A 60,948-nucleotide genomic window follows, 5' to 3' on the forward strand; every position below is an offset into this window, starting at 1 on the left:
GATTAATGTTCTCTCAGTAGGGGAGGGAAAGGGATCATTTCCTCACCCCCACCCTGGCACAGCTTGATTCGGGTGACAGAATCCATCAAAACAAAACTTGGAGACTCATGGTTCAACCTTCTCTTGGCTCAGTCTATGAACAATAAGCTCTACTTGGAATTTACCTCAGTCGCTGGCTCATTCAGTTACTTTTTGTTCATTTCTTTGTACATTAGATCATGTCATTATCAGTCACAATTCATTACACTAGAGGAAATTATAATTATAAGAGCGTAGAGACCAGTTGGACTTAGGCATGTTAAGACTTCCTTCCTTGGATATCTGCAGATTGTCGCTTCATCTAAAAAAACCTTGAACCTTGTTGCAGCGCAATTGATTCTCATTGCCTGTTATTTAAAGAATTCTTAGAAGTTTTCATAGAAGGGGAGAGAGGAGGGGAAGGTTTGGAAAGGAGATAGAGGGTTGGGCAGGAAAGGTGGGGGGTGAAAGTGTCCTGTAAAACTTGTTAGTGATTTTTTTAATAAGCCAGTTTATATAAAGGGATATTACTTGTCAACAAATATATCTGGTGAGACCGAAAAGGGTGGGGTCTTTGACTTCCAAAGAGTAACTACTTCTGGCATAGTTATGAATCCTTGGTGAAATCTAGAGGGAGCTGTATCCTCTACCTCAGGGCCGGCCTTAGGCCTATTGGACCAATTGGGCCCAATAGGGCCCCGCACCTCTGGGGGCCCCGCACCACAGGGCAGCACAGATAATATTTCCCTCAGCACATGATGCTGCCTGGCCTGCCCCCAACTTTGAGAGTCCAGCCCAGCCCCAAATCCATAGGTCCAGCCCACCCCCAACTCTGATAAGCCAGCCTATCCCCCAACTCCATAGGTCTAGCCTGCCCCCAACTCTCATAGGCCCAGCTTTCCTCCAACCTTGATAGGCCCTGCCTGTCCCCAATCCAACCAAGCCTGCTCCCAAGCTGAATCGGCCCAGCCTGCCCCAAACTTATTGGCCCAGTCCACTCTCCTATTTCCTCCCTCTCTCTTTTACCCTGTGTGCCCCTATTTCATGCCTCTCACTCTCTTACCTTGTCTGCCCCTTTCCTTTCTATGTGCCTGTATGCCCTTATTTTCCTAAATACTTGGTGTGTCAGTAGCCAGCAACACTTTTTCTAGGGGCCCCGCCAACATGGTCCCAATTGGGCCCCACATTTGATAGGATCAGCCCTGCTCTACCTGGTTTAATATTAAAGTAAGTGGATTCAGTAGCATTGGCTATTGTTTCCATATTGTTAGATCATAATTTTTTAATTTTGTAGGAAGTGGAAAATGAAGCTGAACTTAGACATTTGGTGAGGTCAAACAAGCCGACCTTTCCCCAATATGCCCACACCGCACTGAGAAACCGGTTATCCAGCTTGAATTACAGAAAGACCGTCTCCCATAGACTCCATTTTATCTAAATAATCTAAATTTTTTAAAAATGATTCCCTTTTTCTCTGTAATAATAAAACAGTAGCTTGTACTTGATCCCAACCAAGATATAATTAATCCTTATTGGAAGCAAAACAATCCTATTGGGTTTATTAAATAAGTTTCTAGAGGATTTAAGGTATGAAGATCCGAGTTAAGGAAAGATCCAATATCTAGAAAACCATTGTAGAACCACAGCATTCTGAAAGCAGGTCAGCAATACATTTAAGGGCATTGACAGCATGTGTTTCCAATTAGCTTTTAGACTTCACATATATAGGGTTGCCATTTGGCCTGTAAAAATGATGCTTGATGCCAATGTTATAAATAGAGCAGAAATATATAAATATATTATTTCCAGAAATGGTGGCAACCCTAAACATATACACAGTTTTGTACCCCACATTGGAATAGTTATCTGATTGGTGGATGGGTGGTGTGATGCTGTCACTCCATTAATTCCATAAAACTCTGTCCAAATATCTGTCCTACAGACTCAAACAGAATTGTTGCTAATACTCCAGAGTGCAAAGTGATATCAGTAAGATTTATGCCAAAGTGACATCACTAAGCTTTTTACTAGAGTGACATCACTAAGCTTTGTGCTAAAGCAACAACATTACTCAAAAATCACTCAAGCTGTCTTTTCAATGTAAGTTTAGTGTAGTCAACAAAATGCTACAGCCTGTATATTATGGAAAACGTGCTGTTCAACTCCCTGTGGGGGATATTTTTGAGATTGTTTATTTATCTGATCACACTACAGGCTTCATTGGTCATCTGGAAGAAACAGTATCCTCTCTGTGGTTTATTGAACATACTGGTATTCACAATGCACTATGATATTATACATTCAAATATTTTATTATATGATAATTGTTCATTACAGTTTTTTTTTATATAATACAACCATTCTTTGGTTACCTGCCAACTCTCTTGTTTGAGCATGGAATTTGGAGTACTTAAGGGAGTTTTGGAAAATAAAAGCAGTATGGACCTGTTACAGGATGGGTTCTGGAGAGAATAAGCTGTCCTGGAGCTTTATCAGGTAGTTGCTGGTAAAAAAAACAGTGTAGATCCATTACAGTAGGCTCTTGGGTAAATATCCATGCAAAAATTGGGGCTGCTGTAGAGCTGGGGGAGGATTATATGTATTATTTATCATAACTAAGCAAAGAAGCACCAGGAGATGCTTCCTGCATTAATAAATTAAGCTTTTAGCATTCTGTCCAGCACCTGCCTGGAAAGGGTGCCCCTGTTACACATTCTTGATATTAGCAGTCAACAACTGCTAAAATCATGAATCTAAAAGTTAATTATTTCATATTTATTCACTGTGCACATTTTTGCCAAACTATGAAAAAAAACGGAAATTGGAAAAAACTAACCAAAGAGCCAACCATTGGCTGCATGTCCTGCTGTACAACTCACTTTCTGGTTCTGCACCTGCCTTCACTGTGTTGCATGTAGATGGAGCCCTGCAGGTCTCAGTCAACATGCAGCATCACATAACACACATGCACTTGGGTCAATTTCATAAGGTTCAAGCTGGCCTGGTCTTTCTGTTTTTGGAGTGTGATAAGAAACACACAGATATTGGGAGCCCATACAGACTCCATATAATGTCCTGATCAGAATCCTATCCAGAACACCAGTGCTAGAATGGAGCAGTGCTAACCACCCTGATGTGAAGCCTCAATCATCTGATCTAAAGTCAGACACCTTTTACATGCTGTAAACGAAAGAAATTTCAGCTGACCTTTCTTACACCTGTATAAATAGGACACTAAACATCCCCAAGGGACCAGACCTAGATCTATGGGACAGGCAATTACCTGCGGACAGTTCTGCATGATTAGAAACAGTATATTTATCAAACATACTTTATACCATATTCATGTACATAGCACCTAACAGGCCATATTCATAAGTGTACTCGTCTATAAATATGGAACTGTCATTAACAGTAATTATCTTTACAAAAGTTCCTGCTGACAAGAGCTTACAGTCTATTAGAATAAAAGGGAATGTACAGCCGCATACGGAAATAATGATAAAGCAGCAGAGACAAAGCTGCTGGAGAATTTACTGAAAAGCTTCCTTGTAAGGTGGTGTTTGAGAAAGCTGACATACAGGGAGTCGGACGGATATCATGGAGCATGTTCTAGAGGTAAAGGAAAGAAAAGGCTCTTGTGGAATGCAGAGTGGATAGGACGAAGCCTGGAGCAGAGTACAAGAGGACAACTGGGAGAAAGAAAGTATTCGCATTAAAGGTAAGAAAAGTGAAAAGGGAAATACAGAGAGAAAAATATTCCTAGTAAATATAATAACATTATAGACGTAAGCATTATGAGCACTCAGTTTCATCTGAGGCCTCTATTAATGACCCCCATAGATGGCAAACCTCTGCTACTAACCCAGTAACCCATAGCACTTAACTTTAAAGGGATACTGTAATGGGAAAAACATTTTTTTTCAAAATGAATCAGTTAATAGTGCTGCTCCAGCAGAATTCTGCACTGAAATCCATTTCTCAAAAGAGCAAACAGATTTTTTTATATTCAATTTTGAAATCTGACATGGGACTAGACATTTTGTCAATTTCCCAGCTGAACCTGGTCATGTGACTTGTGCCTGCACTTTAGGAGAGAAATGCTTTCTGGCAGGCTGCTGTTTTTCCTTCTCAATGTAACTGAATGTGTCTCAGTGAGACATGGGTTTTTACTATTGAGTGTTGTTCTTAGATCTACCAGGCAGCTGTTATCTTGTGTTAGGGAGCTGTTATCTGGTTACAGTACCTTACCATTGTTCTTTTGTATGGCTGCTGGGGGGAAAAATCGAGGGGGGTGATATCACTCCAACTTGCAGTACAGCAGTAAAAAGTGATTGAAGTTTATTAGAGCACAAGTCACATGACTTGGGGCAGCTGGGAAATTGATAATATGTCTAGGCCCATGTCAGATTTCAAAATTGAATATAAAAAAATCTGTTTGCTCTTTTGAGAAATGGATTTCAGTGCAGAATTCTGCTGGATCAGCACTATAAACTGATTCATTTTGAAAAAAATGTTTTTTCCCATGACAGTATCCCTTTAATCTGCAGTGGACTAATGCAAACAAATGGTTGAATGGATTTAGCACTGTGTAAGAATATGCCAACTGCTTTTGTTTGTAAAAGTATAGTAATGGTTTAGGTTTATTTAAGAAGATTTAAGGTTTAGTGGTCCAAATTACAGAACATTCCCAAGCATTTTAGTGAACAGATCCTATACCTGTATAAGGTTGCCACCTGGCCGGTATTTTACCGACCTGGCCGGTAAAAATGATGGTTGATCCCAATGTTATTAATAGGGAAAAAAGATAAATATATAGGAAAGCCGGTATTTTTTTCCAGAAAAGGTGGCAACCCTAGTTACATTGGGTTACTCTGATTGGGCTTTGCCATGTACATTTGTAGTGGATCCTGAGAGCCAACACTGGTGATTTTAGGACAAACCCATCTGAATGGCCACAAGTTGGGCATCATTATCTATAAAGTGCAGGCTCTTGTACACTCAAGCGCTAAAGAGTGCAGCCTAGTTTCAGAGCCATGCAACGGTTTTTCACCTTCCAAACACTTTTTTCAATTCAGTTGTTTTTAGATTGTTCCCCAGAAATAAAGACTTTTTTTTTCAATTACTTTCCATTATTTATTTTTGACGGTTTTCCCAAAATCCAAGTTTAAAGTTGAATGTCCCTGTCTCTGGAGTCTGGCAGCTCAGTAATTCAGGTGCAGACTCTGAACTGTTACAGTTTTGCAACATTTAGGGGCAGATTTATCAAGGGCTGAATTTCGAAGTACAAAAAAGTCGAAATTCGACCATCGAATTAAAAAACTTTTCAGCAAATTTGGCAATCCTGCGGTCGAATAAAAATCGTCCGATCGAACGATTTTAGCGTACGATCAAAGGATTTTTATTCGATGTGTAAAGACTTAGAAAAATGTTGTAGAAGGTCCCCATAGACTTACATAGCACTTTGGCAGGTTTAATTTGGCGAGATATTGAAGTCAAAGTTTTTTTTAAAGAGACAGTACTTCGATTATCGAATGGTCTAAACGATTTTTACTTTGAATCGAAGTAAATTTGAAGTCGTAGTATCCTATTCGATGGTCGAAGTATCCAAAAAATAATTTAGAATCTTGATTTTTTTTACTTCGAAAATTCCCTCGAATTCACTTCGACCTTTGATAAATCTGCCCCTAAGTTGATCCATTTCTCAGCAGCATCTCTGGACTATTAGCAACTATTGTATCGATTCTAACAGCTGCCTGTAATGAAACCCAGAGATTCTGCTCAGCAGGGAGACAGATAAGAAATGTATCAACTAAATGTATCCATTTAGAACAGTTTACAGGGTCGGCGACCCTCCCTCCCAGAGCTGCTTCAGAAGGTGAAAAATGACACTTTACACTTCAATATTAGAAAAACACACACGTAGAAAATAGAAAGTCATTGGAAAAAGTCGTTATTTCTGGTGATCTATCTGATAACAACTAGTTGTTTGAAGGTGAACCACCACTTTAATAGGCTTCATGATATGTTATATAGTGAATAAAGTACCCCCTCTTGTAAAATATAAGGATATTATAAGTTACCGAGGCGTTTCATGACCATATAAAAACACGAGGCCAAAGGCCGAGTGTTTTTATACAGGTCATGCAACTCCAAGGTAAATTCTAAAATCCTCATATTTTACAACAGGGGGTACTTTATTTATTATAATACACAAATTTCAGTGAGTCATGTGACAGAAATGACATCAGAACTCACCGTTTATAACTGGTGACATCAGTACTCACTATTTATAAGGATATAATTTACAAGATATTCGTGGCTTTTGTGTATTACATATATTTATATATATATATATATATGTAACGACCAGTCAGGCCCTACCCCCGCCTCACTGGGAGTCTCTTGGGACATGCAGCTGTCTATTTATACCGTTCTCCTCATCACCCCAGTTTCTTTAGACTTTCTTTGTCACAAAACATGCTTTGTATTGTTTCTATTCCTGCCCTGATGCTCTGATTGGATTAAGCACTAGGGCTGCTACTCACTCTGCTTCACCTCCCCCTGCTCTCCCCACCCTGGCTGTCTCATGTTCTTTCTCTTTATCTCCCCTTCCAGCATCAGTGCAGTGCAGCCAACCTCTACCCAGTGGCCTGCTAATGCAGGAGAGCTTGTCTGCACCACAGCGATGCTTGGAAGGAGACAGGGAGAGAAAGAAAGAGACAGCCAGGGTGGGGAAAGCTGCAGCAGCCTTTGCAAATGCTGAGAGGTGCAAGAAGACAGCTTGGGATGCAGAGATACAGCCTTGTCAGGACTAAAAGCACCTGTGACAGACAAACATGAAAAGGAATTGGGCAGAAGGTGAGGCACTTGTAATAGACAGTGACCCCTAACTATCTTCTATTGCTTTACCAGGATCTTATAAGAGAAAATCCAGTGCGAGGAAGAATGTGGGAGGAGAAGGTCCAGAAATAGCATCCAGGTCACAAGGGAGCCCTTCTGTGAGAGCGAGGAAGGAGCTGCTTGTGACTGAGATGTCCTTGATGATTTCTCTAACTTGTCACGTGTCAGGGGCTTGGGCTGTCAGGGGATGCTGGGAACTGTAGTCGAATTAAAGCCCCAGAGCAGCAGGTTGAAAATGGCTGTGATACGAGGGGAATTTTTTCTGGTGTACGTGTCCAGCCTGTGAGTTAGTCGAGAGCGAGTGTTTATTACATTAGGGACTGTCATTAGGGATTCATAGCTGGCCACAGGGACATAAAGGAGTACTTTCCATGTCTCCACCCATATCCCTAAAGGAGGGCTAAACAGGGAATGTTGTGTATGTAGCATGAGGCGTGTGAATACTGTCTGTTTTCAGAAAGCTTTCACCGAATTTCATTTAGAAGAGTGATGTTGCTTTACAAAGTGGCTGCTACAGTGTAGTCCTCTTCTAGTGGCCATCTGATTGGCTGCCTTTCTGGAAGGGACACACTGATTGGTTAAAGCCAGGCAATGTTTAGAACGGTCCTGGATTGAAGCTTGGCTGCACCACATCGTTGATGCTCAGAAGGAGATAGAGAGAGAGGCAGAGAGAGAGAGAGACAGCTGTGGCAAAGAGAGCGTTGAAGGCAGGGTGGAAAGAAAGGATATGTGGCACCCTTGGTGACAGCTGAAGAAAAAGACTGCTGGCAGACAAATAGGGACAGCTTGGCAGAAAGAGATACAGCATGGAGAGAAAGAAGAGGCAACTCTGATCAGGAGAGACTGTCGATCAAAGAGAAGAATCAGCAAGAAAGGCAAGTCACCTGTTGAAAGACACAGACCCCCCTGTAGTTCAATATATTGTGACATAATGTGAAACAGAAAACCCGATGAAGGGGAGAGTCTTGGAAGAGGAGATCCAGGTATAGACAACAGACAGCTCCCAAAGAGACAGCCAGTGAGAGGGGTGAGAAGCTTGGCACTTTTCAGGCTGTGTGTAATCTATCACTTCAGTGGGGATCTTCAACCTGCCAATGGCAATGCTGTTGGGGGAATTGCTGCAGCAGGAGGATGATTGGTACTTGTGAGAAGTGTCATTAATTACTCAGTTATATTGTATATCATGGAAAAGAAGCTGCTACATTATGTGTGTGGCATTGAGAGAGTCATGTGGCCTGAGAGAATGATTGCTCATGTCTGAGACTGGCTGTAGGCAGGGTATGTCTCTGGCAGTCGAGTAACTACTAATTTGTCTCTGGGAGAGAGCTGTCTCTTTGTCAGTGTGGGAAAGTGCTGTGTCTCTAGAGAGTATATAAGTGCTGCACACATTCTGGAGCTGACTGCTATGCTAAATAACTTTCTGACAGTGAAACTGAGAGTAACATACTGAGAGTAATCTACTGATGAAGTTCAGTCAGTGCATGTGCAGTACAGTCTGTGACCCTCAGATAAATTGGGGGAACACAAGAAAAGCCATTAGCTGTTACCAGAAAAACTTGGCCCTCTACCAGCTGCCTTGTCTATAGTTATGCCCCTTTCTCCCTGTTCTTGGTACTTTTCTAATTCGGGTGATTTTGGAATTGCAGTTCATTTCAGAGGTACTGCAGTTCCTATTCAGTGGTACCACTCTGAGTTGATCATTCGTGTCAGCAGTTTCAGCTTCTTGGGTGTTGTGAATGGCTGTGGTTGTGTATTTGTATAGGGAGCAAGTCTTTGCTTGCTGTTATGTATTTGTATGAATGATATGTTTCCCCTCAGTGTAACAATATGTAATTAAAGGGGACATTTATCTTTGAAAACACATTAAGACTATGATATTCTAAAGGCACACTGCGAAAGGTTTTTGTCGTATGTGTGTGTTTAGACTTTCTATTCGACCTGGTTCTTGCCTGTTAGCTGGTTGTCAGGGGCAGAAATTTAAAGAGGAATGTGCCAGTTTTTTTTACCCACAATACATGCAGAGGGGAACATTGTATATCAATATGGGTGCAAATGAGTGTCATTTTGGTAAAATGCAATAAGTTGCAACATGCATGTATTCCCCCTGCATTTGTTCGAATGGCATCATTTCCAACATGTAGAGTTAAAGGGGTGGTACAACTTTAAGTTAAAAGGATACTGTCTTGGTAAAAAATTTTTTTTTCAAAATGAACCAGTTAATAGTGCTGCTCCAGCAGAATTCTGCACTGAAATCCATTTCTCAAAAGAGCAAACAGATTTTTTTATATTCAATTTTGAAATCTGACATGGGGCTAGACATAGTGTCAATTTCCCAACTGCCCCTGGTCATGTGACTTGTGCCTGCACTTTAGGAGAGAAATGCTTTCTGGCAGGCTGCTGTTTTTCCTTCTCAATGTAACAGAATGTGTCTCAGTGGGACATGGGTTTTTATTATTGAGTGTTCTTAGATCTACCAGGCAGCTGTTATCTTGTGTTAGGGAGCTGCTATCTGGTTACCTTTCCATTGTTCTTTTGTCTAGCCCCATGTCAGATTTCAAAATTGAATATAAAAAAATCTGTTTGCTCTTTTGAGAAATGGATTTCAGTGCAGAATCCAAGGTTGCATCGTCCGTAGGCGCACTTACACACAGTTTAGCAGAAGCAGCAGGATAGACATAACTTTAAGGAGCATATTTTGATGAAGGTACTATTAAAGGAACAGTAACATCAAAAAATTAAAGTGTTTTAAAGCAATAAAAATATAATGCAATGTTTCCCTGCCGCTCAGGCAGCAGCCCCAATGGGCCTCGGAACCCCCAGTCCAACGCTGGATGTTAGCCACATCTTGCATCTGATTTGCTACCACATGTAGCAGCAGTTGTGCTTGTTTTAATGTATTGAGTTCAATTGCAACAAGTGTGACTCCCCCACAGCCGCAGTTATGCTGAAATTGTGGAAGAAAATACTACGATGTGTGGAAAAATATTGTCTGGAAATGCACTTTGTACATTGCATTAAGGTAAGGAAATGAGCCCTTAGATGTGTTTGTTGCTGTATATATGTATATATATACAATATATGTATTGTATCCTGCTAGCATATACACTGAGGTGTTGGTGGCCGCCATGTCTGCGAGGACATGTAGTAACATGGAGGACTCCAACCGACTTTGCATTCTGTCGTTTCTGATTCAGTGCAAAGGAGCAGGGCCATTTGGGGGAGTCTGGTGAGTGTGGTTTGGGGTGCGCACTCTCTGTGTTTACAGTAAAAACTGTTATATCTTGGAGTGGTTGTGTTACAAAATTGTAATATGCGCAGTTGAAGTGGCACTTTTATCTAAAGCTATACTTTAGCAGGGGTTTTGTGGTTTTCTATTATAAGGATTGCTGGTCTGAATATTGTAAGATGTCAGGGATTGGTTACATATACAGGCCATTTTTTGTCATGTCAGACGTTGCACAGATACAACAAACAGAATCCTTAGCCAGCTTAAAACTGACAGTTGCAGTACTATAACTTTATGAAGTAGCAAGAGTTAACTGCCCCTGTAGAATGAAGAGGGTGCTGGTTTCACATTAAAGGGGAAGGAAACCTAGTCGGCGCAAACCCCCCACCCCCTCTCCCGTTTGTTGCCCACCCTCCTTCCTCCCCCCTGGCCTACCCGTCCCGCTGGGCAAATGCCCCTAACTTGTTACTTACCCTTCTGCGCAGGTCCAGTCCAGTGAGTTCACCGACGACATCTTCTTCCACGCGATCTTCTTCCTGCTGTGAACGACGTTTTGGCGCATGCGCAGTAGGATCATTTCGCCGGTACGGATCTACTGCACATGCGCCAAAAGTCACGCGCATGCGCAGTATATCGTACCGGCGAAATGATCCTACTGCGCATGCGCCGTTCAAAGTAGGAAGAAGATCGCGTGAAAGAAGATGTCGTCGGTGAACTCCCTGGACTGGACCTGCGCAGAAGGGTTTGCGCCGACTAGGTTTCCTTCCCCTTTAAGAGCAATGGCACATCACACACCCACAAATTAAGAGCAATGGCACACAGCAAATTTGTCACCTGAGTGAATTATTTGTGGATTAATAACAAAAACAAAAATTGCCTTCCATAGACTATGGCAATCCCAATGATCCAAATCCCACTATAGTCAGCAGTTGTTGTAGGGAGTGGCTTGTCTGTACAGATATAGGGAAGAGGAGACAGTTGTAAGGGTAAAAAACAAAACAATGTCTTATTTGTACTTTATCATGAGTAACATGGAAAAAAATAATATTACACCCTGAAACAGCTGAGCTTTCCTCTTTTTTTTTAAAGGGACCATTGCAAAAGAAACAGTTAACACATTGGTGGCTTTCTTTCCCCTTTAACTTTCTTAAAGTACAGTACATGGGGAGGCACATTTTTCAAGGGCGGAATTTCAAATTGACGTGAGTTTTTTCAAACTCTCTTAAATTTTTATGTATTCGAAATTCTATTATGTAAGAAAAAAATGGAATAGCTAAAACTCGGACAAATTTTACCTACCCGAAAACTCAAATCAAATTCATTAGAATTCAACCAAACACAATACAATTTATTTCTCTAAAAAAAACATCTCCAAATTGGTCACTGGACCTCTCCCATTGACTTATACAGTAATTTGGCAGGTTCTAGGTGGTGAATAGTCAAATTCGAATTCTTAAAGGGCCAAAGTTTGATGAATCTTGAAAAGATAAGTTTTTTTTTTTTAAAATGAACTCGAATCGAGTTTGGATAATTCCCTAGTCAAATTTGACATTTTTGACCATAATAAAAACTTTGAAAGTTCTAATTTAAATTTTCAATTCGACCCTTAATAAATCTGCCCCTTATAGTGCAGCAAAAAAACAAGTGCTGATACAGGAACACTGTGCAGTGAATAATTTGAATATTCTGCACAACGGTAGGACAGGGGAGATTATGTCCTGCCCTGGAGACTTTCCAGTATGATGACTTGCAGACACAATAATCTGTGAGTTTTGGAGGAAGTGGTTTCCGTGTGGTTTCTAACAATACTCATGTGTGATGCTTGGGGGGGGGAACTATCTGACATAATGTATTTATTTCTCTCTCATGATAAAGGGTTTGTTCACCTTCCATATACTTCATTTTCAATTTAGTTGTTTTTAGATAGTACACCAGAAATTAAAGCTTTTTCCAGCTGCTTTCTAATTTTGTATTTTTTATGTTTCTTGTTATATTAAAGGGGACCTGTCACCCAAAAAAAATATTCCAAATCCTAATTTATCACATTAGTCAAGCAAAATAAACTTTAATTACAATGTATAAAGTATTTGAATCTTGTTTCCATCAGTCTGGGATTTCAAAATGATAGCAAGCAGGCAGGAGCCATTTTGTGCACACTGTTATTAAGACAAGCCTTGTATCATCTCAGAATCTTGTTTGTGCACCAGAATGGAGGACTTGATGTCTATCCTCATGCACTGGGTACAGAATGAAATGGTTAAGAGAGCTGGGGGAATGTGGGGAGAGCAGTGACATTTAGGAAGTGCAAAATGGAAAGTGAAAGTAATTGCCTGCCCTGCCTCTATGCCTAGGAATAGAGGAGGGGCAGGCAATATTTGATTGACAGCTGAGATTTTGAAACGAGTTTACAACAGCTATGAATGCTTTAATAAAAAAAAGGAATTTTGATTTCATGTCTAATTTGGAAGGGACTTTTATTATACAGATTTTTATGTCTGTGTGACAGGTCCACTTTAACTAATATTAACAAAGTTTAAGGCTAATGACGCCTGGAGTTGTGCCTCTCCTTTTCTCTGCTTGGGTGTTTTCCCCACAAAGACAAAGCAAAGCACTTCATCTGCTTTTGCATGTGTCTACACTGAAATGACATCAACCTGTGTGCAGATATTGGCGTGTAAATCCCATAGTGTATCGGCTTTTCTCCGCTTGTGGAAAGAAGTGCAAGCTGAGACACAGTTGAGCGGTCAGGACTAAAGCTGGCCATACATACAGACAGGGCCGTATTTATATTAAGGCCGGGTGCCTATAAATTATTGTTTTTTTACATTAAAAAAAAAAATCGCCCAGCCTCTTCCATGGATTTCCATCCGGGGAAAGAGCTGGGGGGATGAGGGGTAGGGGGCTGGACTGGTTTGCGGTATTGTGCGCGCATGACGTAGGGGGCGTATTTAGTTCTGATGCCTAGGACAGCTTTGCCCTAAATATAGTTCTGCGTACAGATCCGCTCGTTTGGCTAGCGGACCAGTAACACCAAAAAAATTAAAGCATTTTAAAGTAATGAAAATATCATGTAGTGTTGCCCTGAACTGGTAAAACTGACGTGTTTGCTTCAGAAACACTACTATAGTTCATATAAACAAGCTGCTGTGTAATGGATGAAAATTAACGTGTCCATTTTCAGCACATAGCACATAGCCAAACTAGAAGAGTAGAAGGAGCAGACATCATACCAGTGCTATCACTGGTGTGATGTCTGCTCCTTCCATTCTTCTGGTTTGGCCTTAGTGAACATGATCTTGCCGTGTTATAGGTGGAACTACTAGAATTATCCATTTACCAATCCCCTTGTGCTGCTCATAATGGAGTTTGCTGCTATAAACTTCCGGGCCTGTCTAAGTAAGGGTTTGCCTACTTGGGTTGCAGGAGATGCAAGACATAAGTAAACCAGGGGGACTGTGCACCTAAGAAACTGTGTTTTTGGGGATATACTGATAAGGTTGATAATGCTTGAAAGCTTTAACAAAATGTTACACCATGGCAATCATATGAGTACAGGTTTGGGAGTTACAGTTCCATCGATTTATTTAGCATCACACAATATAGTGGCCATAAATATTCTGCTTCCTTGTAACAAGCGTAAGGCATCTCCAACACTGTATATTTAACTGTGTTTATAAAGATTTTCTTATTGTATATTTTTTTTATATTATTATATATATTATTTAGATTGCCTTACTGTTTCAATCGCATGTAGGTGTACATTGTATTCAGTAAGCCGTAAGGTGAACAGATTAAAGCTGCCAATATTGGTCCTTTAGAGCGATTTGGCAGTTTATCTGCCCGTGTGTGGGGATTCCCGACGGGTCCTCCTGATCGATATCACGCCAAAAATTGGGCAGATATCGATCGGTCAATTTTAATATTTTCCACGATCCTGGACCGGATTGGCTAGTTGATGCGGTCCTGCGACCCAGCGTCCAAGGGCCAAACGTTCGGATTCACCCAATATCGCCCAGCCATTATGGGTTAAGATCCGCTCATTTGCCAAACAAGCGGATCTTATAGTGTATGGCCACCTTAAGGCCTAAAGTTTTTTTGTGCCTGAGGCATAATGGGTAAAGCAGGAGTAAAACTTGCAACACCAAGACCCAGAGTCCAGTGACTTTGTGAAAGGGCACTTTATGAGCGCCACTAGGGATCCACATACTGTATTACTTACTGACCTGCCCCAAAAAAGCAATGGTGTTTCGTGCCTTGGGCCAAGGCGTTATTTGTATACATAATTGCAATTGAAATCTGCTTCTGTCTATCCTTTGCTATTGCTATCTCAGAAACAGCCAACATCAGACTGGAGGGGTCCAGTGCACACCAGGGCTACTGCATTAGGGGCCCGCACCCCCCCGCCCGCCCCAGCCTCAATCTTGCTCTGCAGTCCCTGTGTGTATCTTTTACGACTGTGATAGGGACCATCCAGGGAGGTTAGGGGACACCGACCAGGGAGTGGGTGTGAGTTGGTAGGTGCCCACCATGTTTTTCCCCAGTGTCCGGCTGGCCCAGTACGACTCTGGAAACAGCATATCACCTTTCAACTGTCCTCCAGCCAAGACTTCAGTTCCCACAATCAGAGCCAAGGCACACTGGCTATGCACCCTAGGCAACCTCGCCGGCGGATGAGTGCACGCATGCGCTCGTTGACCCTGTTGCGCATGCACAAGTTGACACCGGCGCACACACATGGAAGCGCAAGAAGATGGGTTGTGAGGGGACAAGACATGGGGTAGGCGACAGAGCAGGTACGTGCCTGGCGCCCCCCCCAGCTTTGCGCCCTAGGCACATGCCTACTCTGCCTACCCCTAGTTCCGGCCCTGCCCACAATGCCTTGCATGCTTTTTGTGGTTCTCCTTCTTTGCAGAACATGCAAGGCAATGTGGAAACCCAGAGTTCGGACTATGAATTCAAAGTTGCAGTACTATGTGTAGTCTTCAATAGTGTATGCATACCTCCCAACTGTCCCGTTTTCAGCGGGACAGTCCTGCTTTTCAACCTACAGTCCCGTGTTTGTACCGGAAAGTCACGATTTTCTCTGAACTGAACAGCTAAAAAAAAAAAGATACAATGTTTCTAACTTTATTGGCTTCTGGCAGAGAGTTCAGAACAACCAGGAGGTAAGATACTTTTGTAACAATTTTGAGATAAGCAAATAAGTAACAATTTAGATAACAAGTCCATTGGGAGAAGTTAGACTCCCAGCTTAAAGGTCAATTCACCTTCATTAGCAAAACTGTAATTACTGGAAAAACAACAACACAGAAATGTGTTCAAACTTTAAGAACCTGCCAAATTTTGTAAAATGAACATGGATGGTAATTAGGGGGTGTGGACAACAAATTTTCCCCACACTATGCGCACCAATTTTTTTTGTCCCTCTTTTATTTCCCAAATGTTGGGAGGTATGTAGTCTTCAGTAGTAATGACGTTTGGGAATAACTTTAAATATTTAATGATTGTTAACTGGAAATATGCTTAGAATGAAGCATTATATTATGTAATGGTGGAGTTCCTCTATAAATGAATTATGCAGCTCCATTCCCCTCATTGTATATTTTGGCTTGTAGAGGATACTGGGGGTTGTTGCATGAAGGCACATGAGCACTAACATACAGATGGGGACCTTCCCCAGGCTGAAGCTCAAGTTAATGGTTCCACCTCTTCTGTAGCAGGACTCTGAGCAGAAATGTGTGTGTGTGTGTGTATTGCACACTGCCCGGCTTTGTGGTGAGTAGGTGTTGCACACAGCAGCGCATCCTCATGTCACACACTGTTACAAGCCTCAGCTCGCATTGCAGGGACTTATAAATGGCAGCTGTATAGAAGATAAACACTTATAGAATAGGATGTTTTTGGTTTCCTAGTTCCTTGCCGAAGATGAATAAGGAAGGTCTTGGTAAGGATTGATTACTGGATCATGCTTGCGACTTTGTAGGAACAGCCTGATGTTGTAAATAGTTTCATGGAACTTAGTGCCCCCATGGGAAAATAAAATTGACACCAGCTTATAATAAGCTTAATAATGTTTATCTGTCATTGCTAGATTGTCTCGCTGCCTGGATGCGGCTGGGCCGGGTGTGAGGGAGCCATTCCACTGGCCCCTCTGTGGTGCCCTGTGATGGTGCCAGCAGGATGCCGTGGTTGCCAGTGAAGAAGATCCGCAGGCAATTTAAGCTGTTGCTGCTGCTGGTGTTACTTACCTCAGCCGTCTGGGTCACATACCTGCACATCAGCCTTGCGAGGCAGGGCAAAACACTCCGACTGCCCTTCATCTACAGCAGAGGTAAGCCATTACTCTTACGGTTCTCTCTCATTAGCAGTGCTGGAATTAGGGAGGGATGCCATGCCTTCACTTTTTTTTTCTGAATCCCAGAACGTTTTTTTGCTCCTCTCCACTTTTGCATGCAAATAAAACGAAGAGGTAAAATATGATATATATAGAGGTTAAAAGGAGGGGAAAGATTGTTGGGAGAGAAGTAGAGAAGAGGTAGAAAAGTGTTAAACAGATAAAGAAGCTGGAGGCGTCACAGATGGTTATAGAGAAAAGGAGAGAAGAAGAAAACAAGAAGAGAAAATCAAGGTTTTTAAAGGAGAACTGAACCCTAAAAATGAATGTGACTAAAAATGCCATATTTTATATACTGAACTTATTGCACCAGCCTAAAGTTTCATCTTGTCAATAGCAGCAATGATCCAGGACTTCAAACTTGTCACAGGGGGTCACCATCTTGGAAAGTGTCTGTGACACTCACATGCTCAGTGGGCTCTGATTGGCTGTTGAGAAGCTAAGCTTAGGGCTCGTCACTAATTATCCAGCAGAAAATGAGGTTGGTCTGTAATATAAGCTGATGCTACAGGGCTGATTATTAAATTCTGATGCTAATTGCACTGGTTGCCATGTAGTAATTATCCATATTAATGACTAATCAGCCTTATATTGTGACATTTCTATTCTATGTGTACTGTATATTGTGAGTTGGTCCCTAAGCTCAGTAAGTGACAGCAGCACAGAGCATGTGCAGTGAATCAGCAGAAAAGAAGATGGGGAGCTACTGGGGCATCTTTAGAGACACAGATCTTTACTGCTAAAGGGCTGTGGTGTCCTTGGGCTGGTACAGAAGCAAAAAACATCATGTACAATATGTATAGCTACTTCTTTAGTTTATAACTATATATATGAAATAATCTTGGGTAATATATAATATGATGTGGTCGTGCTATGTTATGACACACAATACACAGGCAAGATGCTGTATTTGCAAGCTGAATTGTCAGCCAAGAAAAGCTAAATTCTCAATTTTAATTTTGAGGTCCCTTCAGGTCACATACTTAGGTAAATCTATACATACTGGGCATCTAATTGTGCATTAGAACGAAAGACCAAAATGGAAATAGCAAAATGGCTTTGCTTTAAAGAGGGGGAAACCAGAAAGTATTGGTGTGTGAGGCTTATTATAACAATGGGTGTGGCTTATGGTTGTGGGAGGGGCTTGTTTTAGCACGCCGCGCTATGCTCACCACATAGAGCATCCCTCCACTTTTTTCACTCCAATTCAAGCACTTTTCATTATACCATGTGTCCAGACTGGGAGCCCTCCAACTTGTGTTGAACTATACGTCTCATAGTCCAATAACAATAACCATGTACTGGGAGCTGTTATATATCAGCCGCTGAAGGGTTACACGTAATCTCTTTTCTAGACACAATTCCCTGGAGTTTCAAGAGGCGTCACCAAAACCTAATGGTGTAGGTGATGTTTAAAAACCAGCTGCTCTATCCCATGGGTGTGAGAGTAGAGAGAGACGACCCAGTAATGGCTGCAGGACCGAATTTACATAATGGGCGCCCCTAGGCCCACTGCCATTTGTCGCCCCTGTCCCCTCCAGGGGGACAGGAGCAATGGGGATTGGCACACGGGAAATGTAAAAAATGATTATATCACCAGCTCATCCCCAGTGTTTTTGAACCAATGTGGGTGTGGTTGGGCAGCATGCCGCCCCCTAAAACCTTGCCGGCCTAGGTGACCTTTCCACAAATCTGGGCCTGGCTGGCTGGTGTTGGTTAGGAGTGAAGCAGGTCAAGTCAACGTCTGGTGTGAGTAATGGGTGGCTTTAAATGTCTCAGGGCTGTTATACAGGTGTGATTATTCATGTGGCTTTTATATGCTTTACCTGTGCCCACGGCACCTTGCTGAAATGCCAAATGCAGGTGAGTCACAATATGTAATGTCTCCGCTGAGTTTGGGGGTCAGTGTGTTACCATGACATAAAGACTAGGGCTCTGTTATTTCAAGTACAGGTATGGGATCCGTTATCCGGAAACCCGTTATCCAGAAAGCTCCAATTACCGAATGCCCATCTCCCATAGACTCCATTTTATTTTATTTTTCTCTGTAATAATAAAACAGTAGCTTGAACTTGCTCCAAACTAAGATTTAATTAATCCTTATTGGAAACAAAACCAGCCTATTCGGGTTATTTAACATTTACATGATTTTTTAGTAGACTAAGGGCTCTTACTCACGAGCGGTTGTAGCTGCGCTCCCCTGCGTTCGGTTTTTCTGCGTTCAGCCGCAGGGGAGCGCAGGAATAGACGCATTACATTTTTTCCAATGGGGCTGTACTCACACAGGCGCGTGTAGGGGCCGAACGCAGGTTGAGACGCAACATGCTGCATTTTTCCTGCGTTCGGCGCCTACACGCGCCTGTGTGAGTACAGCCCCATTGGAAAAAATGTAATGCGTCTATTCTTGCGCTCCCCTGCGGCTGAACACAGAAAAACGGAACGCAGGGGAGCGCAGCTACAACCGCTCGTGAGTAAGAGCCCTTTAGGTATGAAGATCCCAATTACGAAAAGATCCAGAAACCCCAGGTCCCCAGGTCCCAAGCATTCTGGTTAACAGGTCCCATACCTGTATTCCTGTGCTGTCCTGTCCTGTACTGTACCCAACAGTAAATACCTGTGAGGGGTATGAAAACTTTACCTGTATGTGAGCATCAGTAAATTGTGTAGTTACTTAATGGCACCTGCGTGTTTGCGGCATCCCACTCCTCCGTTTCCATGTCAAAATCCTGTGTTAATGTGAAGGGCAGAATATTTACATTCCCCCTCACTCTCACTGGGCAGAACAATAAGGGCTCTGTAGGTCATTTCCTGCATAAAAGGTTACGTCATGGTGAAATGCTCGGCAAACCGGCTCATTTCTCAGCCATTGCTTTGGGTTCAACATGTGGAAATCGTACAAATGTATTAGATGCTTTGCTACCTTCCTCTGATAGAGCATGAAAGGAGTCCACACCCAACAACTGTCTGCATAATAAATGTCATTCAAAAGCAACTTTCAGTTATACAGGTATGGGAATGTTTATCCAGAATGCTCAGGACCTGAGATTTTCCGGATAGTGGATCTTTCCGTAATTTGGATCTTCCTACCTTACTTTTAGTATGATATAGAGTGGGATATTCCGAGACAACTTGCATCTGGTTTTAATTTTTTATTATTTGTGGCTTTTGACTTAGGGTAGGACTACATGGGCATTTTCTGTGCGATCCAACGTGCTGCGCAAAAACGCAGGCGTCAAATTGGATGCAATGGAAATAAGGTAAGATATACACATGTTGGATGGTGTCGCAGCGTTGATCGGACGCAAAATGACTGCCGGATGCAGACACAGCGTCTGTATGCGACAGTTGCGTCGTGTCGGATCAATGCTGCGACACCATCCGACAATGCATTGACTTACCTTATTTGACGCCTGCATTTTTGCACAGTGCGTCGGATCACACAGAAAACCCCCATGTAGTCCTACCCTTATTCAGCAGCTCTCCAGGTTGCAATTTCAGCTATTTGGTTGCTAGGATCTAAATACTCCTAGCAACCAGGGCCGGGCCAGGCCAGCCAGGCGCCCTAGGCAACCTGGCCGGCAAGCCCTGCCCGGCACAAGTGACAGAGAGGAAAAAGACGGACGGGGAGGGGTGAGTGACGGAGGGAGGGAGGAAGGGTGACAAGAGGTGCGGACTAGGGGTAGGCAAATGACAGTTTTAGAGGTAGCTGTCCCGCTCCCCTTATTATTGCGCCCTAGGCAGCTGCCTCTTCTGCCTTCTCCTAGTTCTGGCCAGTGTTGGACTGGGACACCAGGGGCCCACCCTAAAACCTTAGACCAGGGGCCCACTCTCAGTACTATTATTCTTCTTCTCCTCACTCAACCTCTATTCTCCTAGTCTCTATTCTTTACATACTATAATCTATTATTCCATCTATTTAGCCTCATTGTTCTCAAAGAAATAGGAAATAGCCATGAAATAGGCCAAATTTTTAGCAGCTCAAGGGCCCCCTGACACCTGGGCCCACCGGGAGTTTTCCTGGTATCCCGGTGGGCCAGTCCGACACTGGTTCTGGCCCTGCTAGCAACCATGCAATGATTTAAAATGGAGACTGGAATATGAATAGGTGAGACCTGAATAGAAATAGGAGTAATAAAAAGTAGCAATAACATTATATGTGTAGCCTCACAGAGCATTTGTTGTTTAAATGGGGTCAGTGACCCATTTGAAAGCTGGAGAGGGTCAGAAGAAGAAGAAGGCAATTAATTCAAAAACTATAACAAATAAATAATGAAAACCAACTGAAAAGTTGCTTGAAATTGGTCATTCTATATAACATACTAAAAGTTAACTTGAAGATGATCTACCCCTTTAAATCTGCAAAGAAACATTTAAATGTTAAATAAATCCAATAGGCTGGTTTTGCCTCCTCTAAGATTAATATATCTTAGTTGGGATCAAGTACAAGCTACTGTTTTATTATTACACAGAAAAAGGAAATCATTTTTAAAAATTTGTATTATTTAAATAAAATTGAGTCTATGGGAGACGGCCTTCCTGTAATTCCCGGGCTTTCTGGATAACGATCCTATACCTGTACCATAAATATACATAATTGAATTGCAATTCAATGCAGCTGTATATATTCTAAGCATTGCTAGTTATAACTCCTGAAACAAAGTAGCAGAATCAGCTGATTAAAGGGGAAGGAAACCTAGTTGGCGCAAAAACCCTCCCCCCCTCCCGTGTGTTGCCCACCCTCCCTCCTCCCCCCTGGCCTACCCGTCCCGCTGGGCAAATGCCCCTAACTTGTTACTTACCCTTCTGCGCAGGTCCAGTCCAGGGAGTTCACCGACGCCATCTTCTTCCACGCAATCTTCTTCCTGCTTTGACCGGCGCATGCGTAGTAGGAGCATTTCGCCGGTACGATCTACTGCGCATGCGCCAAAAGTACATCGTGACTTATGGCGTATGCGCAGTAGATACGTACCGGCTAAATGATCCTACTGCGCATGCGCAAAAACGCCGTTCAAAGCAGGAAGAAGATTGCGTGGAAGAAGATGCTGTCTGTGAACTCCCTGGACTGGACCTGCGCAGAACGGTAAGTAACAAGTTAGGGGCATTTGCCCAGCGGGACGGGTAGGCCAGGGGGGAGGAGGGAGGGTGGGCAACACACGGGAGAGGGGGAGGGTTTTTGCGCCAACTAGGTTTCCTTCCCCTTTAAAGCTGGCCATACAGGTAGGACTACACAGACGTTTTGCAGCGCGATCCGACGCGCTGCGACAAATTGCATGCAACGGAAATAAGGTAAGAGATAGAAATGTCAGAGTGTTGGTCTGACGCGACACGACTGTCAGACGCTCACACAGACGCATGTAAGCGTCTAATGCTGGTTTGGACGCAGCATGTTGCATTTTATCTGCGTTCCGTGCCTACATGCGTCTGTGTGAGTACAGCCACATTGAAAAGAATTCATTACATCTACTCCTGCGTCTACAAATTCGCCCATTGCTACAGGGGAGGGGACAGGGTTAAAAGGGAAGATCATTTAAGTGATTAGATCTATGTTACTTTAGAGGTTCCCTGCCCTGCCTTCACCCTTCCTTCCACACACTGCTCTGTGAGTCAGGCATGGATATTCCAGCTGGCGCTCACAACTGTGAGGAGGAGGTGAGGGCCTTGGGACCCCTAATTAACAGAGGGGTGTGAGCTGCTGAGAGCTGCTCGTCTGTGTTTGCCCTTCCTCCTGCCAGCTTAAGTCACAGCGGGTCATGGGCAGAGCTGAGGCGGATGACATAGTCTTATTAGGTTATGGAATCAGGTTTCTTGCAAAGAAATGATGGTTTGGAGCTTTATTCCCTGGCTAGCTGATTTAGACACACTGTTTTAAAGCTAAATGGCAGTGAGCCTGGATGAGCCTGCAAGTGTCGGCTTTGGCTTTGGTCTATTTGGCAGTCAGTAATAGAGAGCGTGTTATATAAAGGAGAACTAAAGAAGTAGCTAGAAATGTTGTACAGTATGCTTTGTGCTTCTGTACCAGCCCAAGGCAACCACTGCCCTTTAGCAGTAACGATCTGTGTCTCCAAAGATGCCCCAGTAGCTCCCCATCTTCTTTTCTGCTGATTCACTGCACATGCTCTGTGCTGCTGTCACTTACTGAGCTTAGGGACCCACTCACAATATACAGTACACATAGAATAGAAATGTCACAATATAAGGCTGATTAGTTATTAATACAGATAATTACTACATGGAAGTACAGAAACCAGTGCAATTAGCATCAGAATTTAATAATCAGCCCTGTAGCATCAGCTTATATTACAGGCCAACCTCATTTTCTGCTGGATAATTAGTGACGAGCCCTAAGCTTAGATTTTCAACAGCTGCTCAGAGCCCACTGAGCATGTGAGTGTCACAGACACTTTCCAAGATGGTGACCCCCTGTGACAAGTTTGAAGTCCTGGATCATTGCTGCTATTGACAAGCTGAAACTTTAGGCTGGTGCAATAAGTTCAGTATATAAAATATGGCATTTTTAGCCATATTAATTTTTAGGGTTTAATTCTCCTTTAAAGCCATAGGGCAGTGTTGGATCAGTGCTGAGCAGTTTCTCTGTATTTATGCCCTGTACATTTTAGGGCTCTTACACACAGCAAAAACCTCCTGTGTGTAGGAGCCCTAAAACTGCTAGTTTTTCTACCACCAACCATTAGGCTTGATAAAGGGTCCGGACCGTGTCGCAGCATTGATGCAACGCAACTGTCGGATGCAGACGATGCATGCTGCGTCTGCTTCTGTCAGTCATGTCGTGTCTCATCACCAATGCGACACGATCTGACAATAGCATTACTTATTTTATTTCCGTCGCATCCGACGTGATGTCTGCGTTTTTGCGCAGCGCGTCAGATCACGGTGGAATCGTCTGTGGAGTCCTGCCCTTATTCAGAGCTTTCTGGATAACGGGTTTCCGGATAACGGATCCTATACCTGTACCCCCACCTTCTCAACCCACAACCCCCCTCCTGGCTGCTACATCTTCAGCTAGAGCCTGATGGTAACTGGCTATAAATAAACAGGCTGCTTTAAAATCTAAAGGTTAAAGGGGAATTTCACCTAATAATTAATTTATCTCCCTTGCAGATGAAAGCAGTCTAATAAAGCTGAGGGCTATGACATATGGAGCAATTTAAATGCAGTGCTCTTTAGCTGTGATCAGAATGTCTTGCTTTGCCACGACTGGGGGAAGTGCCATGAGTCACGATGCATGTGCTATGAAATGAACGCTGGCACATTTTTCAGGTCGGAATCTCAGATTTGGGGCAAAGCGCAGCACTTGCCGTTCTTATTAGTAACAGTGGGGCTCAAAGCAACCATCGGGCTGTATCTTCATTTGTATATTAGCTTGGTTAAAGAGGAACTATCGCAAAAATGGAAATTTAATATAAGCTTCCTCATACTGAAGTTAGAAACTTTCTAATTACAAACAATTAAACATTCTGCATGATTTCTAAAATAATCAAGTTTATATTTATTTCCCCTCTCTCTGCATCTGTTTCTCTTCTTTCTGTCTTCATGCAGCAATTGGGTGTCAGATATTCATTGACAGTTAGATCCAATATATCTTATAGGGGGGCTCCTTTCCTAGCAGATAAATTAGAGCTCATTCAAATAACTGATTCCAATTCAAACAAAATCTAACAATAACTGCCTTTTGCAAAAATTCTGCATGTAGAGAGACATGATGTCTGGTGATTTTAATAGAGTGAGCTCTAATATATCTGCTAGGATCTGCTAGCCCCCCTAGTGGCGTAACTAGATATTACTGGGCCCCACAGCAAATTATTTTTCAGGCCCCCAAAATTTTTAGCAGTTGACTTGTTTTACCAATATTTATTGAAACTGTATATGAATTAGGGCCTCGTGGGGCCCCTATACCTCCTGGGCCCCCCTGCAGGCGCAGGGTCTGCTTCCTCTATAGTTACGCCCCTGTATAAGATATATTGGATCTAACTGTCAATAAATATCTGACACTCAACTCCTGCATGAAGACAGAACAAAGAGAAACAGATGCTGAGAGAGGAATAGTGGAGATAAACGTATTATTTCAGAAATGCTACAGAATTTTTAATTGATTGTATTTAGAAAGTTTCTTATTTCAGGATGCTGAAGCTAATATTACATTTTCATTTTCGAGATAGTTTCCCTTTAAATATAATATATCTATGTAGTATAGTAAGATTTTATTTGTACTGGAATCAGTTATTGGAGTGAGCTCTAATACATCTTCTAACCAAAAGGATCCCCCTATAAGATATATTGGATCTAACTGTCAATGAATATCTGACACCCAACTGCTGCATGAATACAGAATGAAGAGAAACAGTTGCTGAGAGAGGAATAGTGCAGATAAACTTGATTATTATTTCAGAAACATTGCAGAATTTTTAATTGTTTGTAATTAGAAACTTTCTTATTTCAGTATGCTGAAGCTAATATTAGATTTTTATTTTCAAGATAGTTCCCCTTTAACTAGTCATTTTTGGGATGGGGCTTTCACTTCTGTACTATAGACCTGACATCCAGCTTCAGATTTTTTACTGCTTGCATAAGGGCTCTTACACACGGGCGTTTTTTGCTGCGCTCCCCTGCGTTCCGCTTTTTTTCCGTTCAGCCACAAGGGAGCGCAGGAGTAAATGCGCTCAATTTTTGTAAATCATTATTGTCGAAAATGAAAATTCAATTATTATTGCTTACAAGTCTGCTGGATCTCCATCTACAAGATTCACTGAGAATTTCTTTCCAGTTTGGGAACATTAACTGGTTATAGGATTTGCTGCTCTCAATTTCCACTGCCGGGAATGGAGAGAGACACGGCATGAAAGGCTCCCATTCAGAGCAGTCTCTATTTAGTCTGGGCACGCTCTCACTCTCGCAGAATGCCAGAACGAGACAGCCCATACTTGTGTTTATACTGCTTCATTAACCACCTACCTGCTGATCCCTTAACTGTTCACTGCCTGTATCCATTTGAATTGCTTTTTCTCAATGTGTTTCCAGCAGCATCCCTATGGCGGTTCATGTGGAGTGCATGCAATATGATTGGCACAGAACATAAGAACGCTGCAATTCTATTTGCTGTTTCTCAGGTTCATGCCAAACAGCTTCATGAATATAGACCAAGTTCAGTTTAGGGGAAATCAATTTATTTTCCATTGTTAAAAACAAAGGTCCACAACTGCATTAAAATTAATAAAATAATCCTCCAATGAGAATCCCGCTAGTCTGGGTTACTCCCATGTATCATTATGTCTGATTCCAATGTAATATATTACAGCCGAAATGACACAATAATCTTGGTATGTAAGACAATAACAAGATGGTTGGCATAGTGCTCAGCATTCCCATTGGTGAATTCCCTTGCATTTCTAATGATGGTTTTGGACAGCAGAGTTCTCCTTGGTGAATTGTTTTCCATGTGTAGTTAAAGGGGGGATTTACCTATATATATATATATATATATATATATATATATATATATATATATATATATATATACCTATAAGTTAATGGCTAATTCTAAGAAACCTTTACATTGGTCTTCATTATTTATTATTTATAGTTTTTGAATTATTTGCCATTTTCTTCTGACTTCTTCTGGCTTTCAAATGCTCTTTAAGGCTACACATGCTCTTTAAGGCTACACATTTATTATTGCTACTTTTTATTACTCATCTTTCTATAAAGGCCTCTCCCATTCATATTCCAGTCTCTGTTGCTAGGGGAATTTGCACCCCAGCAACCAGGTTGCTGAAATTGCAAACTGGAGAGCAGCTGAATAACAAACTAAATAACTCAAAAACCACAAATAATAAAAAATGAAAAGCAATTGCAAATGTCCCCTTTCTACATGATACTAAAGGCTGATTTAAAGGAAGACAACCCTTTAAGGTTTTTCTTCTATGGAAAACTAGGGGGCGCAGTGGGGCAGCTTTTATGGTTTGGTCTAGTATCCCGTTAAACATGAAGAATAGATTGCTATCATTTTTCCTATGTAGATGGTGAGAAAGTGGAGAGTACGGACCATGCACGTAAAACAGGACGGGCCCAGGCTTTCCTTGCTCATTCTCAGGCTGGAGACTCTAGTGAGGAGGCTTCCACGGTAAGACCTACAGTGTGTGTGTGTATATATATCTATATCATGAAAGATTGGGCAGATTATAATTCTTACACTGATAACCCATACCTCCACAGCCTGATGCTCTGGCTTGGAAGAGGGAGCGCAGATGGAACCCCAGTGAGAGTCGGCTTAACCTCACAGATATCGCTGTGCCCTGGAATGAGAAGGTCAGTGCTTTTCTCTCTGTGTTACTGGTAATGCAATTATCTCTTCTTCGTCTCCTCCCTTCCCATGGGTTTTTTTTTCCATTTAGTTTTCCTAAAATAGAAAATAAAGTATTAGGGCACGGCTTAGAACATTCCTTTCCCCTAGTTTGTTCCTATGAGTATAAAATATGTTCATGATAGATAGATATATATACATAAATATAAGTGTGGCACTTACAGGGACTTGATGCAAAAACTCAACGTTTTGATCCTCCACAGGGATCTTCGTCAGGAGAAAAACCTGACAAAGATCCCTATGGGGGATCGAAACTTTGAGTCCAATAAAGATTTTTTGTTTTTGCATCGAGTCCCTGTGAGTGCTGCCTCTGCTTTATGTTCTATATAGCCTTGTTGCTGGCACCCGGGCAATAACCTAGACAAAATTTGGTAATATATAGATAATATGGGTAATAATGGATCCTCTCTTGTGAAATATAAGGATATTACAAGTTACCAATGTGTCTGCATAACCAAACTTCTAGTCGCCACCTCAAAGCATCAAATCCAACGGCAACCGTTCTTGGTGTGGGATGCATTATCTGGAAACCCGTTATCCAGAAAGCTGTGAATTATGGAAAGACCATTTTCCGTAGACTCTAAAAGTTTTTCAAATGATTTCCCTTTTCTCTGTAATATTAAAGCAGTACCTTGTACTTGATCCAAACTAATATATAATTAACCCTTATTGGAGGCAAAACCAGCCTATTGGGTTTATTTATTATTTATGGGATTTTCTAGTAGACTTTAGGTACAAAGATCCAAATTATAGAAAGATCCATTATCCGGAAAACCCCAGGTCCCGAGCATTCTAGATAACAGGTCCCATACCTGTACTTCTAACTTCCTCTTTGTTGACACAGTCGGGGTGTGGGGGTGCGCCCACAGTTCCACAAGAGAGGGCATGGGTTGGCCAGGCCCTGGTCTTTTTCTCAGGGGGTGAGATTGGTGAGATTCTTACCTATTGCCAAAATAAGCATTCATTTATGAAGCACTTCAATTAAAAAAAATCACATTGTATTATAAAGTACATTTTACCTGATCTTGGGGTTAGTATATGCTCATTTGAGCAATAGGCAAGGAAAATAAAGAAGTGAATATTCCCTTTAAAGCTGATCTTTATACACACTTAGCTGTGACCTCATACTTCAGGGACATATATAGTTGCATGTTGAACACTACTGATAATAAGCTTTAATTCTCCTTCCATTATGTATTCATGTCAACCCTCTTCTCTAACCCTGACCATGATTGTATGTTGTCCATCATTTTTTTTTTATTGAATCCACCCACTCCTTCCACCATTTTTTCTCTCTCTCCAAACAGTATAAAGGCAAAGTGAACCTCCATGTGTTTGAGGATTGGTGTGGTGGATCCGTGCTGAACTTAAAGACTAACCTGCATTTCCCCTTGTACCCTCATGTGAGTGCCACCTTTTCGCCCTGCCCCAAAACCTCAAATGGCTCTTGCTCCAATACCTATACTTTTATGCATTTGCTTCCACAGACTCGAACCACCGTCACAAAACTTGCAGTGTCGCCCAAGTGGAAGAACTACGGGCTGAGGCTGTTTGGTTACATACACCCTTACAAAGATGGTGAGTTTGCTCTGGGAACCTTACCTACACATTAGATTAAGACACACTGTGCTACTAGTAGCAGCTACTTGTCACAGCTACAAAAATAGACAATGCTGAGTTTACTCAAATGCTTAGTTTACTTTAACTGCCTCTATGTGTGTTTTAGCAGGGCAATTCTTAGGGGCAGATTCACTAAAAGACAAAGTGGCCAACGCTAACTACAATTCGCCATTGTTGCCACAAGCAGGGACATCGCAAATTCACTAACAGCCGTAGGCGCCAATTTGCTAGCGAAAGAGACCATCGCTAGCGTTCATTCTTTTCAGGCTGGTGAAAGGTCATTACTCCGCAAATTTAGTAAAGTGCGGATTTTAGTGAACGTTACCTCTTTCGCCAGAGTTGACTTCTCCAATTCAGACCAAGCGAAGTGCTAAAAAGAAGCTACATCTTCCTCAATCTTCACTTACATCATATCCTGTGTGCCAAAAATGCATTAAAGTTACAAAAACGCTGGCGACTTTTCCTTTTTTTTTTTTTTAAGCGGAATTGACTGCAAAAGTCCTATCTTGAACTTTTTTTGGGTAGTCGGTTTTCTCCAGACATGTGGGCTCATGTGTAGGGCATTATATTAATTTTCTTGTCTTTATTGAGGTTCTCTGGACATATTTAGGGGCCGATTCACTAACTTCGAGTGAAGGATTCGAAGTAAAAAAACTTCGAATTTCGAAGTTTTTTTTGGACTACTTTGAGCATCGAATGGGCTACTTCGACCTTCGACTACGACTTCGAATCGAAGGATTCGAAGTAAAAATCGTTCGACTATTCGACCATTCGATAGTCGAAGTACTGTCTCTTTAAAAAAAACTTCGACCCCCTAGTTCAGCATCTAAAAGCTACCGAAGTCAATGTTAGCCTATGGGGAAGATCCCCATAGGCTTGGCTAACTTTTTTTGATCGAAGGAATTATCCTTCGATCGAACTATCTGCGCTAAATCCTTCAACTTCGATATTCGAAGTCGAAGGATTTTAATTCCTAGTCGATATTCGACCCTTAGTGAATCGGCCCCCTAATAAAAAGTGGTAACTTTTGTACCAACATTTATAATAAAGACCTCTATACAACTTTAAATTACCCGCCCTATGCAAATTGACCTAAGCGCAAGATCACTAGCGAATTTTCACTAGGCACAAACTAACGCTAGCGCATCTTCGCTGTGAAATGCTCTCACTGCCGAAGTAACGCATAGGAAAAGTCAACCACCGTTCGGCGCCCAGGACAAAACTTTGCATATTAGTGAATTGGCATTTTCTATGGAGTATTTTCTAGGGATGCACTGAATCCTTGTGCCTGACCGAACCAAACCCTAATTTGCATATGAATCAGGAACGGGAAGGGAAATCACATGACTTCATCATAAAACAAGGAAGTAAAATTTGTTTCCCCTTCCCCCCCATAATTTGCATATGCAAATTAGGATTCAGTTCAGTATTCGGCCGAATCTTTCACAAAGGATTCGGGGATTTGGCTGAATCCTAAATAGTGTATTTGGTGCATCCCTAGTATTTTTATGGCTTTTGTAGCTATGACGAGTAGCTGCTACTAGTGTCTTCACCCGAACAGAGTATAAACTCAGGGCAGTCTAAGATACCCTACTTAAAAACTACAGGTATGGCATTAATTTTTCAGAAACCTCCAATAGGACAGAACCTTATTCTTGATGGTAACTGAGCTGCATAAATCCTTGTTGAATGCCAAATATTGCCATTGTTTTGTTTTAATTTTAAAAGACAAAGAAAGTTAGAATCATTGGGGGAGTGCCAAGTTCTTTAAAGGGGCTGTTCTCCTTTGATTTAGCTTTTATTATGATGTAGAGAGTAATATTTTGGGACAATTTGCAACTGGTTTTAATTTTATTATTTAGGGTTTTTTAGTTATTTAGCAGCTCTCCAGTTTGCAATCATACACTGAGACTAGAGACTGGAATATGAATAGAGAGGGATCTAAATAGAAACACTATATATAACAATACATTTGTAGCCTTTCAGATCATTGGTTTTTTAGATGGAGTCAGTGACCCCCCCCCCCATTTGAAAGCTGGAAAGAGTCCGAAGAAGGCAAATAATACTATAAAAAAATAAATAATGAAGACCAATTAAAACGTTTCTTAGAATTGGCCTTTCTATGACATACTAACTGCCTCTTCTTCCTTTGTGGCAAGCAAAACCCACCCACCCTGTTATGTTTAAAGGCTGGTTGACTAGTTAAAAAGAACCAGAGCAGTAACCGCAGAAGCCTACAAAATACGCAGATGAGTGAAAGAAATGAGATTAACTGAAGCAGAAGAAGTGAAACTAAGGAACCTTTAGAACTTACACATTTCTTTAAATGATGGTGCTTTACTAAAGCTGGCTGATGTTGCCTTTCGGCTTGGTCAGAAGCTTTTTTGTTAGGGGCCAAATCTGATTGGGGCCAGTGAGATATTGATTGATGGACTGGTTGTTATGCAAGAAAGGCATCAGGCCATGGATTTCTTCTTTGAGGCAGAAACAGAAAGTGGTTAACCTAACACCAGTCTTCATGAGATGATTTCTTGAAAACCATCTTCCTGCTTCTGTTTCCAAGCAGGGTTGCAGTCAGGGGCTCAATGGTAATGAGGCATGGAAAGAAACAATGATGGAATGCAAAATGGGCAGGACTTACCTGTATATGGGCAAGACAAGGGCATGTTTAGCCAGAATTTGGCATGGCCTACTATAAAAAGGCCCACCAGCCAAGGTGCATGGTCAGACAGAGGGCTTAGTATCTATGCCCCCTTGCAGTTTGTCCCTGCCAGCTAAGTAATAAGGGGGGCCCTTGATATCTGATGATGGCCTTGAACCCCACTCCCAAATAAATATTTTACCAAAGTCTCTTGATAAAGATAATTAAATGGGTAGTTTACCTTTAAAGGAGAAGGAAAGCTACGAGGCAGTTTATTGCCAATTGATTTACCACAATAGTGCCAGCTATAACACTATATTTATTCTGTAGAATGCTTTACCACACCTGAGGAAACAGCTCTAAAATCTCTCTGTTTGTTTAGGATAGCAGCTGCCATATTAGCTTGGCGTGACACTTCCTGCCTGAGTCTCTCCCTGCTCACTCATAGCTCTGGGCTCAGATTACAGCAGGGAGGGGAGGAGGGAAAAGGGAGGGGGAGAGAGGAGCAAATTGAGCATGCTCAAGCCCTAGCCCTGAAGGTTTATGGTGAGAACAGGAAGTCTGATACAGAAGCCCATGAGTACACAATAGAAGGAAAGAAAAATGTATTTCTTTTAACTTAATTACTGGTGTAATTATACAGATATTTCTGATAAAGCTTACTTAATTTTAACTTTTCCTTCTCCTTTAAGTTAACTAGAATAGTTAATAGTTAACTTAGAATACAAGAGCCTTATTCTGAGTAACTTTCAACTTTTTTATATATTTGCTTTTATCTTGTTTCCAACTGGCAGCCATAAAACATGTAGTTTTATTGTTTTGTTTTTAATACTTACTCTTATAATCAGGCACTCTACTATTCATTTTCCACTAGAAATTAGACCTTAGCTACCAGATAACCGCTGAAGGAAAAAAACAAAATAATTTAAAAACCATAAGCCAGTTGCAAATGGTCTCACTGTCTGCGTTATACTACAAGTTGATCCAAAGGTGAAAGTGAAGCCTATGACTAAGGGAGTGTGTTCCCGAAACGCAGGGGAGCAGCCAAGGGGTGGTGAGTTTGGAGCGGTCCTAATTGGTTTTGGTTAATCAAAAGGTGAACTACCCTGTCATGAGAAGGCTGTGCTCTTTTCTAACCGTCTCTGTTGCTTTGCCTATGGTTGTTTTTCTGCTTTGCACTCATCTTGGACTTATTTCACTTTCAGGTGACTTCCAGTTTGCAGTGGCATCAGAGGATAATTCAGAATTCTGGTTTAGCAGTGAGGAGAGCCCATCCAGTGCCCAGCTTATAGCTTACGTGGGAAGGGTAAGTCGGGAGAATAGAAGTGCTCACCTACAGGAATGTGAAAGGGAAATAGGGCTTTGATGACTGATATATAAATTGCATGACAGGGGCAGCATAATCTGATGGGCCTCTCTCAACAACACCAAGCTTCACCCCCATTTTCTTAGAGGGGAACTAAATGAAAATATAAGCTTCATCATACTGAAGTAAGAACCTTTCTAAATACAATCAATTAAACATTTTGCATTGTTTCTGAAATAATCAAGTTTATCTTCACTATTCCTCTCTCAGCATTTGTTTTACTTCATTCTGTCTTCATGCAGCAGTTGGGTGTCAGATGAATGGTCAGATATATGTTATAGGGAGGCTCCCTTTCCCAGCAGATGTATAAGAGCTCACTCAAATAGCTGATTCCAGTACAAACAAAATCTAACAAATTAACAAATGCAATTTCTGCATGTAGAGAGACAGGATTTCTGAGGATATTAATAGAGTGAGCTCTAATACATCTTCTAGGCAAAAGGAGCCCCCTATATGATATATTGGATCATTCATCTGACACCCAACTCCTGAATGAAGACAGAATGAGGAGAAACCAATGCTGAGAGAGGAATAGTAAAGATAAACTTGATTAATTCAGAAACGGTACAGAATTGATTGTATTTAGAAAGTTTCTTATTACAGTATGCTGAAGCTACTATTAAATTTTCATTTTCACGATAGTTCCCCTTTAAATAACAAACCAACCACATCTGATATCTTGGGTATTTATTAAATCACATAAATAATGACCAACATAAACCAAAAGCATTGAGGGTAGCAATGAACCACAACATTTATCAAATATTTTACTTTAACTTACTTAACACCTGATAGCCGCTGAAGGCTGCAACGAATTGTACCCAATAGCGAGGGGCCTGTCTGCTGTCCTTCCTAGGCGTGGCTTTCCTCCGTAAGTCATGCCACTTCTGCCGGGCCCTTTCCATCACTTTGGCCTAGGGTTGCCACCTTTTCTGGAAAAAAATACCGGCCTTCCTATATATTTAACTTTTTTCCCTATTAATAACATTGGGATCAGCCATCATTTTTACCGGCCAGGCCGGTAAAATACCGGCCAGGTGGCAACTCTACTTTGGCCCCAGGCCTAACACCTGTTACGCCCTACACATGTTACTACTCTCACCAGCACCCCCCTTAGGGGATTCCCTCCCGCTGCAACATTATGCTAACACTCTCCCCTTCCCCAACTACCCCTTTATTCTGGGGAGGGCAGATGGGAGCTTTTCAAGGTAAAAGAGCATCCTCCCTTCACTTCCTTCCTTTTTTAACCCCTTGTGTCTCCACCCATCCCAATAGCAACCCAGGAACTACAACCCATAATCCCTAACCTCCTCTTCCGGTTCCCTCATTCCTAGCCCTGTCGTGGCCCTGTGGTTCCCAGTTCCTGGCGCACTCCCCCGAGCATTCTTGACACAAAAAGGATTTTGAGAAAATGAGGAATTGGGAAGAGCATGAAAGTCACTTCTCCAGACTCAACAACACTACCACAACATCTAATGTGCAGCCTCAAACTAAAAACTAATGGTTGTGGGTGGGATGTAGTTTTACCAATGGCAGGGATAGACATCCTTAATTTACATTAAAATTATTAGAAAGCATTACGGTATGCCTTTTGTAGTTTTCCCAAGGGTATTTTTCCAAGAGGACCTTTCGGAGGCTACAGTACAAGGGCAACTACAGTATCCTTAAACTGACCAAGTCAAAGGAACATGTCCTGGAACAATAGTACAGATAAAGAGAGAAGGCACATTGAATTCTTGGTGGATAATAGAACACCTAGAACTCTCTGTGCCTTCTCTCTTTAGCTGTAGTGGATATTGGTGAGGAGCAGTTGTAGGTAGGAGGTGTGCTAAAGTTTTACTGTATTTTGAACAATATCAGACATGAGCAGAATGAGCAAGTCTGTAGAGAGGGCAAATGCTACAGCTGTTCATTAGGCCCATGGGCCGATCAGGTGGAGAATGTACCCAGTCAGCCTTTAGGAGAATACTACCTGAGGTTTAGTGAGCTGGAAATGATGTTTTCTTGTTTCCCATATGTATTTTAGAGTGGCTCCGAGTGGACGGCACCAGGGGAATTCACAAAGTTCAGTTCTCAAGTGTCCAAGCCAATCCGGTAAGAGCGATAGTTTTTGTTCCTGGCTGAACCTGCCTGTGTACCTAGATCTCACACTATCCTGGGAACAATACCATCCACATATTATCTGCGCCTGTGCCTTCCCCATGTGCTGTAATATCACCAGGCCAACATTAAATCAACATAAAATGTGCCATTTAATGAAGTGGAATTTCTACAGGCTGCTGCATTTTAATGATGTTAAAATAATGTGTAAATCTCTTTTTGGAAAGCAGTGTATTATATACATGAAATTAAAAACAGCTGCTCCTTTGTGATCCAATTTTTCGAGGAAAACTTTATGTACAGTATCTTCATTTGTTGTTGGTGAGTGTTACTTCCACATGTTGAATAGCATTAAAGGAATTGTTCAGTATAAAAATAGATAGGTCGTGCAAAATAAAAATGTTTTTTAATATAGTTAGCAAAAAATGTCATCTATATAGGCTGGAGTGACTGGATGTCTAACATAACAGAACAGAACACTACTTCCTGCTTTTTAGCTCTGTTTCTTCTGTTTAGCTTGGTTTCCTCTGGTTACCAGGCAGTAACAAATCAGTGACTTGAGAGGGGGGCACATGGTTGCCTTAACTGTTGCTTTTGAATCTGAGCTGAATGCTGAGAATCAATTGTAAACTCACTGAACAGAAATGTACCATGTGCCCCCCCTTAAAGTCGCTGACTAACTCAGAGTTAGAGAGCTGAAAAGCAGGAAGTTCTATTTTGTTCTGTTAGACATCCAGTCACTGCAGCCTTTATATGTTACATTTTTGGCTAACGAACTACATTAGAAACATTAAAAATACTGTAGAGCAGGCACTCAAATGAAGGCAATCTTCCACCAAGTAGTTGTAGCAAAGTAGAAAAAATTATTGTATCCACAGCCTGACGCGTTTTGTGTTACAAACACTTAGTCATAGCCTATGACTTGTAACACGAAACGCATAAGGCTGTGTATACAATAAATTTTTCTACTTTGCTGCAACTACTTGGTGGAAGATTGCCTTAATTTGAGTGCCTGCTCTACAGTATTTTTCAGTTTCAGTCTGCTCCCCATTCTTAAGGGTTAAGGTTGTATGCACCACGTTTAGAAACATGTTTTATTTTGCACAGGCTATCTACAGTATTTACCGAGTTTTTATTTTAATACTAAAATGTCCCTTAAAGGGAAATACAGACAATTGTAGAAAATAGGTTTAGGTTGTCACAATTTTTACATAATTATACACAGATCCATCTCTGAACTGTATGTCATTAGACCTCGTTTCTACCCCCCTCTGCCAAGTCCTCCAGCACCATCTCTCTTGTCACTTGCTCCTCAAGACATAGGATTTTTGGTGCCTGTGCTGAGCTTTCACTGGCAAGGTCACCAATCGTCATGGCATGGTGGGAGAGTGAGGACTCCAAGTCGTTCAGACGTTTTTCTGTGTCCTGCAGGCAAGGAGAAAATCCTTCTAACTTCCTATCCAGAGCAGCAAGTGCATTCCCAAGAGAATATAGACGCTCTTCCAGTGGATCCCAATGTTCCTTCACCCCTTCAGGTGTTAAGGAATCCACATTTAGAGAATCATCATATGGAATGGCCAAGGACATAGAGTCTGTGCTCAAAGTGTCCCAGTCAAAAGTGTCTATTCCAGATATTGTTGGATCCATGTCTGCTGTGCCAGCAGAAAACATTGGAAAGACATTTATGCCAACTGTGCCCAGGGTCATGGAAGCTATATTCACTGCCCCAATCTCCAGCCACTTCACACTTTCTGGATCCCTGTGCCGGCTGCCATCTGGAAGCAGATTTACAGCTGCAGGAGAAGTAGAGCCTGGGGTTAAAATGTGTGTGCCCACCAAGCCCAACTTTCGTGAATTTCCTTGTAAGTGATCAGTGCCACCTTGGGGAAAATCAATGGACTGCATGTCCTCTGATAAGTAATTGTGCAGGAAGCAGTCCTTTTTACCCAATACCAAAAAATCGTTGAGTAACTTACCATCCCAAGCTGTTCTCAATGCCATGGCTTCTACCTGCAGATTTTCCGTCTGGTCGTTGGTAGCTGCACCCGTCGTCTCTGGATCTATATTTAGTATCACAGGATCACTGAATTCCATGTCGATGTCAGATGTACTCTGCTCCACTGCATCTAATAGTAAAGAAATACTGGTTTCCATATTGATAGCAGAGGTGCCCATTTCCAGTGGATCTGCCAAGTCTATTGTCGCACAACAACACGGATTCATATTGCCTTCATCTGCCTCAACCTGCAAGGAACTGCTGCCATTTTTGTTCAAAAGCAACAACTGATCTTGCTGCATAGAGACAGCAGATGTGCTCTCCTCCAAGCCCTGGTCTGTCTGACTCATGCCCATATGGTGTGACAAAACTGTATCATTCTCTGAAATATGTATAGTGGAGCCGTCTTGACTCTGCAGATCTGCACATACCTGGTCAATGGAGTCCAGCCCATGCTGTATATCTTCCATATTTATGGCCATTAGCCTTTACATCCAAGGAAGATGGGTTAGATTTTATCCTGTGCCAGGCTCAAGCCATTTGTTCCCAATGCCACAGGGCTGCAAAGTTCCTAGTTATTGAAGCAGTGACGCTTTTTTTTGCTTCTCATGCCCTTGTCTCATTGTTTTTTACAATTAGAAAATCCTCTTAGCCTGATTACGTGACTCATACTGATGAACACTGAGAGGATTGTACCTGAACGGTGCAGGTCTGCTTGTGTTTAAAGGAACAGTTCAGTGCGAAAATAAAAACTAGGTAAATAAAAAAGATGTTCCGAATATAGTTAGTTAGCCAAAAATGTAATGTAAAAAGGCTGGAGTGACTGGATGTGTAACAGAACAGAACACTACTGCTTTCCAGCTCTCTAACTCTGAGTTAGTCAGCGACTTTAAGGGGGGCCACATGGGACATAACTGTTCAGTGAGTTTGCAATTGATCCTCAGCATTCAGCTCAGATTCAAAAGCAATAGTTATGACCCAAATGATCCCCCCTCAAGTCACTGATTGGTTACTGCCTGGTAACCAATCACTAGAAACCAACAGTTATGTCCCATGTGGCCCCCCCTTAATGTCGCTGACTAACTCAGAGTTAGAGAGCTGAAAAGCAGGAAGTAGTGTTCTGGCTATTATGTTACACATCCAGTCACTCCAGCCTTTATGCATTACATTTTTGGTTAACTAACTATATTGAGAACATTTTATTTTGCACTATTTACCTAGTTTTTATTTTTACACGGAATAATTCCTTTAATGCTATTCAACATGTGGAAGTAACACTCACCAACAACAAATGGAGAGACTGTACATAAAGTTTTCCTCGATGTCCAGAAAGGGACTGGTACTTCAGAACCAAGCATAATAAATATAAAATTGCAATTCACTAACAATGATGAGCACGGATGGCATTGTATATATTTTCATGTAAAAAATGAATGCTGTGCTTGCAAATTAATTTGTTCTAGCACTCTATCGTGCAGAAACCGATTAGGTTATTCTTAATTGCACTTGGCCAGTTCAAGCTTGTCTCTGATTGGCTGCTATATGTTACAGAATGTTGCCAACTCATTGGTCCAGTGTATCGTTTCTCATAGTCTCTTCTACTACAGGTTAATGAGCTCTCGGCGCTATTATTTTGAGGTTCTTCACAAGCAGGACGATCGTGGTTCAGATCATGTGGAAGTGGCGGTGAGCATGCAAATAGTTTTTTTTACTGAATCTGGACTCTACACCCCTGGAACCACAAAGTCGGATCCTCTGTAGTTACGCCCCTACGTGCTGCCCTTGGAGATCACACCTTTAGTGTTCCCTTTAGCTCAAAACAAGGTTACAAGTATATGAAATCATAACTGTATCAGCCATTTAATACTTCTTTCACACCAAACAGACCTCTCCAAACTTACCCCCATACGCTGCTCCGTGTGCTCCTTGTTGGGTGCTCTGTCCGCAGCGTCCCCACCGCTTTTCTCACACCAGAACCAAAGAAGGAGACGGCACTATCAGCCATTTAGCCATAGTTTTAACAATATAGCAAATTATTGTTCACCTCCCACCTCCACATCCCACTCTATTTGACATTTAGAGGCACATTTATCAAAGGTCGAATTTCGTATTCATGTGAGTTTCTTTTAAACTCTAATAAATACTCGAAATTCGATTGGAAGGTTATTTAAAAAAAAACAAAAAAAAAACAGGGATGCACCGAATCAACTATTCTGGATTGGGCCGAACCCCCGAATCCTTTGCAAAAGATTTGGCCGAGTACCAAACCCAATCCGAATTTGCATATGCAAATTAGGGGTGGAAAGCGGAAAATTTTTTACTTCCTTGTTTTGTGACAAAAAGTCATGCAATTTCCCTCCCCACTCCTAATTTGCAAATTAGGATTCAGTTCGGCCGGGCAGAAGGATTTGGCCAAATCCGAATCTTGCTGAAAAAAGCAGAATCCTGGATTCAGTGCATCCCTAAAAAAAATCGAATATCTAAAAGGAATTTTACAACTTGAAAACTCGAATTCGACTAAACTCGAATCGATTTCTTTCTCCGAAAGGAACTCGAATGCCAGGAAAGCTAGTAAATTGGTCACTGGACCTCTCCCATTGACTTATACATGAACCCGGCAGATTTAGGTGGCGGATAACTGAATTCGAATTTTAAAGGGCCAAAGTTTGATAAACCTCAAAATTAAAATTAAAATCAAGTTTGGAATATTCACAATTAGAATTTGAGAGTTTTGACCATAAAAAAAAAATCAGAATTCAAATTTTTAATTAGACTCTTAATAAAAATGCCCCTTATACTAAGGTTCCAGGAGAACAAATAGGCATTCTCCTCAAATGTCAACCTAAGGGGCCTTTAAGCTCCTGCCTCAGGGCAATCAGACATACAATCTGGGAACCACTTAAGGGCAGAGACACACGTAGAGATTCGGGGAGATTAAGTCGCCTGGCGACAAATCAACTCTTCTTTGGGCGACTAATCTCTCCAAACTGCTAGAATCAAAATCGTCGATGGGATGGCACTCGAAGCACTTCTTTTTCAAAGTCGCCCCGAAGTTGCCTCACAAGGAAACTTCGGGCGACTTCAGAAAATGAAGTTGCGCGAAGGCAGTTCAGGAAGTAGAGGTAGAGCAGAACATTGCTTGAAAAAAGCTATTTTTGAAAAAATTTGAAAGCGATTTCTCTTTCTTTGCCTAAGTGTATTTCTGGGCAGTCATATGCTTGCATCTGCTTCTCTTCTTGGCAATTGCTTTATAGCCGAGCATGGGTCACAGCAGGATAAATGATCTTTTAGTTATATTCTTTCTACCGAAGTAGCAAGGAGAAGCTGTGGAAGCCAGAGATGTAAAGGTTGACTGATTTTCATGATGTTTACGTGCTGTACAGGTATGGGACCTGTTATCCAGGATCCTCGGGACCTGGGTGTTTCCCATCAATAGACCTTTCCATTCTTCATACCGTAGAAAATCATATAAACTTTAGAATAAACCCAATAGGCTGGTTCTGCTTCCAATAAGGATTAAGTATATCTTAAGGTGGCCATACACGGGCAGATAAAGCTGCCGATATCGGTCGTTTGGACCGATTTGACAGCTTATCTGCCCGTGTATGGGGGCTTCCAACGGGTCTTCCCGATCGATATCTGGCCACGATATCGATCGGAAATGTTGGATTTTTACCCGACCAACCCGTCGGAGCCGCTTGGCGAATCGTAATTCGATCGTTCGGCCATACGGCCGAACGTTCGAATTACCCCCGATATAGCCATGCAGTTTAGTGGCATATCGGGGAAAGATCCGCTCGTTTGGCGATGTCGCCAAACGAGCGGATCTTGGAGTCTATGGCCACCTTTAGTTGGGATCAAGTACAATCTACTGTTTTATTATTACAGAGAAAAAAGAAATCATTTAAAAAAAATTTCTGAGAGATGGCCTTTCCATAAGTCAGAGCTTTCTGGATAACAGGTTTCCACATAAAGGATCCCATACCGGTATACATCAGAGCGAGCCTACTTTCCACCTATAGACAAATGCACGTGCTAGGGAAAAGGGGGAGAACTACAACACCCTCTTAAAGTGATTTGTTCCCAAATAACATGCTGATTTTATTCTATTTCCCCAGTGGCGTTTGTCCCTTCCGGGCATGAAGTTTGAGATTGTGGATTCAGCCTACATATCTCTCTACACAGGTACGACCCTCTCTCTCTCTCTCTCTCTCTCTCTCTCGCTCTCTCTCTCTCTCTCTCTCTCTCTTTTTCTCTCTCTGTATTGATGTTGTGCTGCAGCAGCTGAGGTGGAGAACTCCTTCATGAATGTTCTGTTTTTTTGCAGATGAGACTGCTTACAGAATGAACGAGGTGGCTCATATCCCACGCACTCTCTCTAGCCGGCCCGGTCACCGCTGGGGAGTGGACAAAGAGCAGCCTGCTGCTGACATGCTGATGGACGACCCCCGCAATGATTTTTTTATGAGTGAGTATTTTGAAGAGTAGGAATTGCAGTATCTTAATACAGATACATACGGAATGAATGTTCCATGCTTCCTATAGTAAAAAAATATGTCTAAAATTTGCTTTGTTTATGGAAACTACAATAAATCTATGAGTTGCCTTTAATACATATGTGGTGTCGTTAACTTAAAGGAGAAGGAAAGTCGTTTCACACTTGGGAGTGCCAAATGTTAGGCACCCCAAGTGATTGTATTGATTTGCCTGAAACCCCGGGCCGGTGCTCCTGTCAGCAGAAAACTGCACCGGCCCGGGGTTATACCAGTAACACCACGGAGCGATCCCCTATATGTATCCTTTAATATCTTGGAATTAAAAAAATTTAAATAATGAATGTACATTGCAAAAGTGCTTAGAATAGCCCCCTCATTCATTTTATATTCACTTATTTTTAAGGTTTACTTATCCTTTAATGCTTTCCTACCAGTAGTTTGTTCTATTCATTAACCCAATGGCTTGTCATTTATCCCTCAGCACCGCTGATTGAACAATCGAGAGTGGAGAGCGTTCTGGTCCCCTGCGCATATAAACCTACATATGTAGTAAAGGATTTCCCAATAGCACGATACCAGGGCCTGCAGTTTGTAAGTTTTAACTAGTACTTTTTAACTAAATTTAAAGAACATTTATGTAAAGTTGCTCCCAGTGCTCTTATGAGCATTTTTGCATTTTCTTTTCTAGTTTTCAAGATATTAACAGATTTTTATGCTGCAACTATATAAACGTTTTTGAAGCAGCGCCCCTGCTGCACATTTTGACTGACTGGACACACTCCAAGGAAAACTGCAGTAGTGAAAAAAATTAAAGTATTGTGATCAGAGGCATTACTAAATATTACTGGGCCCCACAGCATATTATTTGTCAGGCCCCCCACAATATGTCTAGAAATTTACCTGTTTTACCAACATTCAGGGCCGTATTTATATATAGGCCCCCAAAGGCTTCTGCCTGGGGCGGCACGGTTTTTGGGTCTCCCCTCGGGGGGGCCTATTTTTTTTGTTTTTATTTTAAAACTCTCCTCACCCTCCGCAACGGATTTCCATAGGAAATGAGGGGTAGTAGGAGGGCCTAGGAAGAATGAGGAAGTGATGTCACGCGCATGGGCCGCTGACATCACTTCCGCTGAATACGGAGCATGATGTCAGCACGCACGACTTAGGAGGGTGTTTAGGTCCGATGCCTATGGTGGCATCGGATCTAAATACAGCCCTGCCAACATTTATAGATATTATATACAAATTAGGGTCTCATGGGGCTCCTATATCTCCTGGGCCCCCCTGCAGGCACAGGGTCTGCTTCCTCTGTAGTTACACCCCTAATTGTGACGTTACTCTGCTTAGAACCGACCAGATAAATTCGCAGGTGTCTCTCCTCTGCTCATGAGCTTCCTTTTCTAAGCAGAGTAACATTACAAGACTTTCCTTGTTTCCTTTTTAGAGAAAAGTCAGCCATAACTGATAGATTATTGAATTAATGAATACTGTTTAATTTAGCGTTGCATCGCTCAGCATAGCCCTAATAATAGTGAAATCGAAATGCAATCGCGTTTATATAAGCAGATATTGGTAGAAGCTAAATTCTCCATTTAGACAATAAAATAATAATAATGAAACATTACTGAATCAGTAGTGTGTTTTCCATTTTCATATATTTTGTTGTCTCATCCTTAGGTTTACCTCACCTTTGTATACCCAAATGATTTCACCCGCCTGACTCATATGGAAACAGAAAACAAATGCTTCTATCGAGAGTCTCCCCTATACCTAGAAAAGTAAGTGGAGCCTATTTCTTACCTCTTTCCTTCAGTTTGACTTGGACATGTGTTTTCAACCCCCCCACCGCATACATTTTTTTTTATAAAAATCCTTGCTTGTGGCATTTCTTACTGTATTCCTTCTGTGAAACTAAGGGGGTTATTTATCAAAGTCCGATTTTGTCTCAACATTTTCTGCTACAAACTCCGATCAAATCCACTTAGGTTTTTTACACTTATTTATTATTACATCACGATTTATTTTGGATTTTTCACCCGAAAACTCTGATTTCTTATGCTTTTTTGGCCAAAAACTCCGGGGTATTGCACGAAACCCAGCACACATCTCCCATTGACTTATATGCAACCTTGACAGGTCTGAGATGCTGGATTTGCTAATTTGGACTTCGGGGGTTTAATAAATTCTGAAAAATTCGTGATTTTTTAAAAGTCCAATTTTATAAAATAAAAAAATCATGAATTTTTTTGGGATTTTTGCATTCGGAGCTTAGTAAATAACCCCCTAAATCTCTTTCTTCATCCTTTAATAGGTTTGGCTTTTACAAGTACATGAAGATGGACGATGAAGAGTCTCCTCAAGTACCATTCCTGTTCTTCAATCGCCAGCGTAAGTACAGGGAAACTCTCCTGTCCCATTCCCTTCCAATCTATGTCTAGTGAGTCTGATGCTTACACCGTTTTATAAAGAATAGGAATGGCAATTCCACAGGATCGGAGGATCCTTTATGCAGGTTAACGTTTTAAGAATTTTCCTTTAAAATAATTCTTACTGTCGTATACAGTAAAGCCCTCTCGGCCACTATATATATATATATATATATATATATATATATATATATATATATATATATATATATATATATATATAGTGAATAAAATACCCCCTCTCTTAAAATATAAGGATATTATAAGTTACCGAGGAGTTTCATGACCATACAGGTCACGGAACTCCGAGGTAACTTCTAATATCCTCATATTTTGCAACTGGGGGTACTTTATTTATTATAATACACAAATTTTAGTGAGTCATATGACAGAAATGACATCAGAACTCACCGTTTATAACGGGGTTTATAACGGATGACATCAGAACTCACCGTTTATAAGGATATAATTTACAAGATATTCATGGCTTTTGTGTATTATATATATATATATATATATATTCCCATTCAATGCTAAATATTGCGGTGAGTGTCCTGGCCTTTATCACATTTAAAGGAATTGTTCAGTGTAAAATTAAACTGGGTAAATGTATTAGCTGTGCAAAATAAAAAATGTTTCCAATATAAATAGTTAGCCAAAAATGTAATGTTTAAAGGCTGGAGTGACTGGATGTGTAACATAATAGCCAGAACACTACTTCCTGCTTTTCAGCTTTCTTGGTTTCCACTGATTGGTTACCAGACAGTAACAAATCAGAGACTTGAGGGGGGCACATGGGTCATAACTGTTGCTTATGAATCTGAGCTGAATGCTGAGGATCAATTGCAAACTCACTGAACAGTTATGTCCCATGTGCCCCCCCTTTAAAGTCGCTGACTAACTCAGAGTTAGAGAGCTGAAAAGCAGGAAGTAGTGTTCTGGCTATTATGTTAGACATTCAGTCACTCCAGCCTTTATACATTACATTTTTGGCTAACTAACTATATTAGAAACATTTTTTATTTTGCACAGCCTATCTATCTAACCAGTTAATAACAACACTGAACTGTGCCTTAGTTAGTTCCTAATGTATATACACTGCCAGACATCACTATCATCCCCAGTCCTGCAACACTCAGAACCCTGCCCTTGATTTCTTTGTGGCACTGCCTATTCCCTGCATCCCCCCACCAACTACATTCATAGGATCTATGGAATTCAGTGCTGTAGGTGCTACCATCTGTTCTCTTGCTGAATTTGCTTGTTGTGAGGCCGGCACTGATGGAAACTATAAGCAAACCCAGTGCGTAACTGTCATCTGCAATCAGCAACCACAGACGGAGAGAAGGAAGTGACAGTTTTAACTCGTGAGTTTTCTCATGCATTTTAATCTGCTGTGGAAATGTGTCATCACAATATAAATAATAAATACCTCTTTGTACATTTAAAGGGACTCTTTGCACCCTAAAAAATATTTTTTTTAATAAGGAACGAAAATGTAATTCTAAGCCACTTTTGAATGTACGTTAATGAAAACATTATGATGGTTAAAAAGTAATTTGTAAACTTCAATCCAGTTTAAATGAGTACGTGTCCCTTTCTGTTCTGTCCCTCAATTCTCCTCCAGGTCTGTTACTCAGCTGGCTGCTGCTACAATGTCCCAGGAGTGCAGAGAATATAAACTGCTTTCCATTGAAATTCAATTTACAAATAGCTGTACAAAAATTGGGAAGTTGAACTCTTGCTGTAATAACCTTCTAGTTGGGGTTTCATGTATGTCTATAGACCTTTAGACTGAGCCCCCTGCTGCGGGAGTAGTCCCACAGTTCTGGAACCATTGCAATAGAGGGGGAAGAAGTTTGAGGGTGTTGTTGGGCCCATTAAGAGTACTTGCTAAAATTAATTATCTTTTCACATTGGAGTTATACTATATACTATACTATATATACTATATTGAATCTCTTTCATTTGTTTCCCCCCAACTTTCCATCTTGTCAATAAATCCGCTCTGTTGAACATAGTGGAACATGATGAATTAATGGCGTCCATCTCTCTGAATGTGCCGATATGTTCACAGCCCAGAATGTAACTGATTTGTTTTAGCGCATCCGCTTTCCCAATTTCATGCTCTGCAGATCACATTGACATGATCAGATGGAGTGTTAAAAACAATGGGTAGAAACTTTTTTTTTTTTTGCACCTCTTTATCTTGAGGCTACACATCAAATCAACATCCAAGCAAAAAACGCTTCCAAAAAACATCTGCGAAAGGACTGGCGATTTATAATATTTATAGGATTCAATTGCCAAACTATGTTAATAATATCGGTACCAGCTGAGTACTGCTTTATGTGCCAAATGAAGCAGCTTTAGACTGTTTGCATCAATTGACTCGTACGCTACATATGGATTTCTCTTCCATAGTAATCTCTGCATAGCCAAAACCTTGTAATGTCAGCAGTCACTGGCAAATAACTGACTCCAACTATTATCTGAATCTGTGTAATGTCCATATGCCCAATTCTAGTCCGGAAGCATCGCCCTAATCCTAATCACACCCCGGTATTCAAGCACAGCCATCTGTAGAGAGCTAACCTTTTGCTTCTCTCATAGGCAACTATAGCACTATGCACCTTTATAAAAGCATTGCCAGGCAAAAAAGACTTCCAGGCTTATCTAATGGGCTAGTCAAAGGGACAATTGTTCCATTTGGCCAGTATGGTGATGGCAAATTCCATTTGGCTCATTGGATTTATCACAGTTGGGAAGGGTTACCCCGAGCATGTCAAACTCAAAAAAATAAATAAACTAACTGAAAATAATAATCAACAAATTAGGGAGCATTTGTCGTCTGTGGTTAAATCTTTGCAGCTGCAGTCAGGGCCATGCATATATATATAAGAACCTGAGGGCCTGTGCCTAAAGGTGACCACACACGGGCCGATAAAAGCTGCCAACAGACCGTGTTGGCAGTTTATTGGCTCATGTATGGGTCCCTCCGACGGGCTTCCCCTATCGATATTAGGCCGAAACCAATATCTGTTCGTTGATGCGGTCCCACGATCCAACCGCCTGTTACCCTTCGTTGTGATCCGATCTTTGGGCCCTAGTGCCCACGATCAGATCAGCCCGATATCAAGATGGGCATATCTGGGAGAGATCCGCTCATTTGGTGACATCTCTTAGTGTATGGCCCCCTTAATGGGGCGGCCCTCCGGTGCCTATATATATAAAAAGAATTCAAAATAAAATGTAAAAATCCCCCCCCAGCCGTCAAGAAGACTTGCTGCTTAAATCCGTCAGGCCTGGTATGAGAAATCTGGAAATTATGTTTCCCGTAAGTGACCATGTGAGTGATGTCATGCCACACATTTGGGGGTGCTGTAAGGTGAGGTGCCTGCAGGTGGCACTAAATACAGCCCTGACCAGAAGAGCTGAATTTCCAAACTTTGCAAGTTTGCAAACTTTTTTTTTGTCGTCCCTGGTAACTTGCGGGGAATTGCCTTGCCTCATAGCAGGTGCGCTCCTGATTATATCACTCACGGGGAGGCCCATTTATCAAAGTTCGAATTTGTCTCATTTTCTAAAAACGACTCCGACCAAATCTGCACAGGTTTTCCCCCCTTCTATTAATACATTTTACCGAAAATTTCCTGTGCAGAAAAAAAACGAACAATAGTGAAAAAAACTGATTTTTTCTGATTTTTCCCGAAAACCACAAAATCTTCGGATTATTGCACGAAACCAAGCGCAGATCAATATATATTTGGGACTCCCATTGACTTATATGCAACCTCGGCAGTTCTGAGATGCTGGCTTTTTTTTGGATTCAGACTTTTTCCATCCTCAGGGTATAATAAATCCCGAAAAATTCAAGTTTTTTTTCTACTAAAAATTCGGATTTAATAGCAAAAAAACCCATGAATTTTTCAGATTTTTGCATTTGGACTTTTATAAATAACCCCCGTACTGTTAGGAAATTATTTAACAAAATTGACAAGATTTATAAAAACGTGTTTTAATAAACTTTAACTTGGGGGTGCCAAAAGTAAGGCACCCCCAAGTGATTGCAAGTACTTACCTGACAACCCGGGCCAGGGCTCCTATCAGGAGAAAGCTGCATTGGCCTGGGATTCTTCCAGCGAGCATCACTGAGCAATTGGCTTCTGTTATCTTCTTTTTCTCGCGGCTGCGCATGCGCAGTAGCGCAAAGAGCCAAACTTTTATGAAAAAGTCATTCTACTGCGCATGCATCTACCTCAGAAATTTGAAGATTGAAGAAGCTGGAAGAGGATCGCTCCGTGTTGCTCGCTGGAAGAATCCCTGGCTGGTGCAGTTTTCTTCTGATAGGAGAACCGGCCCGGGGTTTCAGGTAAGTACATGTGATCACTTGGGGGTGCCTTTTCCTTCTGCCTTCTATTCACTTTGAATTATTACAAGTCTGTGATCCTTTTCGGAATATAGAGACCCGCAGCAACTATGGCGGATGGTAAATATTGGGCTGGTCTGTGTCCATCAACATTGTGGCCAAGATGCAACACAACAAAGTCCAGAAGGAGGTGCAGAGTGCAGCCAAACTCCAGACAGAAGTTCCCTCATTCTTGCATCCCTTAGTGCTCTCACACTTATGCCTGGGGTAACTGTAAATGACCCCATAATTTTAATAAAATAGATATATAACTAGTAATGCAGTTGCTATTATATGATAACCTGGTGATTTAAAATATCTCAAAGGCTGGAGCCACGTGCAGTTAAATGTTAGAGAAGGATGCCTGGAGTGGACTGAATGCAGCTCCCTAAGTATATGATGCCTTTATCATTGAAAACCATTTCCAAAAGAGGTGTATAAACCTTGTGCCCTTGGCATAGGAACTAACTGATGGGTTTCTCAGTTTGGTGTGAATATTATGTTCTCCTGAATCTTCTCCCTTTCCTGAGCAACAGCATACAGCATACTTATCTTTTCTACCTTAATCTTAATTTTCCTTTCTCCTTTAGACTTCATGGAGGAAGATGACGACGACGAGGAAGCACTGTTTGCTGGGAGTAAATTAAATCATAAGATAAAAGACGAATTCCCTGGGTACCCCATGCCACCTAATACTGACCATAGAGAGGACACTCGCATCCCCCTTAGTGTACCCCCTGAACTTACCTATGGAATAAATGTCAGCACTGTGGCTCAAATACATGGTCGGAGCTTGAAGTGGACATCAAGGGAACACCCCCCACCGGGCCACAGAGGGCAAAGGAGACCTTTAATACCCACATTGGAAGGACCAATTAAAAGAGCTAGGCGAAGTCCCACAGATGGGACGTTAGATTTGAGACTGATAACGGAGTCAGAAGTTTTGACTAGAGAACATAGGGTAACTGGTAAGTCAAAGAATGGACAAATGTCTCATGTAAGAAAGAGAGACAAAAAGTCAGAGTTAAGAAACAGAGCTCGAAAGTTAGATTCCCTAATGGTTGGTCTAAAAACAGAGTTCACGGAAAAGCCTGAATTGTCAGAAGTCAGACCCACTGAAGAAGGACGCTTGGAGTCTGTTACCAGTGAGGCAATGCTTAAACAGAACTTGAAGGACACTTTAAGAGTAAAAAATAAACATAAGCCTGAGAAGGTGTATGTGACACGGCTGCTATCCAAAGTAAGAAAGTCCCAAAATCGACTCTTACCTGGGATGCTGCTGCATCAACCTAAACCCCGCCGCTCTCCTAGTCCTCATGCCCACTTGCATGCCCCCCATACTCCCAAAACCTCCCGTGGAGGCAGAAGGTCCAAGGGTTGGGGTCTGCCTGATACCTCAGAACTGGGGCTTTTCAGCTGGGATGGACAGACTGAAAAGCCTGGAGCTCCAGTTCCAACCTCTCCTGGTCAACCTAATGGCCCTCCATCTCTTAGTATGTCTTCGGATTCTCCTGCAGAAGTTCAGGAGCAGGATTATAGCTATGAGGAAGAGGAGCCCCGGCAACGCTGGCCAGAGGATGCTATCAACTGGCAACGAACTTTCAGCGTGGGCACCGTCGACTTTGAGATGCTACGGTCAGACTGGAATGACCTTCGCTGCAATGTGAGTGGGAACTTACAGCTTTCAGAGGCAGAAACCGTGGACTTGGTGGCACAGTATATGGAGAAACTAAATGAGAAGAATGGTGGGTAAGTGGCTTTTTTTCATTGTTGCTTGAGTGACTCCAGTGCCAATTTAGTTTGACTAGATTCACTGGGATGCCTAATCGGTCACTTCATTGTCCTTGAAGGCTATCTATCCATCTATAATCTATCTGTCTTGAAGGCTAGCTATCATCTATCATCTCTATCTATCAATCTCTCTCTCTCTCTCTTTCTCTCTCTCTCTCTCTCTCTCTCTCTCTCTCTCTCTCTAGCATCTATCTATCTATCTATCTATTTATCTATGGTCTATCAACTATCTATAATTATCTATCTATCATCTATCTATCTTGAAGGCTAGCTATCATCTATCTTATCAACATTGATATTATTTTCTTTAGTGGCCTTTTAGATTGTAACTTAAGTTCTGCCTCACTTTGACTATGGAGTCTCTTTTCTTACCAGTATATACACTTTGCTGCGTATAATCAATGTGGAGAAGAGGAGGGACTCGGCCAGAGGAAACCGCTACTTTATCGAGCTGGAGCTTCAGGAGCGCGGCAGTAGGAAAGTGAGACTTGCAGAGTATGTGTACCTGCTACTGCATCGTGGAACTGGGGGAGACAGTGATGAAAGCCCACCAGCAGAGACCCCAGAAATCTTCCCCAGCCCTCAACTTCCCTTATACAGTAAACCAATCCTGTGCCGGCCTGTGAGCCTTAACTGGAATCCTCGTGCAACTGTGCATTTCGTAGTGCCAGGTGAGTAAAGCTAAATCTACTGTTGTGTTGAGCTCATTACTTTATTGTGGTGTCAGGTGATGAACTAGAGGAGAGGACCCACACCTGCCATGGGGCCATATCCATATGTAAAATGAATTACCAGCCTCTTACTGTGTGAGTTGTAGTTGTGCAAAACAGATTTATTCAGCCCAAAGACATACAAGATAAGGCAATTTTTGGGCCTACACAGTGTGTGATAAAGGGACCAAAATGTTGCCTTATCTCACACAGTTGTGCGGCAGGTAATTCTTTTTGCAGGTGAATAAAGCTGGAATTTGAGTTTTTAGTGCAGATATAAGGGCTAATGTATAAGTACTAGGCACAGGGGATATTCACACTAGTGGGAGGCATCAGTAATTTTGTCTTTTCTGTTTGGATAGACCAACTGAGATCCAGTGTGATCATTACTGTCAAGACTAAGCTCAAATAAATAGCATTGCTTGGGCAGTAAAGCCTATATTAGCCAAACTGCACAGTCATATGGCCGCTAGTTATTCCCTTAAAATGTACTTTCTCTCTGCTCTGCTTGTGTGTGCCCTGCTCTGCCTGTGTGTGCAATGCTCTGCCTCAGTAACGTAACTAGAGGGGGCGGGCCCTGGCGCGGGACGCTCAGCCGGGCTCCCTGGCCCCCTCCGTATGCCCAGAATTGCCTGGAAATGGCTGCGTGCTAGCTGCCGGGGGGCCCCGAGGGGGTGCGGGCCCTGGCCCAATCGCACCCCCTGCTCCACCAGTAGTTATGCCACTGCTCTGCCTGTGTGTGCCCTGCTCTGCCTGTGTGTGCCCTGCTTTGCCTGTATGTGCCCTGCTCTGCCTGTGTGTTCAATGCTCTACCTGTGTGTGCCATGCTCTGCCTGTGTGTGCAATGCTTTACCTGTGTGTGCTCTGCCTGTGTGTTCAATGCTCTACCTGTGTGTTCAGTGCTCTACCTGTGTGTTCAGTGCTCTACCTGTGTGTGCAATGCTTTACCTGTGTGTGCTCTGCCTGTGTGTGCAATGCTGGTATTTGTTCTGGGGGTTTGTAAGCATTTGAAATTAAACTATTGTTAGGGGCCCCTAAGGTGTTTAATCATGTGCTGTGTTATCCAAGGGGAAGAGGAGGTGTATGGATTTAAGGGTATATCTTAATATGAATTGACTTTTTTCACATATGAGTGATAAGTGATATCCCTGCAGTGAGCAGCAACCGTTTGTTTTTTTGGTGTGCTACCACAATTAATGTGGATATGGTCTTGTGGTAACATGGGTGTGGTTTAAAGTGGGTGTGGTTTAAAAACAGGGAGTGGTCAAAGATGGCTTCCATTATTGGCCCTCCACTATGTAGGCCGGAAACATTTTAGCCCTTGGTACCACAGAAGTTGGACAACACTGATCTAGATAAACAACAAAAGACTTTCTGTACAGACTGGCCACAGACAAGGATAATTCCCATCAGGCCTTTCTCATTTCTCCCATAAGCCTATATGCAGGGGTGTAACTACAGAGGAAGCAGACTCTTTGGCTGCAGGGGGGCCCAGGAGATATAGGGGCCCCATAAGACTCTAATTCATATACAATTTCAATAAATGTTGCTAAAACAAGTCGGCCTCTAGACATTTTGGGGACCTGAAAACGAATTAGCTGTGGGGCCCTGTAATATCTAGTTATGTCACTGTCTATATGACACCCGTTACATGTACCACTATCTACATTTAATGGTTTTGAGAGTGGGCCCCCTGGTTCTTTACTGTTCCTAGGAGACCCAGTGTGACCCTGTAAATGTATGATTATACAGGTATGGGATCCATTATCCGGAAACTCATTATCCAGAAAGCTCAGAATTACGGAGAGGCTGTCTCTCATAGACTACATTATAATAAAATCATCCAACTTTTAAGAATGATTCCTTATTGTCTGTGATAATAAAACAGTAGCTTGTACTTGATCCCAACTAAGATATAATTAATCCTTATTGGAAGCAAAATCAGCCTATTGGGTTTATTTGATGTTTAAATGATTTTCTAGTAGACTTAAGGTATGAAGATCCAAATTACAGAAAGATCAGTTATCTGGAAAAACACAGGTCCCGTGGATTCTGGATAACAGGTCCCATGCCTGTACTGGCAGTTAGAGAACTATTCTACACCCAGTAAACGAAACATTGAAAAGTTAGTTGCTGTGAGCGCAGTCCTTGCTCTATTTAGCAATCTGTCCTCTAAGGGTATTTCGTTGAAAGCAAGAAAGTTCAGTCTCGGTGAAATGACCAATTGAACTCAGCGGGAGTTTCCATGTGGACCGATTCTAATTAGAACAGTGATACTTGTTTTCCTTCTCTTTAGTTTCTGCTTCCTATTTGGGAGTATTTTTGTCCTGCTGTTTTCCCTTTCACCCTGCCCTTCTCTAACACTCTTCATTATATTTTTTCGTCCTTTGTTCAGTAAAGAATCAGGCCCGCTGGGTCCAGCAGCTCATCTCAGACCTGGAGTTCTTGTACACAAACACTCAGGATGATCAATTCAATCTCATTCTGGTAGATTATGACAGCGAGGATATGGATGTGGAGAGGGCTCTGCGCACTGCTAAACTACCAAGGTAAATAGGCCAGATGGATGGAGGAGATCATTCACCCTGTGTATGAGGCATCAGGATATGATTTTGGTGCAGCTATTTATCCACGGTGCATGAATGAGTGGTGGAAAAGAAAAAAACGATACCCCATGGAGTTGTATATGTTATTATACCAGTCTGATAAAGTAGAATTTATTGACCAACATTAGTTTAGTGAGAAAAGGCACTATGTTTGCCCAGGGGCAGAAACTTGCTATAGCAACCAATCAGCAGGCAGCATTTACCGGTTTAAAAGCAAACATCTTATTGGTTGCTTTTGGTTACTGCTCCTGGGCAAACTTAGTGCCTTTTATTACATATGTGGGTAGCTGTAAATCAAGCGAAAGTGTTTTAAAAAGTAATACAAATATAATGCAGTTTTGCCCTGCACTGGTAAAACTGATGTGTTTGCTTCAGAAACACTACTATAGTTCATATAAACAAGCTGCTGTGTAGCAATGGCTGAAATTGAAAACAGTCTATATGACACAGGTTAAATAGTGGATAACAGATAGTATTATGTTCTACAGAGCGTATCTGCTGTGTAAACTGAGGTTTTTCTCCTTTGAATGGCTGCCCCCATTGCTACACAGCAGCTTATTTATATAAATTATAGTAGTGTTTCTGAAGCAAACACACCAGTTTTACCAGTGCAGGGCAACACTGCATGATATTTTTAATACTTTAAAACACTTTCTTTTTTTTTTGATGTTACTGTTCCTTTAATGTGTGCATTCTCTGCGTACTTACAGTTACACTGAGTAGGACAAGCCATGTGTGTTAATACATTAGTATTAGTATACATTTATCAAAGGAAGCAACAAACTGGCATAGATCACCAAATTTTATAGGCACCACTTGGGGGAGGGGCAGCAGCGGCTTTGCACCCATAGCCATGTGGTTACCCCACACCCCTGTGATTGGTCACTTGCATGGAAACATACAAGCAGACCCTGCTTCAGTCCAGCCCCCCTTCCCCTTCCCGAGACAGAGAATACATCCTACAGCCTGCTTTATATGATTCAAAGAGTTCATTTTCCCTGCAGAGAAAGAAGAGAAGTCTTTATTGTGCCTTTGATTTTGTTATGTGAATAATACACTAATATATATATATATATATATATAGAGATATATATCTATATATATATATAGAGATATATCTATATATCTATATATCTATATATATATATATATATATATATATATATATATATATATATATATATATATATATATATATGGGATGGCTCAGGCTTTGAGAATCACACTGCTTTGGTGGTAGAGCTTTTGATCTGCTCCTTTAATTCTGTTTTCCCAATGAAATAAAGCACACTTCTTCACCGTTCTCTAAATAAAGGATGCTGCCTGTGTCTAGAACCAGTAAGTCAAAGAATGCAGGGAGTTTTTTAAAAAATGGAGACCTGTCATTTAAACCCAGCTATGAAGAAGAAGCAATCAGTAGGTGAGAGCAGAAGGAATTACTATATATGTGGCTGTTCTGCAAGAGGTGCAGATTTTAAAGGGGTGATTTCACCTTTAGGTTAACTTATAATATGTTATAAAATGGCCAAGTCTAAGCAACATTTCAATTGGCCTTCATTATTTAATTTTTAAAGTTTTTGAATAATATGTCTTCTTCTTCTGACTCTTTGCAGCTTTCAAAAGGGGGTCGCTGATCCCGTCTAAAAAGAAATACTCTGTAAGGCTACAAATTAAGGATGCACCGATTCCATGATTCGGGATTCGGCCAGGATTCGGATTCTGCTGAATCCTTCTGCCTGGCCGAACCAAATCGGGTTCCCATCCCTAATTAGGATTCAGTTCGGTATTCTGCCAAATCTTTCATGTAGGATTCGGGGGTTTGACCGAATCCAAAATAGTGGATTCGGTGCATCCCTACTACAAATGTATTATTTTTACTACTCATCTTTCTATTCAGACCCTCCCCTATTAATATTCCATATTATCATTTAAATCAATGCATGGTTGCTAGGATAATTTGGACTGGGGATGCACTGAATCCACTATTTGGGATTTTGGCTGAATCCCGAACCGCATCTGAATCCTAATTTGCATAATCAAATTAGGGTCTAGAAAAAAAAATGTACTTCCCTTTTTTGTGAAGAAAAGTCACATGATTTCCCTTTTTGTATATGCAAATTAGGATTTGGTTCGGCCAGACATAAGGATTCTGCCGAATCCTCCTGAAAAAGGCAGAATCCTGGCCAAATCCCGAACCAATTCCTGGATTCGGTGCATACCTAATTTGGACCCTAGCATTCAGACTGCTGAAATTGCAAACTGGAGAGCTACTGAATAAAAAGCGCTTGTATCAGAATATCACTCTCTGCATCATACTTAAATTTAACTCAAAGGTGAACTGCCCCTTTAAAGGAGACCTTCATCTCTGGACAACTGTCCATTAAAAAAACTTTCTGCACTTGATCTTCAAGATCTTTGAAGTTGCTCTTCTCTGATCCGTTGATTCCCCAGGTACCGCCTGCTTATGTCAACAGACCTTACTAGTTGCCAGAGACACGATACTCTGCAAAGTGCAGCCATTACTTTTCTGGCTCTGCAATGAACCCTGAACGAAAGCGGTATTTCAGCCAGATAGCTATCAGACAGGTTAGAGAATGCAGTTAGGCCTAGGATTGCTCAGGTCATTGATTAGGACTTTGTAGGGTTTTAATTGAGTGAAATGTTGACCCTTTGCTTTTAAATGATTTCTAGTTATAAGTATCTGAAGAGAAGCGGAAACTTTGAGCGTTCAGCTGGGCTGCAGGCAGGCGTTGACACTATACAAGTAAGTCTACACTGCCTCATCCATATCCTGATTCATATTTATCCTTGCTTGTAAAATTTTCTTTCAAGGAGAACTAAGCCCTTAAAATGAATAGGCTTAAAAAATGCCATATTTTATATATTTAACTTATTGCACCAGCCTAAAGTTTCAGCTTGTCAATAGCAGCAATGATCCAGGACTTCAAACTTGTCACAGGGGGTCACCATCTTGGAAAGTGTCTGTGACACTCACATGCTCAGTGGGCTCTGATTGGCTGTTGAGAACCTAAGCTTAGGGCTCGTCACTAATTATCCAGCAGAAAATGAGCTTCCCCTGTAATATAAGCTGATGCTACAGGGCTGATTATTAAATTCTGATGCTAATTGCTCTGGTTTCTGTGCTGCCATGTAGTAATTATCTGTATTAATTACTAATCAGCCTTATATTGTGACATTTCTATTCTATGTGTACTGTATATTGTGAGTGGCTCCCTAAGCTCAGTAAGTGACAGCAGCACAGAGCATGTGCAGTGAATCAGCAGAAAAGAAGATGGGGAGCTACTGGGGCATCTTTGGAGACACCGATCTTTACTCCTAAAGAAAGTAAAAATGGGATTTTATTTTTTTGCCTTTACATGCCCTTTAAGCTAGCCATAGACGCAAAGATCCGATTATACGAATCCCCGATTCGTACGATTTTTGGATCATGTGTGAAGTGTCCCGATATTTGTCGTGCTATGCCGATCGGTCGTTCATTCGATCGGACAGGTTAAGTGATTTCTGTCGGCTACAGATAATATCTCTGCGTGTATTGCCGATCGTACGATTTTCAGTGGGAGACTGTCCCTAGCTTTGGTCGGACATAACTATCGTACGATTGCTGTCAGGGGCAGAACATTGGCTGATCTGTTCTTTACTACTTTATTTCAACTGAAGCAGGGGCAGCTGCCTAGAATTTACCAGGGCGGAAAAAAGCTGATCCTGGTAACTTTAAGAGACGGATTTCCGTTTTTTAAACCAGAAATTCGGCTTTTATAGCCCCCCCCGACCCCTGTCGGTGATATTAAGGTAAGCGCAACGGGCAGGGGGGTGGCATTTCCAACGCCGCCTCAGGCGGCATTAAGGGTTGAAACAAGCCTGAACTGAAGGTTAGTGGCAGGTCGGGAGATGGGGACGTCTTTATGTCTATGGCCAGCTTAAGCAGCAATCTGTCCTCTTCCTGCATCCTCCAAACCCCACAATTCCCTACACATGTTATTTCAATAAGGAAATGAACATCACATGGCAGGTGCTGCAAGGATCACACTTTGAACAGGCTGTATTCTGTCCCATTACAGGTTCAGATTTTATATATGATATGAGCATTAATTTTCTGCCTCATTCAGAGCTCTCATCTCTTCCACTCCTACAGCTACTCATTACTCATCCTTGCCACTCCCCAGGCAGCAGTGTAGTATTCACTTTCAGATAATTAGGGTTAATTAATCATGCTTTGTCTTTTGAGACAAGTTCCCTGGTTCTGAGTGGATACAATCCCTTAGGAAGAAGAGAGGAGTCACCTCGCACACTCGTCCAAGTCTCGTGACACCTGGTGCTCGATGAAGGAGGTATTGGCAACCTCCACAACAGTCAGAGAAGGGAAAAATCACCGGCACAACAGGATATTTCTAGCAGGGAAACCCTTGCTTGTTTATTTGCGGATGCAGCGTTTCGGGGCGTAACCCCTTTGTCAAGCATACCGGGAATCAATGCTCATAGTATTTAAAAGCATATAAAAAGCGTCTAATTGATATGCTTTTAAATTCTATGAGCATTGATTCCCGGTATGCTTGACAAAGGGGTTACGCCCCGAAACGTTGCATCCGCAAATAAACGAGCAAGGGTTTCCCTGCTAGAAATATCCTGTTGTGCCGGTGATTTTTCCCTTCTCTGGATAAAATCCCTGCCATAAAGCAAGACAGAACTGTTGTTTGTTAGAAGGAAAAGTAACGCGTGAAAATATAGGGAAAATAATTCTTTCTATCACCGATGGGATTTTATTTTTTTCCTTCAGGACAATCACAGCATCGTATTCTTGTGTGACCTGCACATACACTTCCCGCTTTCTGTGCTGGACAGTGTGAGGAAACATTGTGTAGAGGGACGTTTGGCCTTTGCACCTATAGTAATGAGGCTGAGCTGCGGAAGTTCTCCTTACAACCCCCGTGGTAAGATCTACATTTTCATAGTCTCCTCCATTGGCCTAACTTTGCACCCCGTGGGTCCCACTGCAACTCTCTCCACCCTCACAGGTCTTTTTCTGGCTGTGAGTTCTTCTACTTCTCCCTGCAATTTGAAATAATAGCTGATTGCTGAGGTCGCTGACCCTTCCTTACAAAAAAATGATTTTTGGTTAGGCTGTATTTATGTTATTATTATTCTTTTATCTTTCTGTAGAGGCCCATCCCTATTCATCTATCATTATTACTTCCAGCTGACTTTCTGGTTGCTAGGTTAAGTAAGTTCTAGCATCTATATTACCAGTTAAACTTAGTGGAGACAGAAGAAGAACAAAATTGAAATAAATAAAAGTCTGCAACCTGTAAAATCTAAAAATCATCTGTCTCTTAGCCATTTTGTGCCCTATTTCATGCCGCTACAGGGTACTGGGAGGTGAATGGATTTGGTCTTTTCGGAATCTACAAATCAGATTTTGATAGAATTGGAGGCATGAATACAGAGGAATTTAAAGATCGCTGGGGCGGAGAGGACTGGGAGTTGCTTGACAGGTAAGAGGTGTCTACCTTTACCTTTAAAGGCATTGTTCATCTTTAAGTTGACTTTTAGTATGATGTAGAGAGTAATATTCTGAGACAATTTGCAGTTGCTTTAAATTTTTTATTATTTGTGGTTTTTAAGTTATTTAATTTTCTTATTCTGCTGCTCTCCAGTTAGTGATTTCAGCATTCCGGTTGCTAGGACCCAAATTACCCTAGCAACCATGCATTGATTTGAATAGGAGACTGGAATATAAATAGGAGAGGGCCTAAAGGTGGCCATACACAGGGATATCCGCTTGTTTGGCGATGTCCAACCAACAGATGCGGGCCAATAGGATTTTTTACCCTGCCCGATCGACATCTGTCCGACTTTCAGACAGATATCGATTGGGGCGCCCGTTGGATGGCCAAGCACACGAACCAATAAGCTGCCGACTCGGTCTGACGCAGCTTTTATTGGCCCATGTATGGGGGCCTTAAGTAGAACGATGAGGAATAAAAAGTAGTAATAACCGTAAATGTGTAGCCTTACAGAGTTTTTTTTTCAGTGACCCCCATATGAAAGCTGGAAAGAGTCAGAAGAAGAAGGCAAATCATTCAAAGCTATAAATAATGAAGACCAATTGAAAAGTTGATTAGAATTGGCAATCCTATAACATATTAAAAGTTAACTTAAAGGCGAACCACCCCTTTAATACAGGGGATATTCTTCCTGCAATAGAATATAGTCTACAGTACATCTGGCTGTTGATAATGACAACCTTACTGGCTGTGCCTTGCTGCTTAAACTCTCACACATTGAGTGTTTTTTTCCAGGGTTCTCCAAAATGGTCTGGAAGTGGAGCGTTTGCGTCTGAGGAACTTCTTCCACTACTACCACTCCAAACGAGGCATGTGGAACACACAAAGCCAGGAGAGTGTAGTAAAGGACTGACACGCACCTAAAGGGTTGGAGGCGTGGACTCCTCATCGTGGTTTGTGTTTGTTGAGATGGGAAGACTGATCATGTTGCTTAACTTGAACAGACAGAAAGCAGTTGTTGCACTTTGGGTGCTAAGCATGGTACGGACTGCTCTGGTTGGGCTCTGAGAAGGCTGAGATGCTCTGCAGGAGATGAATCTTCCATGTTTTATGGTTGGTGGCTGATAATTCTTCTAGGGAAGTAACTTGCTCCTGAGCCGTTTCCATTTACAATTCAGCTGGCCGACTGGTGGGAAGCGAGAACAGAATTTTAGATCCCCCTGAAAGAGTCAAGAAATAAATCCGCCTTTAGGGTGGCACACAGAGACTCATATTCATGAATTATAGGTGTTCACAGAATGTCCAACCATCCCTCTGTATGGGCCGTTCAATCAGCCCATCATGCAGTCGTTCCATTAGAATAGACCATTCTGGTCAATGTCTCAAGCCTTGGTCAACTTCAGAGCCCTTTGGCCACCTACCTCTGTAGTCACATTTGAGAAGATCTGATTGCTAAGCTTTTAAGATGACCAACTGGTCTAATAGGGGGCCAACTTATCCATATAATTCCATTAGGTCCATTCTCAACTTTTTGCATTGTACATTTTTTAAGCAAAATCCTTTACGATTACCTCAATATACCTTGCAACCTTGGAATAGCGCTGGAGATTGGCCTGAGGTTATATCAGCCTTAGAATAGGCTCAGTCATTCAGTTCTTTACCTAAAGAACCTGAGTGAGATCTTCTAAGACACAAGTTCTGTATTAGGAAGTGGCACAGGACACTGGAGCTTGCATTTCTTTCCACTGGTTGGCAATAATCTGGCCAGTTGGAGCACTCCTTTCTTTTAACCCTGGCAGGGCAAGTACAGCAGCCCCTTTGAAATCAATTAATACACATTCACATACACAGATAAATAAGGTAATCGTGAAAAGTGGTAAACATAGCACAGATTGGTGCAACCTGGGATGTTAATGTGGCATAGGACATGGTCTTGCACTTAAATGCCTTTCAGTTGTGTGTGTGATTTTAAAGGGGTTGTGCACCTTTAAATTAACTTTTTAGCACAATGTAGAGACTGAAATTCTGAGACACAATTTGCAGTTGGTTTTCATTTTTATTATTTCTGTTTTTTGAGTTATTTAGCTTTTTATCCAGCAGCTCTCCAGTTTGCAATTTCAGCAAATGTGGTTGCTACGGTCCAAAGTGCTCTAGTAACCATGCATTGATTTGAATGAGAGACTAGAATATGAATAGGAGAGGGGCCAGAATAGAAATATGAGTAATAAAAAGGATAACAATGCATTTGTAGCTTGACAGAGCATTTGTTTTTTTAGATGGGGTCAGTGACCCCCATTTGAAAACTGGAAAAAGTCTGAAGAAAAAGGTAACATTTTTTAAAAACTAT

General features: G+C 41.7%; 1 protein-coding gene and 1 long non-coding RNA gene across 2 annotated transcripts; one reads left to right on the forward strand and one right to left on the reverse strand.

Annotated features, from left to right (window-relative positions):
- Positions 1 to 6,643: 6,643 nt before the first annotated feature.
- b4galnt4.L (beta-1,4-N-acetyl-galactosaminyl transferase 4 L homeolog) lies at positions 6,644 to 60,720 on the forward strand. Its single transcript, XM_018257467.2, has 21 exons — positions 6,644 to 6,879; positions 16,239 to 16,478; positions 26,576 to 26,679; positions 26,772 to 26,864; positions 28,227 to 28,322; positions 28,407 to 28,497; positions 32,386 to 32,486; positions 34,573 to 34,640; positions 38,250 to 38,328; positions 40,761 to 40,827; positions 40,970 to 41,110; positions 41,620 to 41,729; positions 42,816 to 42,916; positions 43,450 to 43,526; positions 48,563 to 49,721; positions 50,139 to 50,434; positions 52,869 to 53,022; positions 55,771 to 55,843; positions 57,875 to 58,028; positions 58,463 to 58,589; positions 59,397 to 60,720. The coding sequence occupies exons 2-21, from the start codon at positions 16,328 to 16,330 to the stop codon at positions 59,512 to 59,514; spliced, it is 3,360 nt and encodes a 1,119-aa protein (XP_018112956.1). The 5' UTR covers positions 6,644 to 6,879; positions 16,239 to 16,327; the 3' UTR covers positions 59,515 to 60,720.
- LOC121402936 lies at positions 36,261 to 37,310 on the reverse strand. Its single transcript, XR_005966876.1, has 3 exons — positions 37,074 to 37,310; positions 36,623 to 36,772; positions 36,261 to 36,439 (listed from the first exon to the last, which is right to left on the reverse strand). It is a non-coding gene; the product is annotated as an uncharacterized LOC121402936 (long non-coding RNA).
- Positions 60,721 to 60,948: the final 228 nt, after the last annotated feature.

Source organism: Xenopus laevis, chromosome 4L, assembly GCF_017654675.1.
Source record: "Xenopus laevis strain J_2021 chromosome 4L, Xenopus_laevis_v10.1, whole genome shotgun sequence".
In the NCBI taxonomy this organism is placed as follows: domain Eukaryota; kingdom Metazoa; phylum Chordata; class Amphibia; order Anura; family Pipidae; genus Xenopus; species Xenopus laevis.

Excerpts from the sequence above, each read along its gene's own strand:
- b4galnt4.L (XM_018257467.2), top strand. The coding sequence starts at position 16,328 with ATGCCGTGGTTGCCAGTGAAGAAGATCCGCAGGCAATTTAAGCTGTTG. Across the intron at positions 38,329-40,760 it reads CAGATCATGTGGAAGTGGCG|TGGCGTTTGTCCCTTCCGGG; the intron begins GTGAGCATGCAA and ends CTATTTCCCCAG. Across the intron at positions 40,828-40,969 it reads CTACATATCTCTCTACACAG|ATGAGACTGCTTACAGAATG; the intron begins GTACGACCCTCT and ends GTTTTTTTGCAG.